General features: G+C 50.7%; 1 protein-coding gene, 2 long non-coding RNA genes and 1 pseudogene across 3 annotated transcripts; 2 read left to right on the plus strand and 2 right to left on the minus strand.

Moving 5' to 3' along the window:
• Positions 1-34,890: 34,890 nt before the first annotated feature.
• On the minus strand, positions 34,891-41,020 carry LOC118472032 (uncharacterized). The gene is made up of 7 exons (XR_004849496.1): positions 40,447-41,020; positions 40,024-40,339; positions 38,512-39,934; positions 38,050-38,371; positions 37,832-37,903; positions 35,271-37,345; positions 34,891-35,158 (listed from the first exon to the last, which is right to left on the minus strand). It is a non-coding gene; the product is annotated as an uncharacterized lncRNA (long non-coding RNA).
• On the minus strand, positions 36,548-36,732 carry LOC111589488 (uncharacterized; annotated as a pseudogene).
• Positions 41,021-44,182: 3,162 nt separating the features above from the next.
• On the plus strand, positions 44,183-56,402 carry LOC103626681 (V-type proton ATPase catalytic subunit A-like). The gene is made up of 19 exons (XM_008647075.3): positions 44,183-44,458; positions 45,078-45,204; positions 45,303-45,358; positions 45,447-45,503; positions 45,600-45,711; positions 45,806-45,843; positions 45,956-46,057; positions 46,154-46,210; positions 46,299-46,370; positions 46,516-46,617; positions 46,727-46,922; positions 47,195-47,301; positions 48,041-48,235; positions 48,349-48,435; positions 48,711-48,815; positions 48,981-49,078; positions 55,111-55,189; positions 55,820-55,908; positions 55,996-56,402. The coding sequence occupies exons 1-19, from the start codon at positions 44,387-44,389 to the stop codon at positions 56,108-56,110; spliced, it is 1,866 nt and encodes a 621-aa protein (XP_008645297.1). The 5' UTR covers positions 44,183-44,386; the 3' UTR covers positions 56,111-56,402.
• Positions 49,085-50,261, plus strand: LOC118472033 (uncharacterized). The gene is made up of 2 exons (XR_004849497.1): positions 49,085-49,190; positions 49,301-50,261. It is a non-coding gene; the product is annotated as an uncharacterized lncRNA (long non-coding RNA).
• Positions 56,403-71,081: the final 14,679 nt, after the last annotated feature.

Genomic DNA, 71,081 nt, shown 5'->3' on the forward strand with positions numbered 1-71,081 from the left:
GTTTGACTCCTCTGAGGTCTTAATGCCTTTCGTGACGCCTCGGCCGGCCTGGTTGTTCCCTCATGCGGCCTGGCCGTAGCCCGGGTGCATGGTCAGGTTCCGAGTTTTTTGGTTGGTTTGTTGACGCTGTCAACGATTTGGCCGTAGCCGGGTTTGCGAGAGCAGCCCCCGAGCCTCTACACGGAGCAAGAGGATGATCAAGGACTGTCTCGACTTTTATTATACGCACCTTCGTCGCCTTTCCACAAGGAGGAAGGGAGGAAAGCGCCATGTTGCCCTCGGAGGGCGCCGAACATGGTGTCTCCAGTGAGTTGCTAACGGGTGATCCGAGTGGACGCTCGTGCCCCATTCGATAAGGGTGGGCTAGTGGCCCAGAGGCGCGCTCCAAAAGTACCTACAGGTGATTTGCCGGACCCGGACCCGTTCGATAGGGTACGAGGGCTCGATGCCTCCCTCTGGTGGGATTCTGTTACAAAATCGCTCCTGCTGGTCTCGGAAATGTCCTAGGGTACCTCAGGAGCGTAGCCCGAGCCTCGGCCATGTAACGGACGTACCCAGAGTCATCCCTCACTCTGCGTGCTCTGGGGTGGCTGTCGAACCCTTCCGAGGGGCCAGCCTTTGATCAGTAGTGGGCGGGAGCCCGGGCGCTCTGGGGCGACTGTCGAACCCTTCCGAGGGGCCAGCCTTCGAACCCCTGATCAGTAATGGGCTTGGAGCCTGAGTGCTCTGGGGCGGCTGTCGAACCCTTCTAAGGGGCCAGCCTTCGAACCCCTGATCAGTAGGAGGGCTCGGAGCCTACTTCCTTCGCTGAGAAGGATCCCTTTCGAAATATCCCCTTTCCCGGTCCCTGTAGCAAGAGAGAGAAAGGGGAAGAGGAAAAGGATATGAATTTAAATGGTGTGGCGCACCTTTTTTGACGCGGTCATCATGGCGAAGGTGAAACGACGCCCGCTTCGCCTGTCAAAGGTGTTGCTTGCCCTGCCGAGGAGTTAATGCGACGGGACGGGCGGTTCGCGGGGCGGCCGTTGCGTGTGCTCGAGTCGTTCGAGGAACGGAACACGGGCGTTTCGCCTTTGAGTTTGAATTTCGCGGCGAGTTCGGGCGAAGTTTTGAATGGATCTCGCCCGGGCCTTTATATACCCAGAAGAGGGACCGGCGGCGATTCTTTACCCTGCCATTTGTGCTCGCCTTCTGCTTTGGTTTCCGCAACCTAAGAGAGTAGCCGAGGAAAAGAAAACTGCGCACCTCATCCCCTCCGCCTCCATCACCTTCGTTTGGCGATGGCTGACAAGGTGACCGTCGTTCCGCCGCGCGACCCGTGGCCTTCCTCCACCGTCGTCGTGGGGGACCTGGAGGCCCTTGTCGCCGATGGTTTGCTCCGTCCCCTCTCCAGTGGGCCACAGCCGGAGTGGATGGTCCCAAGCGAGGCCGACCCGACTCCGCCGTCGGGGTACGTGGTCAGCTTTATCCCCTTCCATCAGCGGCGGTTTGGAGTGCCAGTGAGCCGCTTCATGCGGGCACTTTTGCACTACTACGGGGTGGAGCTGCACAACTTCAACCCCAACTCCATTGCGCAAGCGGCCATCTTCGCGGTGGTTTGCGAGGGTTTTTTGGGGATTGACCCTCACTGGGATCTGTGACCCATCTCTTCTCTACGGAGCTCTTTGCCTTGACAACGGGGGAAAAGAAGGTCCGTATGGCGGTGCGGGCCGGTGGCTGCACCCTCCAGTTGAGGCAGGGGCGCGCGCAGCAGTACATCCACGCCACCCTTGTGTCTTCGAACAAGGGATGGCAGCGCCGGTGGTTTTACCTCCAGAACGACGACGGGAGGCTCGCATTGTTTTCTCAACGAGTGGTGACCGCCGCCGGCAGCAACTGACACTGAGGGGCCACGCGCGAAAAACAGGAGAAGCTACAGCCTCTTCTGGAGGCCCTGTTGAGGTTACGAGATGGGGGTCTTACCACCGCGAGGGTCGTCGCCGCTACCCATCGCCGGAGGGTGCTTCCTTTGGCGGAGCGGCGGTTGCCGCTTTTGGAGATGAAGCCAGGGGTCGATTTGGAGGGCTCGCAGATGTCCTCGGCTTCCCTCCCCGTCAACGACCTCCGCAGGCGGGTAGCGGGTACGGTAGGGAGGCTGGATGTCGGCGCCCTTACCCAGCCCGCGATGCGCCCCGACCACGGGTATGTTTCTCTGGTAAGTGCCCGATCCTTCTTCTGTTTTGCACTGAGTCGCCTTTGATTCTTACTGTTGGGGTTTTTGTTCGTCCTCAGGGGTTGAGGTTTTACAAATCCTCCCTGCCACCGGTCCCGGAGGACGCGGTGGACCGAGCCACGCGGAGGACCGATGTGGAGAAGAAAAAGGAGAAGAAGGACGCGGAAAAGGCCCAGGCCCGCGAACGGATGCGGGCTCGGGTAGCCTTGGAGAAGCGTCGTCGGAGGCAGGAGAGGGACGGGCTCCCGAGGGAGCCATCGCCGGAGACGCCTGACGATGATGACGATGATGATGATGATGACGAGGGCGACGACATGGCGGCCCGTCTTGGCCTCAGTCCGGATCTGAGGCTGGGCCAGGGGTCGCCGAGCCAGCCAAGTGGGCTGGCGCCATCAGCATCTGGGGCCGGAACATCAAGGTCCCGGTACGAGGAGCGGAGGCAGGCCGGGGGGGTACTTGACCCCTTGGCCGAGGTAACTGAGGTGACTCCGGGGAGTCAGGTCGATCCGCTCGCTCCCCAAGAGCAAGCGCCCGCGCCGGCTATACAGGAGGTTGATCCTCGGGCCGTCGTAACGATGCCTGGGCAGGCCATCCCTCTGGCGCCTCGGGCGCCCGAGGTGGGAACGGCGCCGAAGCCCGCAGCGGGGCAATCCTCGGCAGCGCCTGCGGGGACCGAGGCCCGAGGGGCCTCCTCGCAGGCACGATTGGCCTTGGTCCGGAGCGGGTAAGTATCTGAGGATACCTCTGTTTTGGCTCTTTCTCCATGTGCCCTGATCTTGCTTTATCTCTTCCTTTCAGCAAACGGAGGCAGGGCTCGGCTGGTCTGGCCCCCCGAAAGGCCCTTAAGATAGTGCCGGCTTCTGCAGCCAGTGCCGCGGCGCGCCATGCCGGTTGGCTGGCTTCCGCACAAGACGCCCTCGAGCGGGGGCCTAGGCGGCATGAGTTGCCATGGGGCAAGCCTCCTAGGCTGACCCCTCCATCGGGGCGGCCATCATGCCGGGGGAGGCTACTGACGTGGCCGCGGCCCCGAGCCCACCTGTCGTGTTGCCGGCGCCGGCATCAACTCCTGCCAAGGTCGTCGCTGATTTGCCCGTGGAGCCGCCCGTAGCCGCTGATGTTGGGATGGCTGAGGCGCCGCTGCTCGAGGTCGTCTCCGACCTCCCCAGTCTCGGCCATAAGGAGAGGGCGGTCACCGTTGCCGAGGTCGGTGATCGGAGGCCTGCCTCTTTAGCCGAGGGGAGGCCCAGTACATTGACAGCGATGGTACCCGATGCATCGACTATAGGAGGTCCCGACGCCTTGGAGGAGGGGCGCGCAGAACCGCGGCCCGTCTTGGGGAGCAGCGACCTTATCCTCGCGCGGTGCAACCCTAATGAGTGGTGTGGGCAGGCGCTCCGGTTCTGGAGCCGCGGCGCCTCGGAACCCCTCTTCGTCCTCAACGATGAGCGGGAGGAGCAGTCTCGGGATGAGCTCTGTGAGTATGCCGAGGCGGCGATGGGGTCGCTTCGGTCGACCATGGAGATCCTTTCCAGGGACGTTCCCAGGGTCCTCCAGGTAAGGATTTTAGGCATACCCCTTGTGTGACCAGGGTATTTTTGTAACACCCTGCTTTCCTTCCTCAGGGACTAGCGGATGTGAGCACCGCCAAGTCACTGTTCATCCGTCGCGAGAGCGGCGTCTAGGGTTCGCTGTGGTCCCAGAGGGCCGCGCTTGTCGAGGCTAATGAACGCCTCGCCCAACGGAGCACCGAGGTGGCGGACCTTTGGGTGCTCCGTGATGAGCTGAAGGCGGAGGCAACGGCGGCGCAGGCAGAGGCGGCGTCGGCACGGACGGAGGCGCAACAGTGGCAGCTGGAGCTTGGCCGGGTCATTGGCGAGCGGTACCAATCTCAAAGCCAGGCTGCCGAGGCTGTAGGCCGGGCTAAGGCCCTTGGGGTCAGCTGGCCGAGGTGTCTGCTCGGGCCGGAGCCCTTGCGGAGGACCTAGCCGTGGCCGTCGGGTCTGCTCAGTCCGCCCAAGCCGTAGCCTCGGAGCAGCGTGCCCGGGCCGAAGGTATGTTTCGACCACTTTGTGACTTTGATTCAGCTTCATTCTTCAACTCGTGTCTGAAGAATTTTGTTCGGCTGTCTGCAGAGTTCGGTATGGCTCTTAACGAGTCCGTCAAGGCGCTTGCCCAGGCGGCTGAGCAGAAGGAGGCCGACCGCGTGGCCATGTCCGAGGCTATCTCGGCCTTTTGCCAGGCCTTTGACCTCGATGACGTCCCCTCGGGTAGCTCCCCCCAGAGTCGCCTGCGGGCCTTGGGCGGCCATGTGCGCAGCAGACTCCGTGGGGCGCTGTACCACGGTGTTAGGCAGGCCTTCGCCGTGCTCGCTTCCCACTACGACGTGGATCTGGAGCGGGTCAGCGAGGGGTACTGCCTACCCGATGAAGATGAGGCTGCCTTAGCCGAGGTCCAGAGGCTTGACGCGGCCGTAGCGGGCCCAAGCGCGGTGCTGGTGTCCTCCTTCGAGGTGGAGATCCTTCCGCTCGCGTCGCCGTCTGGGGCCGAGCCAGATCTTGCCGAGGGTGGAGACGACGCCGAGGGTGCCGCTCCTCCCCCTAGCGATGTCTGATTCTGCCGGAGCAGTTTGTTTGGAGTATGCATGTGTTTTTCACGGCCGCCAAGGCCTAAACATCTTATTGTCGTGTTATAAACCTGCGTTTCCTTTCCTCTCGTTTCGAGTATCCGGACTTGTTCGTCGGTAGCAGAATCGCTTATCCGAGCGAGAGTTACTTTTCGCGGAAGGTGACGAGTGAGGTATCCGTATCGCGGAGGTGTAGGAGTCCCTCGGCTCGGTCGGCCTTGCCGCTTACGTGCGCTCTTACTCGCTTGCAGGATTCTGTTATCAATATAGTCGGAAACCACGAAAGTCGTTTTGGTAGAAAACTTTTCCGAGGAAAATTTTGACGCAGAGGGGGTTCCCCCCTTCTAGCCCCCGAGGGAGGGTCGGGCTTTGCCGAGGCAAGGCTGACCCTTCCTTGACGGTTAGACTTTGTTTATGTATGTAAAGAGAACGAGGCATATGAACGACTTGAAACATCTTAAGGGTAGAAGCGACATAGCTATTGGATGTTCCAAGCGTTGTTGTAGACCTCGCCTTGATCGTTGGCCAGCTTGTATGTCCCGGGCTTCAAAATCTTGGCGATGATGAACGGCCCCTCCCAGGTGTAGGAAACGGGTGACGCCTAAGAGGGGGGTGAATTAGGACTTCTAAAACTTTTACTAAACTAGGCCACAATTAAATCCCTAGAGCAAAACCTATGCAAATAATCAAAACTAGAATGTGCAAACTCGATTTTGTCTAAGTGTTGCTGTCTCTACCGCAAAGGCTAAGTTTCAATCTACAATAATAAGTATGACAATAAGATTGAAACTTAAATGCTTAATATAAATGCGGAATGTAAAGAGCTAAGTAGAGAAGCAAACTCTCGTGGAAGACGCCGGTATTTTTACCGAGGTATCCGGAACCACGCAAGGTCCCGACTAATCCTCGTTGGTGCCCCTACGCAAAGGGAAGCCCACGCGAGGGCCAAGCACCACGGTCGAGTAACTCCGTAGAGAGCTGCGGGCCTTCTCCACGCGCCAGTGGTGCTCCGCTTCCGGCTCCTCTCGGACGCTCCCCGCCGTCTCCACTATCGAGCTTCCGGCCGAAACGCCGCGGGCCTCGTTCCCTCCGGTACACGGTGGCGGTCGTGACACAAACGCGGTTGTCACGGTCTCGCAAGACTCTCGCCCCACTCGGTACAATTACAATGGCCCACGCAAGAGCCGAGGGGTTGTGTGGTTTGTCTAAACTCACTCAACAAACTAGGATTCACCTAGAGCAAGCGCTAATGCGGTCTAACTAACCTAAGCACTTCGCAAAGCACCTACGCTAATCACCGAGTGATTCTATTAAGCACTTGGGTGTTTGAGCACTTGGAAATGTCTACAATATGCCTTGGTATGTTGCTTGGGCTCCCACACCTGAGAATGGCCGGTTGGGGTGGTATTTATAGCCTCCACACCCCCAACTAGCCGTTGGACAGAAAGCAGCAGCTTTCTGTCGTCGGGTGCACCGGACAGTCCGGTGCACCACCGGACACTGCATAGTAGATGTCCGGTGCACGCCACGTCAGCCGACCGTTGGCGCCTGTAGCAGTCGACCGTTGGATCCGACCGTTGCCTTCTGCCCGTTGGCACACCGGACAGTCCGGTGCACACTGAACAGTCCGGTGCTACAGCCAGAGAGCGCCTGTCTACGGCCTCTCTGCGCAGACTGTCCGGTGCCTCACCGGACAGTCCGGTGCACACCGGACACCAATGTCCGGTGCGCCACCAGGCGCTGGCTGACAGCCCTCATCTTGGATTTCTTCGCTGATTTCTTCGGGCTTCTTTGTTCTTGAGTATTGGACTCCTATGCATCTTTTTATGTCTTCTTTTGAGGTGTTGCATCCTCATTGCCTTGGTCCAATTCTCTTTGCATCCTGTGAACTACAAACACAAACACTAGAAAACTTATTAGTTCACGGATTGTGTTGTTCATCAAAAACCAAAACTCAATTAGCCAAAAGGCCCGGGGTCCATTTTCCTTACAATCTCCCCCTTTTTGGTGATTGATGACAACACAACCAAAGCAAGCAAATAATACAAGTATTTGAATTAAAATGTGCAATCTACTTGCTAAGATGCATGATTGTCCCCACAATGTGATATTATGGACTTAAGCCTCCCCCTAACTCCATAATTCACTTACTTCCTATTTTTGGACCAAATAACCAAAACCACTTGAAAAGCCATTTGTAGATATAAAATTTTAAATTGGTGGTGTTTGGTGTTTGATAAAGTTTTCATTGCTTTGGTCCCTAAACTTCTCCCCCTTTGGCATCAACCACCGAAAAGGAAGACATTAAAAGCATGTAGGAAGTAAATAAAAGCTTGCCCTCAACAAGAATTGTATCAAATGATATCACTAGAAGGATATTAAAATAAACCATATGAATGATACCAGTTGAAAGGAACTCCCCCTAAATGAGTGTTCTCTTTAGAAAGAAGTTTCTCCCCCTTTTTTAGAGATGAAGAAATACTCCCCCTGACAGAGATCCTCTACTTAGGAAAAAGCATGTGAAAAATTAGAGGTGCAAGACATGGTTTGAAAAGACTAACTTCCCTTATGCATAGGTAACAGAATATGAGTTAACTACTTATGCATTTTTAGCAACATGGAAGCATATGATATGAAATATAGTCTAATCAAATATTGGAGAAGACATGTAAATGATACTGAATGTAGTCTCAAAAGATACCAATTGAAGATCAATGGCGAGCTTGAGAGACATGAGAGTTCTTGGAGATTTCGCAGTGGAAGATTGTTGTCTTTCTCCGGGGACTTCATTTTCCTTACAATGAGACTATCACATGAAATAGACTTGAAAAGGTGTTAGTCTCAAAGTGTTAGATTATAGAGTAACCTCCCCCTAAAGGTGTGCATATAAGTTTTGAATACTTGTAGAAGACATGCACTTTGATTTGATATCAAGAGGGGCAAATTATCCATAATCCAAACTTTGGCACATATAAGTTAAATGATACACTTTGTAGAAATCAAAATTTTCAATTGATGCATCATTTACTATGGAGTGATATAAAAGCTATGTGCCGTGCTTTAACTAAACATTTTAAGCCATGTAGGTTTGCTTAAGTATATGAATTTAAAAACTAGCAATCCTACCATATGATTTACCTAGTATGCATGATTTTGAACAAAAGTACATAACAAATGTAATACTAGGCAAGAAAGGTAAACTAGATAAAAGATAAATAGATACGCATATCTAAAAACGAGAAATACAATAAAACTAGTTACCTTAGTCATGGGTGGGAAATTTGGGTCCAAAAATTTTCACTAACCCACTTGGCAATAAACTTGATCCAATATGATGTATCCCATGATATACATCCCAATTTAGCCAAGTCTCCAAATTTCCCGAGGACCTTCGGTCCACTCACTTCCCTTTCGGGATCCAAACCTTCTTGATGCTTTTCATGGTTGAAATTATCTCCTTTGGCACCCAGATGCGTTTGGCCCCCTTTCCTTTGTTGGCTTGCTTGTTGGCCTTGATTGCTATCACCTTTTCGTTATTTTTCTTCTTGATCAAATATGGTGTAGCGTCCTTTTTGTTCACCTTTTTGATGTAAGTGTTTGAGATTTTGCTTGATGGCTTTTGCTTGAGCTTTTGTCTTTGTTTATCCCCGGTCATGGCCTTGCATTGGAAAGACTTGTGGCCTTTCTTGTGGCATAGCCTACAAATCATAGTTTCTCCCTCCATAGGCTTGTTCACTCCCGCAGTGATGTTATCCTGTGGAGGTTGGATTTGTTTGGCTTTGCCTTTCTTGTCATACAAAGCCTTGCCAAGGCGAGCCACTTCTTGCTTTAATTGTTCATTTTCCTTTGCAACCTCATCCGTACATGTCTCTACAACAATATTCTCAACAACGACTTGGTTGCAGGGGTTAGAATCATCAATTAAATCAAAGCAGGAAGTAGAAGCATCTTTCTTAATTATTTCAGGTATTTCAACTAAAGATGCTGCTGGGGTGCTACCAATGTTTTCTAGCTTAGTAGTTAGCTCATTGTTGTGTATGCTAAGAATTTCCATTTTCTCTAGCAAATTTTCAATAGCTTCTTGGGAGCTAGCTAACTTAGCCTTAAGTTTTTCATTCTTTTTAATAAGGCTATCATCGGTAGCAGTGGATGGAGCACTAGATTCTAATAGCTCAATTTTAGTTGATAGCTCACTATTTAAGTTTGCAAAAGTTTCAAATTTTTCTAGCAAACCTTTGTAATCATTTTGAGAGCTAACCAACTTATTTTTCAAAGTTTTAAGTTGAGCTTTTTGCTTAGTGCAAACATCCTGGAAAAATTCTACGGCTTCCGCAAGCTCATCTAGAGAGGGCTTTCCCTCACCTTCATCATCACTACTACTTTCATCACTAGAGGATGGAATGCTTTTGTTACCTCTTGCCATAAGGCATTTGTGTGATGACCGTGATGATCGTGACGAGGACCGGTGGCTGCGCGTCCTTGGAGGTTCATCTTCACTTGAAGAATCATCCCAAGTTCTAACACTTGTTAGCGCCTTGCCTTTGCTCCTCTCCTTTTTGGGCTTGGCCATATTTGGACAGTTGTCCCTGAAGTGGCCCTTCTCCCCACATGTGAAGCATCCTCTCTTCCTTTGCTTTTTCCTGTCAATGTTAAAGAGAAGATCCTCGACCTGCAGGGGCACACCCATTAGATTAATCTTGCAGATCATCCTCATTACCTTTCCGACGCGTCGGATTGTTTCTTCGTCCTCGGAGGATGATGTGCATGGTTGATTATCTTCATCATCATCACTTTCTTCTTCTTCCTCTTCTTCACTTGAGGGACTTGGAGTGGGAGCCTTCTTTTTGCCCTTCCTTTCATCACATGCAAAAGCATATGGCCTTGAGGAAGTTGGCTCCTCTCCCCGACTCATTTTTCGCGACATCTCAAAGGCTGCAATTTTCCCAATCACAATGGTCGGGGTCATGTTGCTCAAATCCTCCATGTTGTGAAGGATGGTGATGATGCTCCCATATCTTTGTTGTGGTAGCAGGGAGATAATCTTCCTCACAATGTCCGCATCACCTAGCTTATTAATGCCAATAGAATTGAGCTCATTGATAATTAGATTCAAACGAGAATACATATCTCTAACAAGCTCATCATCTTTCATAGCAAAAGAATTATACTCATTCAAGACTAGGCAATGTTTTTGCTCACGGACATTGGATGTGCCATCATGGAGCTCATGCAATTTTAGCCAAATCTCATTAGCAGTTCTCAAGGTAAATACTTGATTAAAAATATCCATGCTAAGAGATTCATACAAGCAATTTTTGGCTCTAGCATTTAAATGAATTTCTTTTTCCTCACTCGTGGTGGGTTTCTCGGGATTCTTGAGAGGTTTCATCCCGTCACGAGTGACTCTCCAAACACCTAGATCAACGGCCTCTAGGTAACAAGCCATTCTAGCACTATAATATGGGAAGTTAGTGCCGTCGAAGTGTGGTGGCCTATGGGTATCCATCCCTTCCTCTAAACAAGCGTCGGCTCATTTAGCGGTGAAGCTAAAGCGTTTCAAATGAGCCAAACCTGCTCTGATACCACTTGTAGGAAACGGGTGACGCCTAAGAGGGGGGGTGAATTAGGACTTCTAAAACTTTTACTAAACTAGGCCACAATTAAATCCCTAGAGCAAAACCTATGCAAATAATCAAAACTAGAATGTGCAAACTCGATTTTGTCTAAGTGTTGTTGTCTCTACCGCAAAGGCTAAGTTTCAATCTACACTAAATAAGTATGACAATAAGATTGAAACTTAAATGCTTAATATAAATGCGGAATGTAAAGAGCTAAGTAGAGAAGCAAACTCTCGTGGAAGACGCCGGTATTTTTACCGAGGTATCCGGAACCACGCAAGGTCCCGACTAATCCTCGTTGGTGCCCCTACGCAAAGGGAAGCCCACGCGAGGGCCAAGCACCACGGTCGAGTAACTCCGTAGAGAGCCGCGGGCCTTCTCCACGCGCCAGTGGTGCTCCGCTTCCGGCTCCTCTCGGACGCTCCCCGCCGTCTCCACTATCGAGCTTCCGGCCGAAACGCCGCGGGCCTCGTTCCCTCCGGTACACGGTGGCGGCCGTGACACAAACGCGGTTGTCACGGTCTCGCAAGACTCTCGCCCCACTCGGTACAATTACAATGGCCCACGCAAGAGCCGAGGGGTTGTGTGGTTTGTCTAAACTCACTCAACAAACTAGGATTCACCTAGAGCAAGCGCTAATGCGGTCTAACTAACCTAAGCACTTCGCAAAGCACCTACGCTAATCACCGAGTGATTCTATTAAGCACTTGGGTGTTTGAGCACTTGGAAATGTCTACAATATGCCTTGGTATGTTGCTTGGGCTCCCACACCTGAGAATGGCCGGTTGGGGTGGTATTTATAGCCTCCACACCCCCAACTAGCCGTTGGACAGAAAGCAGAAGCTTTCTGTCGTCGGGTGCACACACTGCACAGTAGATGTCCGGTGCACGCCACGTCAGCCGACCGTTGGCACCTATAGCAGTCGACCGTTGGATCCGACCGTTGCCTTCTGCCCGTTGGCACACCGGACAGTCCGGTGCACACCGGACAGTCCGGTGCTACAGCCAGAGAGCGCCTGTCTGCGGCCTCTCTGCGCAGACTGTCCGGTGCCTCACCGGACAGTCCGGTGCACACCGGACACCAATGTCCGGTGCGCCACCAGGCGCTGGCTGACAGCCCTCATCTTGGATTTCTTCGCTGATTTCTTCGGGCTTCTTTGTTCTTGAGTATTGGACTCCTATGCATCTTTTTATGTCTTCTTTTGAGGTGTTGCATCCTCATTGCCTTGGTCCAATTCTCTTTGCATCCTGTGAACTACAAACACAAACACTAGAAAACTTATTAGTTCACGGATTGTGTTGTTCATCAAACACCAAAACTCAATTAGCCAAAAGGCCCGGGGTCCATTTTCCTTACACCAGGGAGGAGTAAGCTTATGGCGTCCTCGGGCGTCCTGCCGCAGCCGAAGTACCAAGTCTCCCACCTGGAAGCCTCTGGGCCGAACCCCTCGGGCGTGGTAGCGTCGCAGAGACTGCTGATACCGCGCCGAGTGTAGTAAGGCCACGTCCCGAGCTTCTTCGAGCTGGTCCAGTGAGTCTTCTCGGCTGGTCTGGTTGCGTCGGTCGTCATACGCCTTTGTCCTCGAGGAACCGTATTCTAAGTCTGTGGGCAAGATAGCCTCGGCCCCATAGACTAGAAAGAACGGCGAGAAACCCGTGGCTCGGCTTGGCGTCGTCCTCAGACTCTAGACCACTGAGGGTAGCTCTTTCATCCATCGCTTGCCAAACTTGTTGAGGTCGTTGTAGATCCTCGGTTTAAGTCCCTGCAAAATCATACCGTTGGCACGCTCCACCTGCCCATTCGTCATGCGGTGAGCTACGGCGGCCCAGTCCACACGGATGTGGTGGTCCTCGCAGAAGTCCAGGAACTTCTTCCCAGTGAACTATGTGCCATTGTCAGTGATGATGGAGTTTGGGACCCCAAAGCGATGGATGATGTTCGTGAAGAACGCCACCGCCTGCTCGGACCTGATGCTGGTTAGGGGCCGGACCTCGATCCACTTGGAGAATTTTGTCAATGGCGACCAGCAGGTGCGAGAAGCCCCCGGGTGCCTTCTGCAAGGGACCAACGAGGTCCAGACCCCACACAGCAAACGGCCAGGTGATGGGTATTGTCTGCAGGGCCTGAGCGGGCAGGTGCGTCTGTCTCGCGTAGAATTGACACCCTTGGCAGGAGTGTACAATCCTAGTGGCGTCGGCCACCGCGGTCGGCCAGTAGAAGCCTTGTCGAAAGGCGTTCCCCACGAGGGCTCGAGGTGCTGTATGGTGACCGCAAGCCCCCGAGTGTATTTCTTGCAATAGCTCCTGTCCTTCGGCGACAGATATGCATCGTTGGAGAATGCCTGAGGGGCTGCGGTGGTAGAGCTCCTTTTCATCACCCAATAAGACGAACGACTTGGCGTGGCGCGCCAGTCGCCGAGCTTTGGCCTTGTCGAGGGGTAGCTCTCCTCGGAGGAGATATTCCAGGTATGGGGCCTACCAGTTCGGGCTAGGCGTGACCCTATTCCGCTCTTCCTCGACGCGTAGTGCCTCCTCGGGCTCGGGCGTGTCGTCGATCTTGACGGAGGGTTGATGTACATCTCTGGAGAAGACGTCCGGGGGAACCGTTGTCCGCCCCGAGGCTATTTTAGCCAGCTCATCCGCAGTCTCGTTGTACCGTCGAGCGATATGGTTGAGCTCAAGCCCGTAGAACTTGTCTTCCAGGCGCCAAACTTCGTCGCAGTAGGCCTCCATCTTCCGGTCGCGGCAGTGGGAGTTCTTCATGACTTGGTCAATGACAAGCTGCGAGTCGCCACGAGCGTCGAGGCGCCGAACCCCTAGCTCGATGGCGATGCTCAACCCATTAACCAGAGCCTCGTACTCGGCCACGTTGTTTGACGCTGGGAAATGGAGGCGTAGCACGTAGCGGAGATGTTTCCCGAGGGGTGAGATGAAGAGCAGGCCAGCACCTGCTCCTATTTTCATCAGCGACCCATCGAAGTACATGGTCCAAAGTTCCGGTTGGATCGGAGCTGTTGGCAATTGGGTGTCGACCCATTCCGCCAGGAAATTCGCCAAGACTTGGGATTTTATGGCCTTCCGAGGGACGAATGAGAGTGTTTCGCCCATGAGCTCCACTGCCCACTTTGCTATCCTACCTGAGGCCTCTCGGCACTGGATGATCTCCCCCAGGGGAAGGATGACACCACAGTCACCGGATGAGACTCGAAGTAGTGTCGCAACTTTCGCCGCGTCAGAATTACTGCGTACAGTAGCTTCTGAATTTGCGGGTAGCGGATCTTGGTCTCGGATAGCACTTCACTGATGAAGTAGACCAGCCTCTGGACGAGCAGTGCATGCCCTTCTTCTCGTCTCTCGACTACGATCGCGGTGCTGACCACCTGAGTGGTTGCGGCTACGTAGATCAAGAGGGCTTCTCCACAGCGGGGGGCACCAAGATGGGCGCGTTTGTAAGGAGCGCCTTTAAGTTTCTGAGGTCTTCCTCGGCCTCGGGGGTCCATGTGAAACGCTTGGCCTTCCTTAAGAGGCGGTACAAGGGTAGGCCTTTTTCGCCGAGGCGCGAGATGAAGCGGCTCAGAGCCGTAAGACATCCCATGACCCTCTGTACTCCTTTCAAATCCTTGATCGGTCCCATGTTGGTGATGGCCGCGATTTTCTCCGGGTTGGCCTCGATGCCTCGCTCGGAGACGATGAACCCCAGGAGCATGCCTCGGGGGACTCCGAAGACACACTTCTCGGGATTGAGCTTCACGCCCTTCGCTCTGCAGGCGTCCCTGAGGCTGCTTGTCCTTCCGGAAGATGGCTTCGACCGCCTCCTGACCAGAGGCGAACTTGGTGGCGATGTCCATCAACTCACTCGCCTTGGTGGGAGTCTTGTGGCCCAGTTTGCTCACCAGGTCGCGACAAGTGGTGCCGGCGAGGAACGCCCCGATGACATCCGAGTCGGTGATGTTGGGCAGCTCGGTGCGCTGCTTCGAAAACCGCCGGATGTACTCTCGCGGGGATTCCTCTGGCTGCTGGCGACAGCTTCGGAGATCCCAGGAGTTCCCAGGGCGCACATACGTGCCCTAGAAATTTCCAGCGAAGGCCTTGACCAGGTCGTCCCAGTTGAAGATCTACGTAGGAGGCAGATGCTCCAGGCAGGCCCAGGCGGCGTCGGAGAGGAACAGGGGGAGGTTGCGGATGATGAGGTTGTCATCGTCCATTCCTCCCAGCTGGCAGGCCAGCCAGTAGTCTGCAAGCCATAACTCCGGCCTTGTTTCCCCCGAGTACTTGGCGATGGTAGTCGGGGCCCGGAACCGGGTCGGGAATGGCGCCCGTCGTATGGCCTGGCTGAAGGCTTGCGGACCTGGTGGTTCGGGCGAGGGGCTCCAATCCTCCTCACTGTTGTAGCGTCCCCCACGCCTGGGGTGGTAGCCTCGGCGCACCTTCTTGTCGAGGCGGGCTTGACGGTCGTGGCGGTGGTGCTCGTTGCCGAGGCAACCCGGGGATACAGGCGTCGCGTCCCGCGTGCGCCCGGTGTGGACCGAGGCCTCCCGCATGAGTCGGGAAGTCGTTGCGCGATGCTCCGAGGGGGCACCCTTGCCTTTGGGAGGCAGAGCTTTCGGCCCGTCGGACCACGGCATCCTCCAGGAGATTCTTGAGTTCTCCCTGGATACGCCGCCCCTCGGTGGTGGATGGCTCCGGCATTGCTCGGAGTAGTATTGCCGCTGCAGCCAGATTCTAGCCGACCCCGCTGGAGGCCGGGGGCAGCCTTGCCCTGGCATTGTCAATGATACGGCGTTGGACGTCCTGGGCCTGATGACGCGCTTCTCCGGCGAGTGCTCGGCATGCCCACTCCTGCTCGATGTTTTGCCGGAGCTGCACAAGTTGCCCTGCTTCCTCGTCGAGCTTGGCCTGCATCTCGCGGATTTGCTCGAGCTGTGTGTCCTGACCCCTCGTAGGGACTAGGACCACAGCTAGCTCCCGCAGGATGTCAACGCGAGGCGCAGGCCCAAGGGGATCGTCATCCTCCGGCATACCGAGGTGGTTGCCTTCATCGTGACCCCCTAGATCGACGTGGAAACATTCGCAACTTGGGCCACATCCCTCATCGTCAAGGCTGTGGCCATCATCGGAGCAATCGGAGAGGCAGTAGTCACATGCGGTCATGAAGTCTCGCATGGCACTGGGATTACTGAGCTCGGAGAAATCCCAACCGGAGTCGGGACCATCCTCTTCCTCGGAACCCGGGGGCCCATAGGTTGAGACGGTCATCAGTCGTTCCCAGGTTGACCACATATGGTACCCCGGAAGGTTAGGATATGCCTTTATGAAAGCACTCACCGAAGCGAGGTCGCTTGGTGGATCGAAGCTGAATCTAAAAGGCACAGGGTGGAAAACGGACGGTACCTCTCGATCGATGGATGGTGATGAAGTCGCGTCGAGGACGGACTGCACCATTATCTTAGGTACGAGGCTAACGCCCAGCAAGCCTTCATGAGTGTGCTGGCGTCATCTGTCCGCTTAGGGTTGGCACGTTGCGGGGAAACGACATCCGTCGTTGTCTCAGGTGTGAGGACAACGCCCGACATGTCCTCCACTGGGGTGCCGGTGTCGCCGACTCGTTCGACAGCCGACGAGGTGCCGCATCCTGCCTGGCCACGGTTGCCCCGCCTCCTTCTCCTACGGCGAGGAGGGTGGCGGGACAAACCCGGATGCTGCTCTTCCGCCACGGGGGGAAGACGTCGTCGAGTCCGCCGCCGCCGGGCGAGCTGACGACCGTCGTGGTTGCTGTCGCGCTGTGGGGGGAGGAGTACCATGTCGTAGCTGCCGTCGAGGGACATGAACTCAAGACTCCTGAAGCGGAGCACCGTCCCGGGCTGAAGAGGTTGCTGAAGACTACTCATCTGGAACTCAACGGGAAGTTGTTCGTTAACACGCAGCAAGCCCCTACCTGGCGCGCCAACTGTCGGCGTTTCGACCCAGGGGGTCCCTGGACCAACGAGTAAATTTGTCGCTGTGTGTCCCAGCCCAGATGGGTTGCGCGAGATGGAACACAAGGGAGAAACGTGGCTCGTATTATCTCGCACCAGGGGGGTGTGCTCGTAGTAGGGGTTACAAGCGTTCGCGAGAGAGAGAGAGTGAGCCTGTTCGTTGGCTCGTCCCTCCACGCGACCCTCCCGCATGAAGGCCCTGGACCTCCCTTTTATAGATGCAAGGAGAGGGTCCAGGTGTACAATGGGGGGTGTAGCTATGCGCTAACGTGTCTAGCAGAGAGGTGCCTGAGCCCTGTGTACATGCCAACGTGGCTGTCGGAGAGGTGCTAGAGCCCTGTGTACGCGGTAATGTGGCCGTCGGAGAAGTGCCTGAGCCCTGTAGAAGCACAGCTGTCGGTGCTGTTGGGATCCTGTTGACATCTCCTTGCTTTCGTAGGGGGCTGAGAACCACCGTCGTCATGGACGCACGCGAGGAGCCATCATTACTTGTTACCGGGGCGAGCCAGATGGGACGCCGGTCTTGTTCCCCCGTAGCCTGAGCTAGCTAGGGGTAGGGTAATGATGTATCCCCCGTGGTGCGGTCGGTCCGAGCCCAAGGTCGGGCGAGGCGGAGACTTCTCCTGAGGCCGAGGCCGAGGTCGGGCGAGGACGCGATTCCTCCCGAGGCCGAGGTTGAGGCCGAGCCCTGGGGTCGGGCGAGGCGGAGACCACCTTCCGAGGCCGAGGTTGAGGCCTAGCCCTGAGGGCTGGCGAGGCGGAGACCTCCTTCCGAGGCTGAGGCCTAAGGTCGGGCGAGGCAGAGCTTCCTGTTGCGCCTGAGGCTAAACTTGGCTGTTGTCAGCCTCACCCTGGTGGGTGGCACAGCAGTCGGAGCGGGGCGAGCGGCGCTGTTTTCCTATCAGGTCGGTCAGCGAAAGGGCGAAGTGACTATGGTCACTTCGACCTTGCCGACTGAGGCACGTGTGTCAGGATAAGGTGTCAGGCGATCCTCGCATTGAATGCGCCTGCGATATGGTCGGTTGTTGAGGCGATTTGGCCAAGGTTGCTTCACAACAAAGCCTGCCTGAGCTGGGCTTTGGGCGAGTCGAGGGTGCGCCCGTCGCTTGAGGAGGCCCTCGGGTGAGGCGTGAATCCGTCCGGGACTACTGTTCCTGCCCGAGACCGGGCTCGGGTGAGGCGAGATCACGTCCCTTGGTAGACGAGGCCTTGACCTGAACCACGCCCATCAGTCTTTGCAGTTTGTGCTGATGGTGGTTACCAGCCGTGTTTAGGAGTGTTGGGGGTACCCCTAATTACGGTACCCGACAAATACACCTTAGGGCACCACATCAACTTTATAGCTCTATGAAAGGAGAACAACTTTGCTTAAGAGTGTAAGCATAGTTATTGAGAAGAAATTAGAGATAAGTAAGCCCAAAGTTGGACTTTCAGGCTGTTTGAAGTCTGAAATTGGATTACCAGTGGCTTTGAGTCATCTTTGGAGCTCTACAGATTATGATCTTCAAAGAATCTGCCCGGGATTACTATAACAAAGTTGTAGAGCTATTAAAGAGGAATAGCTTTGCTGCAGATATTAAGTCTTGGTACCATATGAAAATTGGAGTTACTTTGATCAAATGATGGGCTGTCAGACGCAGTTTTTCTAAATCCCATGGTACAGTGCCTGAACGGATCAGAGCAACCGCGCATCTCACCACCGACGACCGCCGCCGCGATTCGTGCCACCGCCATTGCGATTCACGCCGCCGATGACCCGATAAGGCTGCCATGTAATAGCTATGCGCCTGGAGATGACTCTGGTGACTCACCGTCGTATCCCCCTTGCTTTGCGGCCTGAGCAGATAAGCTCGCCGGTGACAGCCGTCGCACGGCTTGGCGCCACGTGCCCTGGAACCTCCATCGGATCGCCGTGAACCGCTGTAACCCTCTGTCCATCGCCGGAGTGACAGCCACGGTGACCGGACACTAAGCACTTGCGCCAGTAACCTTTCCCCTCCTCCGACCGTCGTGCGTCTCGCCCAAATTCATCAGTCGCCGCTTAACAATCCTATAAATTGATGATCGGGGCTGTTGCGCCATGTAATCACGAAGCCAACGCACCAGCTATTGCTTCAAATCACCCACCAGATACCATGAATTCCTTACTTCCCCCAAACCGATTCATCCCACCGCAAGAACACCCTTGCCGTGGCTAGCGCAATTCAGGTTTGTTCTTACCCTCTGCTCCCTCGTTTAAGCAGTCTCATGCGTCTGTGATGCTCACCGACCCACCCAATTGAATTAGACCGCCACCAATCTTCGGGAACGCGCTGTTCTTTGGATCACCCGCACTGTCACCGTGGCCAGAGCGTTTTAGTGCGCCATTGGTGAAATTGATTTAGGGGAAACTTCGGTGGAGATGTGAATTAGGTGCCAGTCGATAGAGAGCGCCAGTCTTTGCGTGAATTGGCTAGTGCACGAGCTCGTCGGAGCTCTGCACGACGTTGCTCGTCGTTAGGGACTCGGGTTGCGAAGGATTAGAAGTTCTGGGGTGTTTCTGTAAACTGTCAGTGACTCCCTGAAATAGTGCGCGGGTTTCTTCTGTGGTTATTCAAGGCGCCAGGGTCTTTGGTGCAAAGTTGCACGTGAGCGCGGACGCGGACGCGCGCGCTTCTTCTGTAGTTGGGCCGTCCTGGGCTGAATTAAGCCCAGCACTATTCATTGTCTTTTCTTTTTCTTTTTCTACCAGAGTTAAAACAATTCTGAAAAATAGTAGAAAAATGGTAAAAATGTCAAACCAATTTTGTTAGATTCCTAAATTTCCATAGAATTTAATAAAAATAGTTTTATGATTTTTAGGACAAATAGGGAATTTTGGGTCATTTAAAATAGCCTAAAGCATTGCTTCTGGATTTTTAGAAAATAGATAATAATTCCAAAAATGTCCAAACTTTCTATTTGAACTCTAAACATTATTTAGAAGCCTTGGGTAGAATTTGGTTTGATTTGGACCTTGTTTGATACTAGAATCCAAAACCCTAACCCCCCTACTCTTTGAACTTCACCGTTGACTCCGGAAACCCTAAGTTCTCGGAGTTCCGTGAAGGAAAGTTGTATTCAAGACTTTAGATAATAAACTATTATTATCTTTGCACTCTCATGAGCATTACATGGCATTCAGTCTTATATATATATATATATATATATATGGTTATATTTAGAAAACGAGGAAGAAGTTGAGATAGAAGAAGAGAAGACTGCACCCCCACCACCTGCGGAACATCACGCAGGGAATTGTTTTTACTTTGACATCTGCGGATCCAAGCCTGACTCACCTATAAACGAAGGCAAGCCTCGGTGCATTTGCCACCTCCTTGTGTTTTAAAAATCTTTTTCACTTGCTTGATGCATTAGGTGATAGGAGTTGATTGCTAAAACAATTCCTGCATTACCTTCCTTGGATTTGATTACCTTCCTTGAAGTCCATGTTTTACAAAAAGATTTTGATGCTTAGCTTTGCTCTAGAAAAACAAAAGGTTTTTGTTTTTACAAAAGATGATGTGGCAAAGTGGATGGGATGTTTTCGAAAATAAAACTTGATGATGGATCCATCAAGGCCTTGATGGGTTCAACATCGGAAAAGATGTACCTCTGTCAGGTACCAAACTTTGGGTTGAAATGATTAAGCTGAGACCGGGCGGGTGACTTGCACGAGAAGAGAGTCTCGGTGTAGTGTCTCCGTCTGAGTCGATTAAGGACCGTCTCGATGTAGGTTTGCTGACCGAGGACCCTTTAACTGGTCACATGCCTCGTCATGGGTAAGCTTTGCCTCGGGCAGACTAAGGCCAGAATAAGATAACACGCAATGGGCGTGGAGCGGTGGCGAGAGTAGCGTGTAACCTCCGTGACAAGAGGCTGGACGGTGGTGTATCTGTGCTCTCGGTTGACGTGAACCTGATCTAGTCTTAAGAACCCCGGTGGCGGGTTGACATATGCAAGGGTTAAGTGCTACATATGTCATGTGATCGGAGATCCTCAGCTGAGTATAATCGATTCGGATCGTCGTACCTTCGCGGTTATGAAGACTTGGTCACTGACTTATACGTAGAACTCCAGCAAAGATGAAGGGTTTGTTAAGAAATTGGCTAGTGCAGGTCAAGTGATTGAACTAGGGTAGAAAGAACTCTAGTTACAGGTAATTTTACTTAAACTTGACAAATAAAACTGGATTTTTAAGGATCCACCTTTAGTAAGCATTTTTGCAAACAGAGTCTTTGATCATTGAGAAACCTTACCTTAACTCCCTTATAACCAGCATACCCTTGAGAGTCTTTTCTTTAGTCGGGTAAGACTTGCTGAGTAATTCCATACTCAGAGTTTTATTCCCCGTTGTTTTTAGGTGAGGAAGCGACAAACTTTTGTTGCTTCTGTTCTAAGGTGGTACCGAAGGAAGAACACCAGGAATGAAGTTGCGGGAGGAAAGGATCCTCCATAAGAACTTTTGTTTAAAACCTTATCGAGAGGGGTTTTTGCCTCCCTTGGTGTGTAATAATATTACTCTGCACTCATAGGATATATTCTGGTCTATAAATATTCAACTCTATCTTACTTTTAAATAAAGGTAAGTTCATGTAATTGCTTCCGCATTCTCGTAACTTCGATGCTTGTAATGTCTGCGTGACGGGTGAAACGCTCTTCGGAAAGGTAAGAAAAGCAGATACCGAACTTATCAAGTGATTCAGGGGCACCTGCAGGGTTGTCTGAGGTCCGTTGGACAAGGACAACTGTAGGTGGGCCTAATAACTTGGGAGATTCCGTCACACATTTGGTGCTCCCGAGGTTGCACACTTGATTGACCATTATTTTGAGTCGGTTGTACATTGCTTGCGGCTCCTCTCCTTTGTTGAGGACAAATCGACCGAGCTCTCCCTCGATCATTTTGAGTTTGGTGATCTTGGTCACCTCGTCCCCTTCGTGCTCTGTTTTGTGGACGTCCCAAACCTCTTTGGCATTTTTCAACCCTTGCACCTTATTATACTCCTATCGACGTAAGGAAGCGAGGGGTATAGAAGTTGCTTGGGAATTAAAATGCCTAATTTGGGTGGCTTCATCCGAGTCGTAGTCCTCGTCGCCCACCTGTGGTGCCTGCGCTCCAAACTCAACAATATCCCAAATGCTTTCGTGGAGTGAGGTTAGATGGTGCCTCATTTTATCACTCCACATACAATAATCTTCACCATGAAAATATGGTGGTTTGCCTAGGGGTACCGAAAGTAGAGGAGCGCATTTAGGAATGCGAGGATAACGAAGAGGCATCTTACTATACTTCTTATGCTCGTGGCACTTCAAAGTTGTGGACTCGGCGCCGGATGGGGAAGGTGACGAAGAGTCAGTCTCGTAGTAGACCACCTTCTTCATTTTCTTTTTCTTCTTGTCACCCTTCCTATGTGACTTGATGGAGGAAGTGGATTCCTCCTTGTATTTGTCACCGGACTCCCGTGACGGAGTCCTTCTTGAGCCTTCGACCTTGTCGCCGGTGACTATCTCCCTCTTGGCGTGATCTCCAAACATCACTTCGAGTTGTTAGACTCTTAATGAAGCATTGGCTCTGATACCAATTGAAAGTCGCCTAGAGGGGGGTGAATAGGCGAAACATGTGATTTACAAACTTTAAGCACGCACTAAGGCCGGGGTTAGTGTTAGAATTAAATCGGTGAACGGGAGATAGTTTGCCTTGCCAAGAGTTGCTCAATCAATGCGGATAACCTTTGGAGCAAACTCAAATAAATATGGGCAAGGGAACTTTAGAGAGAGGAATGAGGGGAAACAAATCATGTGAAGATCAATGCAAGTGAACATGGTGATTTGTTTACCGTGGTTCGGTTCCAAACAACCTAGTCCCCGTTGAGGAGGCCACAAAGGTCAGGTCTATTCCAACCCTTTCCCTCTCTCAATCGGTCACACAGACCGGTCGAGCATTCTCCTTAATCACTTGGGTGACTAAGACCCCGCAAGGATCACCACACACTTAGGTGTCTCTTGCTAGCTTTACAAAGCACTTAGAAGAATTAGAATAATAAGGAGTAAGCAATCCAAGCAACAAGAGCAACAAAAGAACACAAATGATCCTCTCACAAGTCTCTAGGCAATAGAATTGATTTTGGAGCTTGGAGTGGATTGAATGCTTTGATTGTGTCTTTGTTGGAACTTGCTCTCCTATGCAAGTTGATCCAACGGGGAAGTGGAGAGAGTGCTAACAAGGTTTTGATTCGGGATGGCAATAGCTCTGTTAATCTAGCCTTTCAAGGGCACTGTACGGGGGTATTTATAGGTGCCCGAGTGCCCAATGTCTTGATGTAAGGACGTTTATGCCCTCCGTCACCTGGATTATCCCCAGAATATTCCCATAAGGGAGGGTTACAGACTGTCATTACAGAAAAGCTATTACAAATCGGGCCCGTAACACGCTTCTCCGTGCGGGGCCTGTTACAATGGGTCAAATCCCACGTGGGCCTCCAGGTTGGGTGAGGACGCGGGACGAGAAGACTTCGTCGTAGGCCTTCGTCTTGCGGTGAGGAGGGCGGAGGGTGGTTCATGTCGTCATCTTGCCTCTGATGGTGCAGCGAGGTGGCGAAGGCCTAGAGCGAAGGGTAGCGTCTTCGCCTTCGCCCCAACATTTGCCCTCCGAGGGACCGGTTCGACTAAGTCATCTGGTGCCGAAGACGTCGCTAGATGGTGGAGACGCTGCCCTTGCTCGAAGTGGTTCCGCGAGGGGTTTTGATGTGACCGTTGACAGACGTGGTACTGTTGGATTGCGGGCTTCCCGAAGCGTCACGTCCTGTGTATAAAAAGGGGGGCGGCGCGACTCAGGCTCTCTTACCTTTCTATGCACCCCCAAACCCTAGCGTTTTGAACTTGTTTGCCCGCTCGCCTGCCCTCCTTGCTCCTGTTCATCGGAGATCTGGCCCATGTCAAGCAGACTGCGCGCCGCCACCGACGGTGCGTAGCCATGCCGTCTTCTTCTTCATCCGCAGCGAATACGCCGCCGGGCAAATCGTCGTCTGAGGAAACCATGAGCGATCTGGCGGCGGTGGAGCTGCACCCGGGCCACACGGTGGAGTTCGGCGTTTCGTGGATCTCCTCGGTTAGCGTGCAAGACATGAAGCAGCTGGGGTATTTTGGGAACGGAGTTGGCCGAGTTCTAGGGGCGGAGGAGATTTCGGAGCTGGAGTGTGAGATTGTTGTGTTCGAGGCATTTTTTACTGCGGGCCTTCGGTTACCCGCGCATCGTTTTGTGACGGAGGTGTTGCAGAGGTTTGAGGTGCAGATTCATCAATTGACACCTAATGCCGTGGTAGCTCTGGCGAAGTATGTCTGGGCAGTGACTTCGTATGGCGGTCAGCCCTCCGTAGAGGTCTTCGCCAAAAATTATTGTTTGCACTGGCAGAAGAGGAAAGTTGGAAACAAGATTGCACAATTTGGGCATGCACCTTTATGCTGAGGACTGGCAAGACTTCGGCGGAGGTTGTGGAGCTGGTTCCTTGCGCCCGCAACAAGTGGGGCAATTGGTATGATTATTGGTTTTATGTGGCGGGAGGCGAAGTCGAAGACCTCATGGGACTCCCGGCGGCCGTGATGTGATCACACTGCTATGTGGCTTTCCCACTGTTTGACATGGCGGAGGATGATAGTGATGAAGGGGCCCTTCATTGCGCTGCCCGCATGAGTAGCAGGCACGATTTAGTTGAGGAATTCATCGGCTACGAAGTGTGGCCCTTGGTGCATGGTTGCGCATTGGGCGAAGTATGCCCTTGCTAGATGCCCTCCTTGGGCGAGCAGCTAGTGCGAAGTCCTGCCTTCGCGTTGGATCTGCGTGGTCGGGATCCCGCCGCATTCGTGCGTGAGGTGGAAGACGGGGTTGTGCGGATTGTGGGGCGTTATGTGCCGAGGACGGAGGCTCTGCAGAGTTGGGATATCCGTGGATCCAACGTTCGCCTGAATAGAGTCTTCGAACTGAACCGCTTGCCATACAGCGGCTATCCCGGGGATGACGCTGTCGACCGCCGCAGGAAAAGACCAGTGGCCGAGTCTGAGGAAGGCCCTTCGCAGGAGGCTGCCCCAGCTGCGAAGAAGAGGAAAATAGGTACTGCAGTGGGGGGACTGGGGGTCTCTGATAGTTTTGTTGTGGAGTTGATGTGGACGTGCGCAACCCTCGGGGGAGGGATGTCTTTGCTCGAACTCCGGGAGTCTTCGACGCGGATGTTGAAGGTTACCGGGGGTCGATGGCCAAAGAATGTTCTGATCCCCCGCACGGCTGGCGAAGACTTTTTTACATCTCGTATGGCTCGCGACTTGAAGATTTTTCCTTACGGGTGGAATATTGTTGTTGTTGTATCGGCAGTGATGGAGAAGGATCGTAAAGACACTGCTCAGAAGCGTCGGGCGATCGTTAGGATCGGGGATCCTTTCCGCGAGGCGAAGAAGGCGTGGGGAGCCGCCAAGTCTACCGCCCCAAGCAGTAGTAAGCCATTTCCGGCTGCGAAACCGGCCGCCCCCGGGCCCAGCAAGGCTTCGGCTGGTGTGAAGGCTGCTGCTTCTGGCGCGGGCAAGCCACCCTCAGGCGGGCCCGCGAAGGGGCGAAGGCTACCTTCACCGGCGCGTACGGACGAGGCGGCGGCGCGTGTTGCCGACTTCGACACGGACATCTGTATCGGGGATTATTTACTTGGTAAGTTTTTTTGGAAGTCTTTAACCGATCTCATGGTACAGGGTCGGATATGGGGCAACTAGCTGTTGTCCCGCCTCCGGTGGCGGCCACTTCGCCAACGGCAGTGGTTGGGGCGAAGGGTGCCACGCGGGACTTGTGGGCCACCTTCTACGCGAGCGGCGAGATTCTGTCGGCCGCTGCCGCTAAGGACGTGGCGGGCTCCATATCCGAGCAACTGAGGCAAGCGTCGCTACAGCTGTCGCAGCAGCTGAAGCATGTAAGTTGTGTTGGACTTTGATGGTTGCTGTTTTTATGAGGGTGTGGATCTCATGAGTTTATGTGGTAGGCGGCCGACTTCGCCGACCACGTCGCGTCGGGTGCCTTGACTGCGGAGTTTGCTACCGAGGTCGAGAATCTCTGGGCGCAGCATGCGGATGTTGTGCGGGAGAAGTCGGCTGCGGAAGGCAAAAGCCGTAGGCTGACGAAGAGGGTGACCGCTATAGAGGCTGAGAAGGCGGATCTCTGGCGCCAGCTGGTGGAGGAGAGGAGGGAGGTGAACAAGGCCATCGCTGATGCGCAGGCTACGCAAGCCGAGGCCAAAGTGGCGCGGGCTAAGGGCAGTCTCGCCTGCCAATGCGCCGAGGAGCTGGAGGCGAGGCAGAACGCCCTGCGCAACCGCGTGGACAAGGTCGAGGCCTCGACGCGCACGGAAGTCGAGCGGACGCATGCGCAGTTCGTGGACGCGTACCGAGAGCTGGGTGCACGGACCGCTGCCTTCGAAGCGCCCGACCAAGAAGCGGGCCTTCGCTTCCTTGAATGGTTGCAAGAGGAGCTGGGGGTTCTCCCGACCATTGTGACTGGTCTCATGTCCTTTGCCTCCCTCGTCACCTGCGAGGGGGCCGTGAATGCTTTGTCCCGCGAGGGGTGCAGGCATTACGAGGTCTTTGACCAGTCGGATGAAAACTTTGAACGTGAAATCTTCAAGGTCGAGGACCCTGTGCTGAAGCAGTCGGCGGGGGCGCTCTTCGACAGGATGTGGGGCCCGCACCGCCGAGATACGGTCCAGGAGCGGTCCGACCGGGCAATAGATCAAGTAAAGGCTATATTTTTTGTGTGGTTATATGTGTGGGTATGTGTGTTTTTGCTGAATAAGTGTGTTGTTGCTGCAGATGGCGCATGCCGAAGGCGTCGAGGACCTTGGTGGTCTACACGGCGCGCTACCCGAGGCCACAGAGGTGGATCCGACGCCGCCATCTGATGTCGGCGAGGGCCCCTCATCGACTGCAGCCGGCAAAGACCCCGCACCAGCCCCTGCGCCGACATGTGAGGACCCCTCGAAGGCGGTGGCCGAACCAGCTACCGAAGACCCCGTGGCGGTGGCCGAGCCTTCGCAAGTGTAGGAATAGGGGTTAGGGATTGCATGTCAACTTTTGTCTGTGTCATACTGAACCTCGGTTGCTGCGCAGGTTCCGACGTTTGGGCCTGCGCAAGCAACCACTACTGACAATACTGATTTTGCGGCGAAGACTTCAATTGTAGTTCCCGCCGATGATAATGTGCCTGGCTCTATGTCTGAATGTTTTGAGTCCGACGGTGAGTCTGGGAGTTTGTTTCCTTGGACGGAGGAGTCCTCGGATGAAGGCTTAGATTATTTTATTGTGTTGGATGTGGCTGCGGCGGAGACTTCGCCGCGTGTGGAGGGTGCTGAGGATCTTCCCGGTGTGAGTACTGGGTGTAGGCGGCGAAGGGTGATGGGAAAACAGAGTGTGGGTGAATTTTCGCGAAGCGGCAGGCGTCGTCGCATGGGGATGGAGCGTGGCCGACTTCGGGTAAACGGGGTTGGTAAACGAGAATTGTTGTCCTCGCCGATTGGGGCGGGCATAGGCGAGGGGGATCTTCGTGAGCTTTTTGAGGGTGAGGAATTGAGGATAATGTTGTTTAATTACAGGGAGATGGGTATCATTCTGAAGGTTGAGCCGATGTAACAGGCGATGCCCTCGCCGTGTGTGTGTAATAGGCGATGCCCTCGCCGTGTGTATGTAATTGTAATGGTGATGTGGCCTGTTGGCCGTATTCGTACACTTGTGTTGTTCCGGCTGCGTACGTGGGCGGCTTTGTGCGGAGTATCTTTGTAATGATACACTTCGATTAACGTTATTCCGGGTGCGCCCTTAACTGTTGCGCTGTCTTTTGAATAAAAGACTTCGATTAACGCTCTTGTCGTGCTGTTCCGGCTGCACCCTTAGGCGACTTTTGCTCAGAATGTCTTGTAAAGAAAAGACTTTGAATAACGCTCTTGTTGAGCTATTCCGGCTGCACCCTTAGGCGACTTTTGCGTGGAGTGTCTTTTGAAGAAAAGACTTGGAATAACACTCTTGTTGAGCTATTCCGGCTGCACCCTTAGGCGACTTTTGCGCGGAGTATCTTTTGAATAAAAGACTGATTAACGCACTTGTTGTGTTGTTCCGGCTGCACCCTTAGGCGACTTTTGCGCGGAGTGTCGCACGCGAGGGTAGTCTGCACTGCCTCTCGCGGTGATTTCGGAGTGGTCGAATGCCGAAGACCGTTGATGCGGTCTTTTTCGACATGTTGCATCTTAGTTTTTGCGGGGGATTTTTGCAAATATATTACATGGCTCCGCCTCATTAAAAATCTCACCCCCCAGGAGGAAAAGAGTGCGGGTCTGAATAATGTTGTTTGGTGAATTACAAGGGCGCGCAGGCCCTGAAGACTTAGACAAAAAATTTGCGTAGATTGTCAATATTCCAGGAATGGTCTAGGTCTTCGTCGGATGGCGTTGTTAGCCTGTATGCGCTGGGGGACGCCTTTGACTTGACGATGAATGGACCTTCCCACTTTGGCTCCAGCTTGCCCTGTGACTCTATCCGGGTGGTTCAGACGAGTACGAGGTCTCCTTCGTTAAATTCTCTTGGGACGACTGCGTGGTCGCGCCAGGCCTTCGTTTGAGCTTGGTATTTGTTGAGGGCCTACAGGGCAAAGACGCGGTCTCCGTCGATGAGGTCTTTGGACATAGGTTCGTCGACATCAGGGACGGCTGATGCACTTGTTCGAGGTGACCCATGCTTTATTTCTTGCGGGGTCATGGCCTCTAATCCATATAGTAGTCGAAAAGGAGTGAATCCAGTTGCCCGGCATTCGGTTGTGTTGAGTGCCCAGACTACTTCAGGTAGCTGGTCGGCCCATTTACCCTTCCTGTCGTCGAGAAGCCTCTTCTTGATAGCAGTGAAAATCTTGCCGTTGGCGCGCTCGACGACGCCGTTAGATTGCGGGTGATATACTGAGGCGAAGGCAAGCTTGGTGCCGATGGAGAAGCAGAAGTCCCTAAAATCCTAGCTGCCAAACTGTTTGCCATTGTCGACTGTGAGCTCGGATGGGACTCCGAATCGGCAAACAATGTTTTGCCAGAAGAATTTCTGGGCAGTCTTCGACATTATTGTGGATACTGCCCTTGCCTCGATCCACTTGGTAAAATACTCGACGGCGATGAAGGTGAACTTGAGGTTCCCTTGAGCCGTGGGTAGTGGCCCAACAATGTCCAGCCCCCAGTGTTGAAGTGGTCATGTGTGGGCGATCAGCTTTGTGAATTGCGAAGGGTTGCTCGATCAGGGAGAAAACTTTCGGCAGGCTTCGCACGACCTCATGACCTGATTCGCGGCACAGATTAAAGCGGGCTAGTAGAACCCTTGACGGATCACCTTAGCAGCGAGGGCCCTAGGCCCCGAGTGAGAGCCACAAGTTCCGCTGTGGACTTCGCGTAGGATCTGGATGCCTTCAGCTTCGGTGACGCATTTAAGCATGGGTTGACTGACCCCCTTCTTGTATAGTTGGCCCTCAATGATTGCGAAGTCCCGGCTTCGGTGCTTGAGGCGCTTGGCCTCGTTGACGTCGCTTGGATGGTAATATCCTTGCAGGAACAGGGTTATTGGGACCCGCCAATCTTCGGTCATGATGAGGTTGACTATGCGATGGCCCTCGGTGTCGTTGGTTATTTGTAGACCCTCTGGACTGCGGACGGCTGGCATGCGGATGACGTGGTAGAACACGTCAGACGGCAAGGCTTCGCCTCTGGCGGCTGCTTTGGCCAATGCGTCGGCTTCCTCGTTCTTGGCTCGGTCCACATGCTGCAATGTAAAGCCCATAAATTGTCTCTCAAGACTGCGAACAGCCGTGAGATACTGCATGAGTGCGGGGTCTTTTGCTGAATATTCTTTTTCGACCTAGTCGGCAACCACTTTGGAATCTGTTTTGATTATGCAGGTGGTGACACGAAGCGCTCTTAGCTTGCGAAGACCCAAGCTGATAGCTTCGTATTCTGCTACATTGTTGGTGCATCTGTCGGACTCCAAAGCAAAGCTGAGGCGTGCTGCATATCTGTGTTTGACCCCTGTGGGTGATGTGATGACTGCAGCTGCGCCTGCCCCCGCATGGCACCATGCGCCGTCACAGTGGATGGTCCATACTTTCTCTACAGGCTCGTCCTGCTGCGTTGCTAGCCCTGTCCAGTCAACAATGAAGTCTGCCAGGACTTGCGACTTGATTGTTGTCCTGGGTTCGAAGGTGATATGGTAACCGGAGAGCTTGGCTGCCCATTTGGCGATCCAGACAGACGCCTTCGGGTTGCGGAACAGCTCTCCCAGTCCCCTGTCCGAGGTGACCCGCACCTTGAATGCTTCGAAGTAGTGGCACAGCTTGCGTGAGGCCATGACAACTGCGTAGGAGATTTTTCCAACTCGGTCATGTTACACTTGGAGGCCGAGAGGACCTCGGACACGTAGTAGACTGGACACTGCCGAGTCGTGCCCTCCCTGTTTTGCTCTTGGACTAGGGCTGCGCTGACCGCATGTGGTGAGGCGGCGATGTAGAGCAGCAGCGACAGCGAAGGGTCTGGACTGGTGAGAATAGCCAAGTCTGACAGGTGCTGCTTGAGTGATGCAAAGGCTACCGCCTATTCTGGTCCCCACGCGAAGTCTTTCGCGCCACGCAGCGTCTTGAGGAAAGGTAGACTCCGCTCGGCGGACTTGGAGATGAATCTGTTCAGAGTGGCTAGTCTGCCTGTTATACGCTGGACATCCCTGGCTGACTGTGGGGGTGTCATGTTGATTATTGCATGAATCTTGGTCAGGTTGGCCTCGATCCCGCGGTGCGACACCAGGTAGCCCAGTATCTTCCCCTGGCGGACCCCGAAGACGCACTTCTCGGGGTTGAGGCGAAGTCGTGCGTCCCTCATGTTTGTGAATGTCTCTGTGAGGTCGGCCAGGTGATCCGCCTTATTTTTGTTGGCGACGACTATGTCATCCACATACATGAAGATGTTCCGGCCTACTTGGCTCTCGAGCACTGTTTTGGTGAGGCGAGAGAAGGTTGACCCAGCGTTCTTGAGTCCCTCCGGCATCCTGATGAAGCAATACGTGCCGAAGGGTGTAATGAAACTGGTACTGGCCTTGTCCTCCTCCTTCATATATATTTGGTGGTAGCCAGAGAAGCAGCCGAGGAGCGATATGACTTCGCATCTGGCCGCGCTATCGATGATCTTGTCGATCCGTGGTAGCGGGAAATTATCTTTGGGGCAGGCCTTGTTGGGACTGGTGAAGCCGATGCACATCCGCCACTTGCCGCTCTTCTTTTGCACCATGACTACGTTGGCGAGCCACGTAGGGTAGGCGACTGGCTCGATGAAATTGGCCTCCAGCAGGCGGTGTACTTCGGCTTTGGCGGCTTCTGTTATTTCATCGGACATTTTATGTAACCGCTGCTTTTTTGGGCGCACCGAAGGATTGATGCCCAGACTGTGCTCGATGACGGTGCGACTGACTCCGACCAGGTCAAGGGCGGACCAGGCGAAGACGTCCTTATCTCTGGAGAGACAGGAGATGAGTTTCTCCTCGTCTTGCGAAGTCAGGTCTTCGCTTATGATGACCGTTTGCTTGGGCGTTGCTGGGTCAAGGGGAACTGTCTTCGTTCCGTCATTGCTCTGCAGCTGTGCCTTTTCATGCTCGTTGGCGGCTAGGCGAGTAGCCTCGAGGACTTCGCGCTGCGTCGTAAGGCAGTGTACGCTCCGTTGACCGGGAACGAAGTCTCTCTCGATGTTACGCGCAGTCTGCTGGTTTCCGTACACCATTATTACGCCTTGCGGACCAGGAATTTTCATGCAGAGGTATAATCCGTGGATGGCTGCTTCAAATTTGTTGATAGAGCTCCGACCCATTATGGCGTTGTAGGGGTAGACCATGTCAACGATGTCAAAGGTGACCTGTTCGCTTCGCGCATTGGGCGCTACGCCGAAGGACAAGGGTAGCTCTATCTTACCCACAGGGAAGGTGCCCTTGCCACCGAAACCATATAGGGGATTGTCCGAAGGCTTGAGTAAACTGTGGTTGATGCCCATGCGGTCAAAGGCGTGGAGGAAGATGATATCCGCCTGGCTGCCGTTGTTAACTAAGACTTTGTGCAGGTCCTAGCCTGCCACACTGCAGTTGATTACCATGGCGTCAATGTGGGGTGCGCTGCGTAGGTCAACATCTCTAGCGTCGAAGGTCAGTGGCACATGGGACCACTTCGTTTGTACGACTGGGCCGGTGATGGCGACGTGGTTGATGCTTCGGTAGTGGTCCCTCTTTTGTCGCTTTGTGTCAAAGTCGACGCTGGACCCTCCAGTGATCATGTGGATGACTCCGCGATACGGCTGATCAGCGAAGTATTCCTGTTTTGGTGCTTGGGGTGATTTTGGTGGTGGATGTTTGGTTGATGCGGGTGCGGAGGCGGAAGTGGGGGTGGTACGACTTCTACCTCCTGGTGGTGTTGGTATATGTGGTTGGGTAGATGCTGGGCGGGGCCGTGGTTGTATGGTTGTGGGGGTGGTGTTGATATGTGTGCGCGACAACTCTTGGGTTGTCGGCGGGTTGTGCCCGAGACATCCTGTCCCTGGTGGCCTTCGTTTCCGGGCAATCCCTCGTTGGGTGCGCGCAGTCTTCGCCGTGAAACAGGCAGTAAAATCTGCACGGCTGCTGCGCCCGTCCTCGGGCCCGACCACGCGTGCCATTGCCGTGGCCCTGGGGGGATAATCTTGACAGCGAGGGGCTTCGTCGGTGGGGTGCTGGTTGGCAATATTATGCACCTGCTGCTGACTGCGGTTGTCCTGACCGGAGTCTGACTGCGAAGGTCTTGTCCATGTTCGGCTGGACTGCGGAGGGTCCTTGGGCTTTCGTTGAGACTCGACCTTGCGCTGGTGGATCTCTTCGGATCTAGCATACTTTTCAAACAACTGATAGAGTTCTTGGAGGTTTTTGGGTGGGTCCCTGATGCAGTGACTGTACAGGACGCCAGCCTGAAGGCCACTGATGGTGTAGTGTATGGCAATTTGGTCGTCGACCGAGGGCAGTTGTGACTTGAGAGTTAAGAACTTGCGGTAGTACTCCCGCAGGGTTTCTTTCTCCTGCTGCTTGCAGAGTGACAGTTCGGCCAAGGCATCGGTGTCTGGGCGGTACCCTTGGAAGTTGAGCAGAAATTTGTCCCGAAGACTTCTCCAGGAGTCGATGGACAATGGGGGCAACCTGGTGTACCAGGTCAAGGCCGGACCCTCGAGGGCGATGATGAAGGAGTTGGCCATTGTGGCGTCGTCCCCTCCGGATGATGCGACCGCGACTTGATAGCTCATGATGTACTGTGCTGGATCGGTGCTGTCGTTGTACTTGGGGTAGGTCCCTACCCTGAAGTTGGCGGGCCATGGTGACACTTGCAGTTGCGGCGCCAAAGGGCTCCGCTCATCAAGGTAGTTGATGCCTTGGAATGCTGCGGCGTGCGGGATGAAGGGTCCGCACTGAGGAATGAATAGGTCTCCGACTTGCGCGCGCTGTTGGAGGGGCGGGCCGTGCTGCAGATCATGTTGGCCTTCGCGCTGCATGAGCATAATCACTTGCTCGAGTTCCTGAGCCCTCTGCTCCTCGTCGCGTATCATCTGGCGCACCTTAGCCTGCACGGAGACGCGTTGGCGCTTGGCCTCGAGGATTTCTTTCTGCTTCTGGAGGTTGCAGTTCTTGATGCGCAGGGCCCACAGTTGTAGCTGTTCTTCTGCTGAAATGCCGATGACTTCACCGTCCTCTGTGGCGTCCTCGCCCTCTAGTGGAGCGAAGCCTGAGGGTGGTTTCTGTGGCTGTCCTCCGGAGCTGCAGGTGCGGAGGCTGCCTTCGGGAGTTGGTTGATCGTTGCGCTGTCTCTTGCTGACGGCGTCGTCTTCGCAGGCTTCTTGGTGGGTGGTGTCTGCAAGGGCCTTGCCCTTTTTCTCGGCTAGCAGCGCTGCCTTCGCTGCTTCGTCAACGAATGGGGCTGCCTTCGAGCTAGCTCTCTTGGGTGCCATCGCGGGTGGTTTGTCGTAGCACGAACGGTGGGCGCCAAATGTTGGAACTTGCTCTCCTGTGCAAGTTGATCTAACGGGGAAGTGGAGAGAGTGCTAACAAGGTTTTGATTCGGGATGGCAATAGCTCTGTTAATCTAGCCTTTCAAGGGCACTGTATGGGGGTATTTATAGGTGCCCGAGTGCCCAATGTCTTGATGTAAGGACGTTTATGCCCTCAGGCACCTGGATTATCCCCAGAATATTCCCATAAGGGAGGGTTACAGACTGTCATTACAGAAAAGCTATTACAAATCAGGCCCGTAACACGCTTCTCCGTGCGGGGCCTGTTACAATGGGCCGAATCCCACGTGGGCCTCTAGGTTGGGTGAGGACGCGGGACGAGAAGACTTTGTCGTAGGCCTTCGTCGTAGGCCTTCGTCTTGCGGTGAGGAGGGCGGAGGGTGGTTCATGTCGTCATCTTGCCTCTGATGGTGCAGCGAGGTGGCGAAGGCCTGGAGCGAAGGGTAGCGTCTTCGCCTTCGCCCAACAGTCTTTGGAGTGTTTGCCTTTGCTCTTGCAATGAATGTGAAGTTCAGAAAACTTGGATGGCTTGAATGGAGGTGGTTGGGGGTATTTATAGCCCCAACCACTATTCTAGCCGTTGCTGTCGATGGCGCACCGGATAGTCCGATGGTGCACCGGACAGGGCACTGTTCACTGTCCGGTGCGTGCCACGTCAGCACACCGTTGGGTTTGGAGTGGTTGACCATTGGATTCTTATGTCATCTAGCGGCACCGGACAGTCCGGTGGCACACCAGACATGTCCGGTGCGTTCTGATTTCGCTGCTCTGTTTTCTGACTATGCACTGTTCACTTTTGCAGTCGACCGTTGGCACATCAGACCGTTGCTCCGTTGGCTCATCGGACATGTTCGGTGCACACCAGACATTCCGGTGAATTATAGCGGAGCGACTCCAGGGAAAACCCGAGAGCGGCTAGTTGATGGGGTCCTCGGCCTGGGCACCGGACAGTGTCCGGTGCGCCACTGGCAGTACCAATACTAGTCTTTGATCCATACTTTGTTGATTCCCCAACTTAGCTTCTTTCTTGGTTTATGTTGAACTTTATGCACCTAAGATAAAATGATGATTAGGCAAACTAGTTAGTCCACGTGGTTTGTGATGGACGTCAAACACCAAAATCGGTTATAGGAAATGACTAGGTGAGTGCCCGTGCGTTGCAACGGAAACATATAATACCACAATAACTTATATACAAATGTGTGTTATATTGTTATAAGAAAAGATTTCATAATTCATTTGTGAACCTAGCCATACATAAATTTTGTTATTTTAATCTAGCTATCAAACAAACAACACATCAAAAGAATCAGTAATAGCTATCAAACTGGACATTCACTTGAGTTCACAAATATTTAAGATAACTACTTTTTAATACCTAAATACACAATTGAGAGTACGTAAATATCTTGCATCGGTCACTTGCTATTTGTTTCATGTCAATATCCCTATAGTAGTTCATTTCAACAATCCAAACCCACCTATAATTCTTCATAGTTGGGAAATTGTAGCTTGTCACGCAACAAGGGATTAGCTTCAATCAGCTTCTTCGGCTCAACAAGCATTATTGCTCTTGCACACCATACTTAGAAAGCTGCTGATTTTTCCTAATAACAAGGCAAGAGCAGAAATCACTCGTTGAGCAAGCTAGAAACAGCTAAAATCCATGACAACAGATCATGCATACAAAAAGACAAGGCTGTCTAGCCAACTCTTTACCTAAAGTTCTCCAATGTCAAAAGCTGTGTGATCTCCTTAAACAACTGATAGACATCCATATATCGTTTAAATTGAAAGATTATATCTTCAAACATTTCACCAAATAAACTGGTGACGGTGCATGTAAACAGGACAGAAATATCATTAATAAGAAAACATTACTTGGTGCTAATCACATGTGGATGTCTATGAAAAATTTGAAATATACATTTTCACACATAAAAGTTAAGTTTTTTGACAACAGAACAAACATCCTAGATAAGAATACCCTTCAATGACTTATTTATTAAGCACCGCGTGAAAATGTCAGATGTCATCAAGAAAAATATACACATGTTAATGCACACAAAACTTATCAATGTAACTAAAACCAAATAGCAATTTTGTAGAAAATGATGAGTTCTCTTTAGACACAAGGCCATATATGAGTATTAGGCACATGACAGTGGCAAACCTCTGCCTGCTTTCTGGCATGTAACAGCACTCCAAAAGCAACATGCATAACCTACGAATAGAATTACAAACTAAGTCAAATGAAAGGTCGCATTCATAAGAACAAGTAACATCTAGTAAGACATCCACATCCTTGAGTCACTGGAAGAAATAGATCAATTCTGAGTACTATTATCAAATGCAGTTCAAGCATTAGTTCAACATGAAGATGTACAAAGTACTTAAATACAAAAAAGCTAAATCAATCTAAAAATTAGCACAAAATAGTCCATTTTATACAATAAAATAGCAGCTTAAGGAAGAATACTTGTAACAATAAAAATTTTCGCAGCAATTAAATCTTTACATAGTAGAATGCAAAGCATAATTCAATCTATGCATGTTGTTTTAGTTTAAAGCAATAATTCATATGACGACTTGTCATACAGAGATGGCCTTCGACTGTAACATACACAGTGGCAACAGCTAAAAAATGCTATGTGAAACGGAGGGAGCAGGTGATCCCCTCACATCAATGTGTATCCTGTCATACTGAAATGGCCTGCAAAAATGCTATCGACCTCTAATTTGAGATAGCACATGGCAAGTAATATTCGTACATCTAAATTTTGAAGTATGGACAATTTATTGCAAAGATTCAGGGAAGCACCTTTGTACTGTAGGATTAGTATGTGAAAAAAATGGTGTTGTGCATAATGACTATTTTAAAGATTGTAAAGTGAAGCTTGTAAACCGAAGATTGTACATTAGAGATTGTAACCTGAATCTAAATTGAAGCTTGTAAGCTGAATTAAAGATTGTAAACTGAAGCTTGTAATGTGTTAGGGTAGCGGTCAGATCCTACCAGCAGCGCAACGGTTAGGTGATACATGTGGGTCCAGTAGCGCGCATCTATGGTGTTCCCTTCCACAAAAAAATAATATCAAAGTGGACACATTGTTCACGTTGGATATTAAACTAATAAAAAAAGGTAATACACTTGATTTTAGCCAAAAGACCGAAAAAGGTTATGTTGAAAAGAAATTTAACTCTCTTTTATAGCTAGTTGTACACCCACGTCAGCACGAGCCTCGTGCGGGAAGTCCAGCTTGACCTGCACCACATGCGTTAGGGGGAAAGGGTGTCATGTGCTAAAGAAATATGCAGGGCTGATGGCCTAATAAGTTCCATCAATTTTCTTTTCTAATACTAAATTATCACATTCTATGCATTAACAGATCCAAGAAAATAGTATCAAATGACCAATTCTGCAAGATAAGGATGATATAAATCAAATGTAAGAATCAATTTCAGCTACGACAAGTCAATGATACCATGGACCAAAGTCGCAATTGCATCATGTGCTTCTATTGAGACTATGGCAACATGGGTAAGTCTGTTACTTATAGGTGGTGGTTGAATCAGAATTTCAGAGCAGCTCTTGCCATTTCCAATGCTCCCTGATAGGTCTTGTTGCCCAAAGTGAAGCCACTGATATGAACAAACACAAAATGCTAGAAGTCAGTTTTTGCTAAAAGTCTTTCGTCTCTCATGCCCCTCCACTTTTCTAGCAGAGCCTTCCAGCTATTGAACCTATCAGGAGCAACTACGACTGCTTGGACTCGCCAACTCTTGCTCTCGTCCTGTAATTAAGCAGTGAAAATCAAATAAAGGTAGCAATGATAATGGGTTTTAAGAAGAAAAGATAAATAGGAAGGCTCAAAAATCTACACAAGCAATTTAAAATTCTATCAGTTCAGACATAAAAAGAAATTAATTACACGTAGCCTAAATGTTTCACGCGCCAGATCTTACATTGCTTATGAGATTCATTATGAAGCTAATAGATCAGAGGATACAAAATGTTGGGGAACTCAGAACAAGTAAAAGAAGTGTACATTTTAATTGTAGTAGTCAGCTACCAGTAAAAAAGTGTACACTTGAGCGGTCAGCAACCAGTGTGAAAGTATACAAAAGCCTAATTTCCTTTATTGGTCAAGAAACATTCATTTCAGGGTGACATCGTAGAATACTACAAACTACATCACGTTTTATCTTTCAATAGCAAGCGAAATAAGAAGCATCATGAATCTATGCTGGATTGCAATATGAGAAGAGAAGACTCTTACCTGATAAAACACATACTTGGTCAGAGGGTCAGTCGTTAGCACCTCTTCAAGCTCAAATAGATGAAGTTTCCACTGTTGTAAGATAAATCATCAGCTTACATGTTCAATATGGTAGTTGATCAAAGCACTTCTATAAGAAAGTTCAAAGATATAATGTCTAAATTAAATAGCTTGCTACAATCACTAAACATTGGTCAGCCCAAGTTTGCATATGGTACCTGAAGCACAGACCATGGATTTTCCTTTTTTTTAGGGGGCACGACAATTTTCAAATGTCCCATTTAGATCTGGTGTGGATATTGGTGAGATTCGGTCTGATATAACACAACAAGGTCAAGACTTTACCGGGCAGAATCTATGCAAAACCATGATTTCTCCACTTGGATCAATATTTCCTCTTGATAAAAAAACACTCCAGAATAATAGACCTTGCCGGTAACCATGATTTAACACTCCAGAAACTAAATAAAATAGCTTGTCATTAACAAAAGGCCTTATAGCTGCTCCACCAGCAATCATGTTCATCATCGGAGTCTCCACCTAGAATACACATAAGGTCAGATATTGAAGTGTCAACGTGAAAGAAACTGCACAATCTCTTAGCATGTGTGTCTATGCATAGGTCTATCTGAATGGGGAACAAGTAATTACTGATCATATGGCATGACATGAACCTTTACCATGAATTTTTGGAGTTTGATCCATATGATCTGCCGTGGCAAGAAAACCTGTGTGTCTATCAGTGTTTCATGAGAATGCTAGTCTTCACCTTTGATTGGGGTGAAATACTTATTCTCCGTTGTCTCCTTGTCGTTGCACTCTAGCTTCTCCAATCACCAGTCATACGATCCACAAATCACCAATCAAATCCCATTCTTCCAAATGCAAACCTTTCCTTAAGCACAATGAAATGCAATTTTAAATGCTAATAGCACAAGGAAAAATTATTAGATAACTTTAGGAAGGTAAGCAATCATAGTGAAAGACAAACATCTATTTTGCGATGATGGGAAAAAATGAGTAACACATCCGTGTACTGACCAAATAGGGAAACACTAGAAGAATCTTAAGGCAATAAAACCAAATTACGATGCAAAACACTTGAACTGGGTAACATTCCATCCAACCAAGAAACCACAACCACCATCAACAAAGATCCACTCAAACCTTTCAAAGCAAACCCTAATTCACAACATAGAAAAAATGAGCTTTTGATATTCCAAGCAGAACATTACAGAAAACGATTTAATTGAGATTCTACACCGAACCGTAAATTTAAGAGCTTCAACACACTAAACGATCGTAAATAGCCTCAGCACTATGCGATCAACATAACCAATATAACTACAAATACTTGAATTGGATCATATGAACAACTAAAGTTCCCGGTGGCCAGGCGCGCAGGAACTGAATCGAAAGGAATTCGAGTTGCAAGCACACTCAATACAAGCTGGATAAGTGGATAGTTGAAACCAGAGAAAACATTTTTTATGGAACACTCAATTTGTGTTGTTTGATAAAAAAAACTTCTGAGTTTGACAGATAACCCAATTGTTCACTTCTTTTTTTATTTTTTCTCATTTCTTTTGTGTTGGTAGTACATGATTTTCAAACTAATTTTAGTTTCTATGTCATTAACTCAACGGGAGCAATGGGGTTATCTGTACCAAATTAAACCTTTTTGGCAAATTCGAAACTCTTAGTATGGCAAATGCCTGACTCCAAGAGTCCCTGATAAGAATATCTCATTATATCGTTTCAAAAAAGAATATCTCATTATCGACCCATATGGTTAATTATTGTGGTTGTAATACACAAGTAGACAACCATGTTATGATAATACTGGTAGGCTTCAAATATGTGACTTTATTAGTATTACTCCAAGTAGAAGTGGCAAAAATGGTAGGGATACCAGGCACATATAGCGGAGAGGCCTTGGCTAAGCAGAGCAATAGAGGTGAGATACATAGTAAGGCTTTTTTATTCCATTGCTCGCCTGCGCACAATAGAGTTGAGATACATACAATGGAGAGGCCTTGGCAAACATGTGCTTTAAAACTGATTGTCCTCATTGATCGACTGGTGATATTACATAACCTCCACCTAAATATTCAAAAAGGCACATATCAGTGAAGTCTATGCAAATACAATAGTTTAGTTCCCACAGAGATTTGACTGAAAGTAAAGCATACATTTGCAGCCGTGATGTCGATGCTTGTTGGAGACATCGATGTCGTCGGAGCGTGCTGGAGGAGGTCCTTGCTCTTGTACCCCTGCTCTTCTTGCAGGGGCAGAAGGGGCCACAGAAGGTGTCATCCGGGTTGCGCACCCAGTGCTTGTCGGACTTGAGGAGGTCGAACGACTTATCCTTGTAGTTGCTCTCTGCATCTAAGTCATCCTCGTCAGGGTTGTCGGAGTCTTCCTCGGCATGAGCTCCTCATAGGGGTCTACGTAGCCGTCCATGTCGAGAACCATCCCTGGAGCCCGAGGATTCAACAGATACAATCCCTGCTCACAACAACAACTATTCTTTGTTGAATTTTTCGAATTAAAGAGGGGATGTTTCTCCCAAATGTTTGTCAACTCATGCATCGAGAGGAAATGGGAGGACTCACCTTTTCCCCCAAACGATCGAACTGGAGCACAGTCGCTGCAAATGGCAGCGAAACCTGATGCAATTGGGCGGAGAAACCTCTGGTCAATATCAGTCCGACGACGATTTTGCATTCTCTCGCACAAGGTTGAACACAATGACGCCGCCCTAGCTGGATCTATGGTGGCATGGCTAGCGGGGCGGGAGGGGCGGCAATCTCATTGGAGTGGGGGCCAGGCGCGGTAGTCCGGTCACAGCGTGCGGGGTGAGGGACGGGCGCTGGCAGCGCGGTGGCCGGGGGTTGCGCGTTGTCGTCGCGGTGGGGGTGGAGATATTGGGAGTGGTAGATCAGGGGTGAGGGACGGGCGCTGGCATACGTACAGAGACTCCATGGAAGGCGTCCACGCGATGCAGAGATTGGAAGCGGCAGATCCGGCGTGATCCGCGAGATCCGTGGCTGCCCGCTGGGTATGGGGGCGGAGCATGGGCGCCATCGTCGGGCGTCGGGGCGAGATCCACGCCTGGCCTGCTGGTCGTGGGGGTGGAGATGTCGGGTGCCATCCAGGCCGGTGGAGGGGATCACGACGTAGCGTCGATGGAAGGTTCTGGGAGGGGAAGGAAATCGGGCGCTGCAAGCGGGATTTCAGGCGCCGGAGGAATTCAGGCGCCGCGGGGCAGAACCGTGCACCACTTGTTTGTGTGGACGTCTACAATAGCATCTTATAGAATAGTAAAGATTAAGCCCATTTCCCTTTCAAAAGTCATATACATAATGTATTGTCTATTGATATATAATAATTGTACAGTCTTTAGCTAATTCATCATTCGAATTCGAATTGAAATTAGATCATTACATGTCATACAAGTTTTGCTGATCACCAAATATATATAATCCCACAACTAACTCAAATTCCTAGGACACTAATTTATGACCATCAGTGTAAACAGAAATGCCATGTCGCATAAAAGAACCAACATTGTGCATATAAAACAACATCCCTTATCTCACTAAATTAATGAACACATAAACTATTATGCTGCCATTTTGGAACATTTATGTTCCAGGAGGGTGTAGAGGCATCTCCTCACTTGGTTATTTTTTGTGTGCTTTTGGCCATAGATTTACTTCAGTGCGACGTCCTGAAACTCTTTTCCATAATAGAATAACTTTATTCACTTAGAAGTTCCGAAACCAAATTCTGCATGAAGTCGAGGTATCATAAGAATTTATTAAAACTTGAGGAATTGATCTTGTTTATTTTTCTGGGCACTTTAAATTGCAATGGGGATCCATGAATGAATACAAAGAGAAATAAAAGTAAACGGGGAACATACAAGAAATTAATACTAATCTTCCTTCTTTGAAAAACTAAATTCAACATAGATAGAAATTTCATCTGCATTGACCATAAGCTTAATAATTCTACTCCAAGAGTCCTCAGTAAACATTATGTTTGCGTTTTGCAAGTATTATCATCTGATGATTTATTACCACAACAATTCAGCGTCGTTGTTATTGTTATTACAACTCAGATGATTTATGGACCATAAGATAATGAACTATTATTAGTAGTAGTCAGTTGATGAGACCTACTGAAACACTTTTAGGCAATTTTAGACACGTTTAGCATCTGAGTTCATATCAGTATCACAACTATTAGAAATTAATTACAGGAAAAACATGCACAAAAATACAGAGGTAGAAAAAACTGTAACACATTATCGCCTAAATGTTCATATACACGTGGACATGAATTGACTAAAACACGTAGGTCGATTGCGAGACATGTCTGACACCATGAAAGATGATTGAGGCAACTTGCCTCTAGTTTGTCTTGTGAGAATGTTCATGACAACATCTTCTTCAGCATGGATGGGACCCTCATACTTTTGGATGGAACCAGAGAGTAAGTTTTTGTTTTTTTCATTATAGAGATGTACCAAAAACAACTTGGAGGAAAAACTTTTGAGTTTTGGTATACCGTTTCAAGAACTGTACAAATCCTTAATCAAACTGTAAAAAAACCCTCAAACAACATGATCTAGGAGCTGAAGTTACCTTGAGCTGTAGGTGCCTCCGTGGGGCAGGGAGGTCGTGTCCTACCATCACACAAATGATCTTTCTGAAAGGGGAACTATTTCGTCCATCCATGAAAAAGCTTGAATGCTGACTCAAAGCCTGATCCATTCTCAAAATTTTGGCCCTTGCCTCCTCGGGCCTACTGAATACCACATACTGTTAAGGAACTGATGATCCAATGATGTTGATCGCTGATAACACAAAAGGTTGTGTGAAACCTATCTTACAACTACTGGCAATGCGGAAGTAAATGGAAAGGTTGTAGACCAAGTACAGTTGACACAAATATATAAGCAACAAAGTTTGCAACCTCCCCAAGCAGTAGTTTCCAAACACAACACTAAGGAAGTTTAGTTGGATGGTACAGTAAGAAAATCCAGTTGGGATGATAAAGTTTAAATTCACAACAAGTTTTATGTGGAACATGCATAATTGTGGTTATCCCAAACCACCATAGCGGCCAGGAACGGTAAGTGTATCCTCCACCACCTGTAACACAAGATAGATGAGCCTGGTAAGTTGAAATTGCAGGACATTTGGCCATGAAAGAAAGAAATGTTTCTGGTAGCAAATTGAAAGAGACTACACGATCAGCAGAATTTATACTCGCCATATTTTCGTAAGGATAGATAGAAACAGGTAAAAACCCCATAAATAATTAACGACCATTCAACAAATCAGTAGAGGAAATATCGGAGGCAGGACTATAAAATTCACTCCTTCACAGAAGAAATTGATGAATCAGAGGATTCAAGAGGTCTTAGATTTTAGGAAGCGTGGGCATGGGCAGCAACACAAAGGATGTCAGTCATCGAGTGTAAAAAAGTACAAGAGCATTCTAAAGAAAATCAATAATCTATGGAGGGAGGGTCTGCACAAATGGAAAATGTGCAAATGAGATGGAGACAGAGAGGCCCGAGAGGTGAAGGTGTCGAGCGCGATGAGGGTGCGACCCGGGTGGGCACGCTCCTCCAGTGCGCGCGGCGGAGCTCGTTGCCTCATCGACGAGCGCGGAGAGGGCACGGTCGATGGACTTGAACGCACATTTCGACGCGTCATACCCCACGCGCCACCTAGAGTTCCAACCTGACTCACATCACAGCGCGAGCATCGTGGACGCGGGGTGGGGAGGGGGTTGGACGGTGTCTGTTGCGAACGGGGACGCGGATCCCGGGCATCGCGAACACAGCACCGAGGCTGAGAGGAATGGGGGCGGGGGCACACGGGGCCTCACCCTTGCGAATTTCTCCCTTAGTGGATCTATTTGGTTAGATTGTGGCTGCTACTATGAGCTATGAAAAAGGTTGATGTGAGTCGTGAACCGCTAAAAAGCTATAAATCCATGTGGTGGAAACTACTAAAAGTCAATATTTTTTCATATATATTTTCACGGTTCCACTCAAAAAGTCGCCAAAAGCACATGAAGAGTGTGTTTTTAATTTTCACTGCGAGAAAGTCATTTTTTAGAAAAAGTTGCTTTCTAAATTCGTACATTTCATTTAGTTTGTGAATTTTAGAGGTTAAAAGCCAAAATTAAAAGTCAAACCAAATACACTTTTATCCTTTTTATAGTAATATAGATATAGATTTAAATAAATAAATCAATTAAATTTAATAGAAAGTTAAATAAATTATAAATGGGAAGGGATACAAGTCACATCTCCTCACACCTCATCACAACACGAGACTCTGCTCCATATAAAATGGAGCCAAATAAAAATCGACGACGACATCTATTTAAGGCTGAATCTACCTCGCCTGCGTGGCCCTCCCCTCCTCCCCATCGCGTCCTCTCCGCTACACCTCGCCGATCGGATCGCGACGAGACGCCGCGCGATCCGACCTAGGCTGACGCCAACGACCACTCTCGCCGCCGGCGGTCATGGCGTACGGCGACCGCGTTACCACCTTCGAGGACTCAGAGAAGGAGAGCGAGTACGGCTATGTCCGCAAGGTCCGCGTCTCCCCCTCCTCTCCTCGTATCGCTCGCATTGCTTGCGCTAGATCCCGCTGCCCGATTTCGCGCGATCTCTTGTGGGCGCGGGCTGCACGGTACAGTGGCTGAGTCGTCGGAGTCTGGCGTGCTCGGATCGAGCTGAATTGCTGCCAGATTTGGTTACGTGCGGGTTCTCGGTTTGGGATTTAGGTGGTGTTGACGGTTACTGTTGTGGATCACTCGGGCGTGACTGGCCTTGTCCAGGTGGTGCTGGAATAGTGGGATGTAGTCAGAATTGGTGGGTGTGGCTTGGTCCAGTAGTTTTGGAGATTTGTGGAGTGGTATTTTCATTGTTTCTGTGCTATTGTTTGGTCCAATGGTCGAGTTGGTTTGCGTTGCCATGTAATTAGTCGAATTAGTGGATAATGCACATAACTTTACCTTTTTTATGTAGAAGCTAGATTCAATTGTTGAGCTTCTAATGCTTTGCATTTCTTGTACCTTCGATGCTATATCCTATATTTACCTACCTTGGGGAGATCACATCTTCTGCTGATTTTCTTCACTATCGTTATATATATAACAAGTCCATTTTGTTTATGACGAATTGATTAACCTTTATGCTGGGTTATTGCAGGTCTCTGGACCTGTGGTTGTTGCTGATGGAATGGGTGGTGCTGCCATGTATGAACTTGTCCGCGTCGGGCATGATAACCTCATCGGGGAAATTATCCGTCTTGAGGGCGATTCAGCTACAATCCAAGGTATACAACATGGCAGATCATCTAAAATACATTACTCGCCCTTGAGAAGTTCCTAGACATGGTGCTAACCTTGTAAGCGCTGTCATTTTGTGTTACAGTTTATGAGGAAACAGCTGGACTGATGGTTAATGACCCTGTTTTGAGAACGAGAAAGGTGTCTTATAGTTCATTTTTATTCTTACTATATCTTTTAATGCCATTGTTTTGCTATCCTTTAACACATAATGGCTATACCCATGCAGCCTCTATCAGTTGAATTGGGACCTGGAATTCTTGGAAATATTTTTGATGGTATCCAGGTGCGCTGAATGTGACAGGGTTCATTTTGCGGTCATCTACTTTTGTTCTTGTTTTTCTTTTAATTTGCCCTTACCTCTCCTCTATTGTGTTTGCAGCGCCCTCTAAAAACCATTGCCATTAAGTCAGGAGATGTGTATATTCCTCGTGGTGTTTCAGTTCCTGCCCTTGACAAAGATGCATTATGGGAATTTCAGCCAAAGAAACTAGGTAGTGACTTAATGTAGTACCACATTGTCCAAATGGTCTTGCATACTGTTTTTGTTATCTCTAAGTTGTATGTGATTTCTTGTTATATTTCCAGGTGTTGGAGATGTCATCACAGGTGGAGATCTATACGCTGTAAGTTCTTAACATTCATTCTGAAGACTAGCCGTCTATGATATGGACTATGGAGATGGATGCCGTTGACCTGTGTTTACATCCTAATGATTGCTGACTGTGTGTGTTGCAGACTGTCTTTGAGAACACATTGATGCAGCACCATGTTGCTCTTCCACCGGGTTCTATGGGGAAAATAAGTTACATTGCACCAGCTGGTCAGTACAACCTTCAGGTTAGTTGATGTTATGCCTTATAGAAAGTCTTATTGATGTAGTGTCTTCTACCTCTGAGCTTTAATCTCAATCCTTGCTATTGCTTTTTTATGCAGGACACAGTGCTAGAATTGGAATTTCAGGGCATAAAAAAGAATTTTACCATGCTTCAGGTGAAAAAAATGCTACTTCTCATGCAGAAGATCAAATTTCGTAAGGATTGAAGCATCCGCTTAATGTGTTTAATTCATTTCCTTGCAGACATGGCCTGTGCGTTCACCAAGGCCTGTTGCGTCGAAGCTTGCTGCGGATACACCTCTTCTGACAGGGCAGGTTTGTCTATAAGTTGCCTTAGCTTGGTTGTCTATAATTGTCAGTTTTTGCTAAAACTTGAAATCGCCAAGCATTTTCAGACGATGTTTCCCTTTATCTTACTCCATTAAATCTTGAAGTCTTGTATGCTTTCAAATGGTTTCAGCGTGTACTGGATGCACTATTCCCCTCAGTTCTGGGAGGCACTTGTGCTATTCCAGGGGCATTTGGTTGTGGTAAAACTGTCATTAGTCAGGCACTTTCCAAGGTGATTTCTCCTCACCCTTTACTACTGCTCCATATGTTGTAGCTGTACATATTTTTTCTTTTTTATTGTCCTGATGGTCTCATCTAGCTTCCCCTAATGTTATCTGCAGTACTCCAATTCTGAAGCTGTGGTTTATGTGGGCTGTGGTGAACGAGGAAATGAGATGGCTGAGGTTCTCATGGACTTCCCCCAGTTGACGATGACATTGCCTGATGGCCGTGAGGAGTCAGTCATGAAGAGAACAACCTTGGTGGCTAACACATCAAATATGCCTGTTGCTGCTCGTGAAGCCTCCATTTATACAGGTAAAACTCTGTTGCCTTGATATTTAACCTTTGGTCGTGTAGCCACAGATATCAAGTCTGAAACTCTTAGTGCTGTGGTAGGAAACATATCAATATCAGAAATATTTCACAGCAACTTAATCCATCTATTACCAAAATTGAAATATTTGGTTAGGACTAGGAGACAGTCTTGATGATATGGGTGCCTCTGTCCATCTGTCAGTTGTATCTCTGCTTGTCGCTGTTCGGTGTGGAGTTTCTGTTAACAATCATATTGTACCTTTTTCCCGCAGGAATTACAATTGCCGAGTATTTTCGTGATATGGGCTACAACGTTAGTATGATGGCTGACTCCACCTCACGATGGGCTGAGGCTTTGCGTGAGATCTCAGGGCGTTTGGTATGCTACTCATCTTCTGTCCTCAAATTGGTCTTTTAAAATAAGTAAATAAGAGATAACATAGTATAGAAAATGTTTTTTAAATAATCTCTGGTTCATCATGTGTCATGCCAACATGATCTTTAGTGATGTTTCTTACTCCGTCCATTCCAAATTGGAAGACGTTTTTGGCTTTTCTAAATACATAGCTTATGCATTTAGATATACAATGTCTAGATACATAGTAAAATCAATGTAGTAGATTTCTAGAAAACCCAAAACATCTTATAATTTAGAACAGAGGGAGTATTTGTCAATTACCTATATTTTTTTGTTGCTGCCTGAATCTGCTGTCACAATTTGGTATGATGTCCCATTTATGGTTCCATCATCTGGCCACATACCAAGATTGACCCATAAACTTATATGTAGGAGCATTACTACATATAATTTCAAAGTTAAATAGTATGTTATTAATTTGTGATTTATAAGCTTACATTTTGATACTGATAATTAAGAGAAATGAATGACTCGGATGGGGCAACGTTAAGTTGCAAACAGGCCCATAACACTAGTGAAGCAGTTTGAGCTATGAATGAATGACTCGGATGGGCCAACGTTAAGTTGCAAACAGGCCCATAACACTAGTGAAGCAGTTTGAGCTATGAGATAATATGAAATACTTCAAACTTCTGTTTTGTTGATCATTTTTCACATTTTATCTGTCTTCACAACTAATGGTGCATTTTCCTTGGTCCAGGCTGAAATGCCTGCTGATAGTGGTTACCCAGCTTACTTGGCTGCGCGTTTGGCATCCTTTTATGAACGTGCTGGTAAGGTGAAATGCCTGGGAAGTCCAGACAGGACTGGCAGTGTCACAATTGTTGGAGCCGTCTCTCCTCCAGGTGGTGATTTTTCAGACCCTGTTACCTCTGCAACCCTCAGTATTGTTCAGGTAAGACGGCTGCCAATTACTTCAATACTTCAGTCCCCCAATCATTGGTCCATCCTGATTTACAGTGTTTGTTGTTTCAATATATTGTTAAATCATGTGCTGCTTTTTTGCAGGTCTTCTGGGGTTTAGATAAAAAGCTCGCTCAAAGGAAGCATTTCCCATCTGTGAATTGGCTCATTTCCTATTCGAAATACTCCAAGGTTATTTCCTGAATTGTGTAAAACCTGTTTGCACATTTATTATCTCTAGAAGTTTCATGCAAAATATGGAGAATAATAAAGGAAATATAAAGGTTGTTGAAAATGTCTACATTATTGTGTGAAGTGGCAAGGATGCTCTATTGATTTATTTACCATAATGTTTAGTGTGTTTGTTTTCTTCTTTCCCTCTCAAATATTCACAGTTCTTCATTTGCTTGTGTTGTGTTCTTCTCCAGTGATGATGTTATGTGACCAAACCATTTTATGCCTTGCAGGCCCTTGAGTCCTTTTATGAGAAGTTTGATCCAGATTTCATTGATATTAGGACAAAAGCACGTGAGGTGTTGCAGAGGGAGGACGATCTAAATGAAATTGTGCAGGTAGGATTTGCTCATCATCTTTTCCATTTACTTGCACAAAATACCATGATGTTTGAACTTTTTTTCCTTATTATGTGGCATTGGCATGTTTTGTCATGCAGCATTCAAATGAAAATTTTTATCAATAGCACTCCATTGTCTTGATTGTGACTTCCGTGTGTTCAGCTTGTTGGTAAAGATGCGCTGGCAGAATCTGACAAGATTACACTGGAGACAGCAAAGCTACTGAGAGAAGATTATTTGGCACAAAATGCATTTACCCCGTGAGTCCCCTAGTTATTTCAACACATTTATATGACACCCGAATTTAAGGACAAATCCGAATGCATCTTACATGCGTGACAGGATCAAGTATCACACATATAATGATTCAGGGTACAGAAATCAATATCACATCTTTATTACATAATAGGATTTCTGTATAAAATAACTTAATAAAATACACTATATGGTGACAACGATCATCTACAACCATATTTGACTAGGAAACGACGGTCTAGACCTCTTCGAACTCATCTTCATCATTTTCCTTCGGTGGTATCTGTTCTTGACCTGGTTTGATTATAGCAAGGGTGAGCTCTCATACGATCATCGCTCAGCAAGTGTGGGTAAAAGTGTAGTGTAAGACTTACCAATGAGAATTGTTATGGCTGAGCATTGCTTTTAACTTTTGTTAGCCAAAATTTTATTAGAAATTACTAAGGGAGTGTTTGAATGCATTAGAACTAATAATTAGTTGGCTTAAAATTGTTAGTGGAATTAGCTAACTAACAAATATCTACCTAACTATTAACTAATTTACTAAAATTAGCTAATAGTTGAACTATTAGCTAGGGTATTTGGATGTCTGAACTAATTTTAGTCGCTAACTATTAGCTATAGTGCATTCAAACGCCCCTTAAGTATAAGTAAATACCATCCCGAATAAATGAGAGATCATAAGTAATAAAAATTCCCATAATGCAAATGCATGACAGGTTAAGTTTAGTTCCATCATTTAATCATGTGAGTGTCTGAGCCGCTCTTGACCGTGAGCACGACTAATACCAGTTTTACACTCTGCAGAGGTTGGACATCCGTCTAGCCAGGGTTTGCAAGGCCCTTAGACACTTCCGAGGTAAATGGCTAGGGATCCACTGCGAGACCTTTATAAAGTTCCGCTTGTTCGGAAAACCCCGCTATGGTTTCAGGCAAAAGGGAGCATAGTCCTTTTATCCACGGTCTGTAACCCTATCGCAGTAATTACAGACAACACTATGTTCTGCAGCGATTCACTCTCTGCTTGCCCTTTCGGGTAAGGTAATTTCTTACTAGTTTTCCTAATTAATTGGTCAAGGGCGTCCCATTCCACCCTTGTGGTAGCATAGTTTTCCCGGGTGGTTCTCTATGTTCCAATTAACAAAATGATCGTATCATGAACAAATGAATAATTCATTGACAATTAAACAGTCAACGATGGTAATAAGGCATGATCATGATTCATATATAATATAAATCTCAAAACCTGGTAGAGCAATAGCAAGACTACCCAATAATTCATTAGTATGCAAGGTGTAGGGCTGGTAACCTATTAGGTCCCATCAAGTTAACCTGTCAATGCAAGCAGGATGAGATCATGAGTAAATATTATTAGGTAAAAAATGTGATCAAGGACACAACTTGCCTTTTTAGTGCAACACCAGATATTTCCCCAAGTTTGGGCGTCAGGTTTCTCGTGACCTCGCTTCTACTCGTAGCAAAACATACATATAAGCAAATAATGAATAAAATAACATTACACCAAAGATGAAAACAAACCACACAATAATATTCTCTACGCGTTGATACGAATCCGTAGGTTCGAGAACCACTAAAATCGGAGTTACGGTTAAAATATATGGTTTTTTCTGAAGTTTTAGGTGATTAACTAATAAAAGTATATTCTATGTTAATTAATATAAATCATGTGAGAAAAATATTACTTTTTTTCTTGAAAGCGCAGGAGAACTGCGTGATATTATATTAAAGAAGAAAGACAGATACAGAAAAACAACTGGGGCCCCTACGGCGGCCAATAACAGGTATACAGAAACCCATCCATGACTAAAGAAAAAAATAACAAGAACTACCACAATGCTAGCTAACTAGCAGGGAGGCCCGGAATGGGGGCGGTGAGCAAAGACAACTTCTTTGCACCAGCCATCTCCCACAGGTGAACCTCCAACTCAACTCTTCTAATAGCATCAGCAATACTGGGGCTCTTATTGTCAAAAACACAGCCATTGCGCTGCTTCCATAAGGTCCAAACTCCTAGAATGACTAGAGAATTGAGGCCCTCCCTTGCAATTCCAGAGACCTTGGTACATAACGTTCTCCACCATTCAAGAAAAACACTATCCTCAGATTGGGGGGCAAGAAACTGAAGGTTCACTTGAAGAAGCAATTTAAACCAAAATTCTCGAGCAAAGACACATCCAATCAACATATGGTCCAAGGTTTCTTGATCCTGGTCACATAGTGGACATCTCTCTGGATGATCCATGCCTCTTCTCTGCAGCCTATCTGCTGTCCAAACCTTCTTGTGTGCGACCAACCACATAAAAAACTTGGTTTTTGGAGGAGCCCAAGTTTTCCATATTCTATGAAAAGGCTCAAACTCAGAAGATCCCAAAAAGAAACCCCTATATGCTTCCTTTGAGGAGAACTTTCCGTTTGCAGCTAGGCGGAAAAAATGCTTGTCTTCAACTTGAGGTCTTAGAACAATTGAGTCAATTAAATCCCACAAGATGAGAAATTCATTGATAATTCCAACAGAAAGAGCTCCTTGAATGTCAGAAATCCAGCTCTGATTAGAGATAGCATCCACCACTATTCTCTTGCTAACCCTTCTCTTAGGAATGATCCCAAATAATCGAGGGACTAAATCTGCAATTCTGTGACCCGATAACCACCTATTAGTCCAGAAAAAGGTTGTAGCCCCATTTCCAATCTCAGTTTGCATAGTCATTGAGAAGAAATCTTTCACTTTTTTAGGGACCTGGATAGCAAGAGAGGCCCACGGGCGAGTTGGCTCAGTTTTAGCCAGCCAAAGCCATCGCATTCTAAGAGACCATGCAAGTTCTTTTATGCTGGAAATGCCTAGACCACCCAATTCACGAGGCCTACAAACAATTCCCCAAGCCACGTGACAATGACCACCTTTTACATCTCTTCGGCCTCGCCACAGAAAACCTCGACGAATCTTATCAATGGCTTTAAGGGCCCAAGCTGGAAGGTCAACAACCATGGCCAAGTAGATCACCATCCGTGTGAGAACATGCTGGACGTGCACCTTTCGACCAGCTTTAGTCAATAACTCAGCCTTCCATCCAGAGAGTTGATTTGCAATCTTATCAATAATGGGTTGAACTTGGATTTTTTAAAGCTTTTTAATGGCAAGCGGTAAACCTAGATAACGGCAAGGGAATTCAGCTAACTCACAAGGCAACATATTCTTCAGCATAGCAAGGTCTTGATCTCCACATCTAATAGGGTACACGCTGCTTTTCTGAACATTCGTACGTAAACCCGAAGCATCTCCAAATAGCTGAAGGCAATCCAGAATAACATTGATATCCATGGCTGCCGGCCGAAGAAAGATCACCACATCATCCGCATAGAGAGAAACCCGGTGTTGCAATGCCCGAGGAGCAAGGGGCTGCAGCAATCCATCCTGTGCGGCCTTATTAATCAAAGAAGCCCAGAGTATCCATGACCAAGATGAACAAAAAAGGAGACAGAGGATCCCCCTGTCGGAGACCACGACGATGAAGAATAGGTTGTCCAGGTAAACCATTAAGTAACACCTGAGATGAGGAAGTCCATAGCAATCCACTAATAATATCTCTCCAGACTTGGCCAAAGCCCAAATGTTGTAAGACTTCCAGGAGGAAGGGCCATGAGACTGAATCAAAGGCCTTTGAGATATCAAGCTTTAGAAGCATCCTAGGTTGCTTTTGCTGATGGAGATAGCGGGTGGTTTGCTGCACCAACATATAGTTGTCTTGAATGAAACGGCCTTTAATAAAAGCACTTTGGTTAGGAGAAACCATATCATGAAGTCTTCCAGCCAAACGATTAGCAAGGACTTTGGTGAGCAATTTTGCAACACTATGAACTAAATTTATAGGTCTGAAATTTTTAACTTGATTAGCCCCCTCAAACTTTGGGATGAGGGTGATATAAGCAATGTTAAGGACCTGAAAATTGGCGAACCTTCTGCTCCCAACCGCCGAGAAAACAGCCATAACATCAGCCTTAATAATCTCCCAGCAGACTCTATAAAATTTGCCTGTGAACCCATCCGGCCCTGGAGCCTTATCCAAAGGAAGGTGTAAAATTGTGTCCCATACCTCCTTCTCCGTGAATGGTGCATCTAAGGCTGACAGATCATGGCAAGGAATTCCCAAACTTTCCAGAGAGATAGTTTGCTAATAAATAACTAATTCAACTTTTAATCTAAGTTATAACTTGATTAGAAGTCATATTTTAGTTAAATTATAGATGGATCAGAGTTAAAATGCTACATTAACTTAGATTAGGAGAGTTACTTTAATAAACATAGGCTAAACAAATTAGTTATTTATTTTTGAAAACATGTTGTATAATGAAATAATGTTGTTAATGTAGGCAATTTATTTACGAAGCTATCGCAACTTGAACGGACCAAATCAAAGTTAAAATGAGAAAGATATGAGCTAAATAAGTTTTAGGACTTGTTTTTAATTAAAATATAAATTCTAGGGACCTAACCGTGGTAACCAAGGACCTTTCTGTAATTTATTTTTAACTGATCTGGTCTGCGAGTTATTTCACTGGTTTTCGGGGGACTGTAGTAAAAGGCGCACAACTATTCTAACACAGCGAGATCTGGATCGCTCGATCTACATCTGACGCTCCAAGGTTTAACGGAGCGAGACGTTACCTTGCTTCTAATCGTGGCCGGACGTGATAAGATCGACGGTCCACGAAGGCACGCTCCTACTCTCTTTCCCCTCCGACGTACTTCACGGCGGCGTGAGCGCCACGGTGGAGACACTCCGACGACATGCGACCCGTCGCCCCTACGCGCCAAACTCCACGAAAATTGGTGCTACACGCAGAGGAGATAAGGACGAACTAGAAGGGTGGGTACTCATCGACATTCGGGGAGTTGGCAGTGCTAACAACGGCACATCGCAGAATCGAGCCGACGTTGGTCGACGGCGAGCAACTCCCGCACGCCCGACCCACAGCTCTGCATGGCGAGACCCGAGCTCCATCTGTGCACCCCGATGATGCACCCTGGCCCACCCCCGAGGCATCAGCATCGCGTATCGTTGTTCCTCCCATGGCGGCACTCGTTTCTCTCTGTTTCCTCTCTGTGCGTTCTCCGGTCGACGCTCTCGGCTCGGTTATGGAGAAGGGCACGTGAGACTCAGGTTATATATACCTCGGCGAGCGGAGTCTGCTCCACAGGGATTCAACCGATCCTCAACCAACACGCGGAATCGCCACGGCTGACGGTGGTGTTTGAGTGATTCTGTTGCACGAATTTGTGTGGCGTGGTCCGTGGAGGTGATGAGTCTGATAGCAGGGACCCATCCGCAGCGACACAAAGCGAGAGAGCAGAGGTGTGCGGCGCGGGTACACGGCTTGAGGGCGAGCCCCATCTGTTAGTGAAACCAGAGAAAAGGAAAAGGGGAGGGAGAGAAGTGGGCCGAGCGAGGGAGAGGGTAAGGGGCCGCATGGTGGGAAATCGGTAGTGGGACGCGGAAGGTTAGCAGGCCGGCGGGGAGAAGCACTGGCGTGGGTTCTAGCCTAAGTAAGGTTTTTTTTCTTTCCTTTTTTTCATTTTCTGTTTTCTTATCTATATTTCTATTCTATTTTCTATTTCAAATTTCAATTTAAATTTGGTTTGGAATTTCAAATTCAAGTTAAATGCACAATAGAAAAATTCCAGTATGATATGCAATTATAATTTATCAAGTTATTTATTTATTATCCTTTTTAGGAAAATGTTTTAAGTATGCAATTCACACTCAAATATAGTTATTTTAAGAAAATATTACTTTGGGGTGTAAAGTCAAATTAAAAGTTTATTTTAAAAAATATTACTTATTGTTGTAAAATGAAGTACTTCCTAATATACAATCTTCATCGGGAGACACTTTAATTTAATTATTTTTTGGAAAAAAAATACTAGACCAAAAATCAAGATTTTGGGTGTTACAATTTTCTACTCATATTTCTCCATTTTATTTTTTAAATAATTCTGACAAGTGTTGTTTAATATTAGATATGATAAGTTCTGCCCATTCTACAAATCCGTTTGGATGATGCGCAATATTATTCACTTCAACACATTGGCAAATCAGGTAAGCTCTCAACTAGCAGTACTTCTGTAATTTTTGAGTAAATGTTTTTCCTGCAGATTGTTTTGCAATGATCAAGGAAACTTATTAAACTTCTGATTGTTTCCTAACCGGTTATCATAATATATTATTGCTGTGAAAGGGCCTTCTGCTGAGTTGTTTAGATGGAATCAGGTCCTAAGTTTGGCCCGTGTGAGAACGGAATTTTAGGTTGTGGTTAATAAAATCTCCTCATCTATCTCACATTAAAGCACAGACCTAGGACCTGGCTCTGGCTCTGGCTCTGGTTGTGATTGTTCTTACATGGTCGTTTTTTATGGGTGGGAGAAGGGTTAGGGAGTTTTCTCACGTTGGTGGGACAAGGGTTCGAGAATTTTCTCAACCTGCGTGAGAATGTTTTCTTTTCAATGCAATATCCAGTGCTGTTTTATCCTCGCAGGTCGAATTTTTTATAAACTAATATTGCTCCACCTGCTATCCTTGTATTCTTTTGTCAAGATTTTTAATGACAAATTCCACCTGAGTGCTAGAAGGGGAATGTGTAGTCTTTGGAATGAGCTGCACTAATAAATAACTTGTGAAACAACATTTGTGGTTTATTAAGAATATTTTATATTCTTGTATTGTTTGTAGGCTGTGGAGCGGGCAGCTGGTACTGATGGCCAAAAGATAACATACGGTGTCATAAAACACCGTTTGGGCGATCTATTTTATCGCCTAGTGTAAGTATTTCTTTTTGACATATTTTCAACACTAATTTTGGCGGCATCGTCATGAAAGAATCCTTTTATTTATATACGAAATTACAGATCTCAAAAGTTCGAGGATCCTGCCGAAGGTGAAGAAGCTTTGGTCGGCAAATTTAAGAAACTGTATGATGACCTCACCACTGGTTTCCGCAATCTCGAAGACGAGGCACGGTGAACTAGTGTAGATTCTGTGTAAACAAGGACTGCCAAATGTTTTATAAGATACATAAATTGTAGATTGAGATCATCTGTAAGAATTATTCCCACCGTTGCACCATCTCTTCGCCACCACTGTTTTAGTCATCGGTGCCTGATGGGCACCCTGTTTATTTCATGTATCATTTATTGCTGTCATTGTAATAAGCGATGGGCATGATTGTAGTTGAATAAGTACAATGTCCATGTATTCAGACACCAGTATCGTGCTTATTTGTTTGTTAAAAAAACTATGTTGCCTTTTTGGGATTTGTTCGTGCTTATTGCATATGATGGTTTAAAAAAGACTAACGTATGAGTAAATAAACTTATTATGAGTGCTTGAGCATAATCCGGGTGGATTTTATTTTTCTAAGGGCTTGTTTGGAACCTAATTTTTCTAAGGGCCCGTTTGTTTCGTTGAAATTGAATTCCATTTTAATAATTATAATTTAGACAAAGCTAATTAAGTTTATATATTTATATATGTAATATATTTGAATAATATCCTAAATCATATGAGAGAGATAGTTATATACTACATTTATGTTATATCGAAGCAAGTAGAAGAGTGCTATAAGTTGTGCATCGGAAAAATAGTATGTAAATCTATAGAATCAATTTCTATCTCTCACCTCATGAATTTGAGATAGGCTAATATGATAACTTTGAAAAGTGGTGGAATGTCACATTCTAAAAAAATAGTCTATTCTATTAGTAAGATTTCAATTCATCAAAATGAAAGGAAACAAACGGGACCTAAGAGATTTTTATTTTTTATGGGAAAATGAACTATTTTTTTTGGAAAAATAGAAATCGATTGGAAAAAATAGGTTTTTAAACTAGCCCTAAGCTGGTGTTCGAGGTGTTTGGTATGCCCTGCTCCACTCTAGAGCAGCTTTACTTTAAGGGTGTGTTTGGTTGAGGAGCCATTAGAGTAGAGCGACTATATTATAGTTTCTAAGAATTGAGCCATTTCATTTTGTGTTTGACGAGTAGAACGAAATCTCCATTTTTGTTTGGTTGAAAAGTAGAACAGAGCGGAGTCGCTCTATTCATTGTTTGGTTGAAGAGCCATATGAGTGTGAAGTGGAAGAGAGTGCTCGCGTCCGCGAGAGCGTTCGTATCCTGTCGTTTTGGTGGAGCGAGAGCACCCCAAATATGTCGGGGACCATAATTAGGGGTACCCCCAAGACTCCTAAACTCGGCTGGTAAACACCATTAGCACAAAAGCTGTAAAGGCCTGATGGGCGCAATACAGGTCAAAGCTCTGTCCGCTCAAGGAACACGATCTCGCCTCGCCCGAGGGCCTCCTCAAGCAACGGGCGCACCTTCGACTCGCCCGAGGCCCAGCTCGGGCAGGCTTCGCGGAGAAGCAACCTTGGCCAGATCGTCTCGCCAGCCGACCGGATCGCAGGAGCATTCAATGCAAGGATCGCCTGACACCTTATCCTGACGCGCGCCCCTCAGTCGATAAGGCCGAAGTGACCGCAGTCACTTCGCCCCTCCACTGACTGACCTGATAGGAAAACAGCTGTCGCCTGCGCTGCTCCGACTGCTGTGCCACCCGCCAGGGTGAGGCTGACAGCCGCCAAGTCCAACCTCAGGCGCCATAGGAAGCTCCGCCTCGCTCGACCCTAGGGCTCGGACTCCACCTCGACCTCGAAAGACGGTCTCCGCCTCGCCCGACCCCAGGGCTCGGACTCAACCTCGACCTCGGACGACTGTCTCCGCCTCGCCCGACCCCAGGGCTCGGACTCAACCTCGACCTCGGAAGACGGTCTCCGCCTCGCCCGACCCCAGGGCCCGGACTCAGCCTCGACCTTGGAGGAGTCACCGCCTCGCCCGACCTCGGGCTCGGACCGACCACGCCGCAGGGGGGTACATCATTACCCTACCCCTAGCTAGCTCAGGCTACGGGGAACAAGACCGGCGTCCCATCTGGCTCGCCCCGGTAAACAAGTAATGATGGCACCCCACGTGCTCCATGACGACGGCGGTTCTCAGCCCCCTACGGAAGCAAGGAGACGTCAGCAAGGACCCGACAGCCCCGACAGCTGTGCTTCTACAGGGTTTAAGCGCTCCACCGATGGCCACGACATCACATGAACAGGGCTCCAACACCTCTCCGATAGCCACGTCGGCATGTACATAGGGCTCTGGCTCCTCTCTGCTAGACACGTTAGCACACTGCTACACCCCCCATTGTACACCTGGGCCCTCTCCTTACGACTATAAAAGGAAGGTCCAAGGCCCTCGTACGAGAAGGTGGCCGCGCGGGAGGACGGGCTGACGAACAAGGCTCTCTCTCTCTCCCCCCCGCGAACGCTTGTAACCCCCTACTGCAAGCGCATCCGCCTTGGGCGCAGGACAACACGAGCCGCGGTTCCCCTTTTTGTTCCCCCTTGTGTTCCGTCTCGCGCGCGACCCATCTGGGCTAGGACATGCAGCGACAATTTACTCGTCGGTCCAGGCACCCCCCCGGGTCGAAACGCCGACAGTTGGCGCGCCAGGTAGGGGCCTGCTACGTGTTGACGAACAGCTTCCCGTCAAGCTCCAGATGGGTAGTCTCCAGCAACCTCTCCAGCCCGAAACACTGCTCCGTTTCGGGAGTCTCGAGTTCATGTCCCTCGACGGCAGCTACGACATGGTACTCCTTCCTCTGCCGCGCGACAACGACAATGGCGGCCTTCAGCCCGCCCGCCGGCGGCGGAATCGACGACGTCTTCCCTGCGTGGCGGAAGAGCAGCATCCAGGTCTGTCCCGTCACCTTCCCCGCCGACGGAGGAGGAGGCGGGGCAACCATGGCCAAGAAGGAGGCGGCGCCTCGTCGGCTGTCGAGCGAGTCGACGACGTCGGCGCCCCAGCGGGGGACACGTCGGGCGTTGACCTCGCGTCTGAGACGAAGACGAGCGTCGTTTCCCCGCAACACGCCAACCCCAAGCAGACGGACGACGCTAGCACGCTCGCAAAGGACTTGCTGGGCGTTAGCCTCGTACCTGAGATAACGGTGCAGTCCGTCCCCGACGCGACTTCGTCACCATCCGTCGATCAAGAGGTACCGTCTGTTTTCTATCCTGTGCCTTTTAGATTCAGCTTCGACCCACCAAGCGACCCCGCTTCGGTGGACGCTTTCATAAAGGCATACCCAAACCCTCCGGGGTACCATATGTAGTCAACCTAGGACCAACTGACGGCCGTCTCGACCTACGGGCCCCCGGGTTCCGAGGAAGATGACGAGCCCAACTATGGTTGGGATTTCTCCGGGCTCGGTAACCCCAGTGCCATGCGAGACTTCATGGCCGCATGTGACTACTGCCTCTCCAATTGCTCCGATGATGGCCACAGCCTTGACGGCGAGGACTGTGGCCCAAGTCGCGAATGTTTCCACGTCGATCTAGGGGGTCTCGACGAAGGCAACCATCTTGGTATGCCGGAGGACGGCGATCCCCCTAGGCCTACGCCTCGCGTTGACATCCTTCGGGAGCTAGTTGTGGTCCCAGTCCCTGCGGGGGGGTCAGGACAAACAGCTCGAGCAAATCCGCGAGATGCAGGCCAGGCTCGACGAGGAAGCCGGACAACTTGTGCAGCTCCGGCAGAACATCGGGCAGGAGTGGGCAGGCCGAGCTCCGGCCAGAGAAGCGCGTCGTCTAGCCCAGGACGTCCAGCACCGCATCGCCGACGATGCCAGGGCAAGGCTGCCCCGACTTCCAGTGGGGTCGGCCAGAACCTGGCTGCAGCGGCAATACTACTTCGAGCAATGCCGGAACCATCCACCACCGAGGGGCGGCGTATCCAGGGAGAACTCAAGAATCTCCTGGAGGATGCCGCGGTCCGACGAGCCGAAAGCTCTGCCTCTCGAAGGCAGGGGTACCCCTCGGAGCATCGCGCCGCGACTTCCCGATTCATGCGGGAAGCCTCGGTCCACACCGGGCACACGCGGGACACAGCGCCTGCAGCCCCAGGTCGCCTCGGCAACGAGCACCACCGCCGCAACCGTCGAGCCCACCTCGACGAGAAGGTGCGCCGAGGCTACCACCCCAGGCGTGAGGGACGCTACGACAGCGGGGAGGATCGGAGCCCCTCGCCCGAACCGCCCGGTCCGCAGGCTTTCAGCCGAGCCATACGACGGGCGCCGTTCCCGACCTGGTTCCAAACCCCGACTACCATCACCAAGTACTCGGGGGAGACAAGGCCGGAACTGTGGCTCGCGGACTACCGGCTGGCCTGCCAGCTGGGTGGAACGGACGATGACAACCTCATCATCCGCAACCTCCCCCTGTTCCTCTCCGACGCCGCCTGAGCCTCGCTGGAGCATTTGCCTCCTGCGCAGATCTCCAACTAGGACGACCTGGTCAAAGCCTTTGCCGGCAACTTCCAGGGCACATACGTGCGCCCTGGGAACTCCTGGGATCTCCGAAGCTGCCGCCAGCAGCCGGGAGAATCCCTGTGGGACTACATCACCGACTCAGATGTCATCGGCGCGTTCCTCGCCGGCACCACTTGCCGCGACCTGGTGAGCAAGCTGGGTCGCAAGACTCCCACCAGGGCAAGCGAGCTGATGGACATCGCCACCAAGTTCGCCTCTGGTCAGGAGGTGGTCGAGGCCATCTTTCGGAAGGACAAGTAGCCTCAGGGGCGCCAGCCGGAAGACGTCCCCGATGCGTCCGCTCAGCGCGGCACCAAGAAGAAGGGCAAGAAGAAGTCGCAAGTGAAACGCGACGCCGCCGACGCAGACCTTGTCGCCGCCGCCGAGCACAGGAACCCTCGGAAGCCTCTCGGAGGCGCCAACCTGTTCGACAAGATGCTCAAGGAGTCGTGCCCCTATCATCAGGGTCCCGTCAAGCACACCCTTGAGGAGTGCGTCATGCTTCGGCGCTACTTCCACAAGGCCGGGCCCCCGGTGGAAGGTGGCAAAGGCCACGACAACAACAAGAAGGAGGGCCACAAAGCGGAGGAGTTCCCCGAGGTCCACGACTGCTTCATGATCTACGGTGGGCAAGTGGCGAACGCCTCGGCTCGGCACCGCAAGCAGGAGCACCGGGAGGTCTGCTCGGTGAAGGTGGCGGCGCCAGTCTACCTAGACTGGTCCGACAAGCCCATCACCTTCGACCAAGGCGACCATCCCGACCACGTGCTGAGCCCGAGGAAGTACCCGCTCGTTGTCGATCCTATCATCGGCCACGTCAGGCTTACCAAGGTCCTCATGGACGGAGGCAGCAGCCTCAACATCATCTACGCCGAGACCCTCGGGCTCTTGCAGATCGACCTGTCCGCGATCCGGGACGGCGCGGCGCCCTTTCATGGGATCATCCCCGGGAAGCGCGTCCAACCCCTTGGGCAACTCGATCTGCCCGTCTGTTTCGGGACTCCCTCCAACTTCCGAAAGGAAACCCTCACGTTCGAGGTGGTCGGGTTCCGAGGAACCTACCACAAAGTGCTGGGGAGACCATGCTACACCAAGTTCATGGCCGTCCCCAACTACACCTACCTCAAGCTCAAGATGTCGGGCCCCAACGGGGTCATCACCGTCGGATCCACGTACCGACACGCGTACGAATGCGACGTGGAGTGCGTGGAGTACGCTGAGGCCCTCGCCGAATCCGAGGCCCTCATCACCGACCTGGAGAGCCTCTCCAAGGAAGTGCCAGACACGAAGCACCACACCGGCAACTTCGAGCCAGTAGAGGCGGTTAAGTAGGTCCCTCTCGACCTCAGCAACGACGCCTCCAAGCAAGTCCGGATCGGCTCCGAGCTCAACCCCAAATAGGAAGCAGTGCTCGTCGACTTTCTCCGCGCGAACACCGAGGTTTTTGTGTGGAGTCCCTCGGACATGCCTGGCATACCGAGGGATGTCGCCGAGCACTCGCTGGATATCTGAGCTGGAGCCCGACCCGTGAAGCAGCCTCTGCACTGACTCGACGAAGAAAAGCGCAGAGCCATAGGCGAGGAGATCCACAAGCTGATGGCTGCAGGGTTCATCAAAGAGGTATTCCATCCCGAATGACTAGCCAACCCTGTGCTTGTGAAAAAGAAAGGTGGGAAATGGTGGATGTGTGTAGACTACACTGGTCTAAACAAAGCATGTCCGAAAGTTCCCTACCCTCTGCCTCGCATCGATCAAATCGTGGATTCCACTGCTGGGTGCGAAACCCTGTCGTTCCTCGATGCCTACTCAGGGTATCACCAAATCAGGATGAAAGAGTTCGACTAGCTCGCGACTTCTTTCATCACACCCTTTGGCATGTACTGCTATATTACTATGTCATTTGGTTTGAGGAATGCAGGCGCGACATACCAAAGGTGCATGAACCACGTGTTCGGAGAACACATTGGTCGAACGGTCGAGGCTTACGTCGATGACATCGTAGTCAAGACGAGGAAAGCCTCTGACCTCCTCTCTGACCTTGAAACGGCATTCAAATGTCTCAAGGCGAAAGGCGTAAAACTCAATCTCGAGAAGTGTGTCTTCGGAGTCCCCCGAGGCATGCTCCTGGGGTTCATCGTCTCCGAGCGGGGCATCGAGGCCAACCCGGAGAAAATCGCGGCCATCACCAACATGGGGCCCATCAAGGACTTGAAAGGAGTACAGAGGGTCATGGGATGCCTTGCGGCTCTGGGCCGCTTCATCTCGCGCCTCGGCGAAAGAGGCCTGCCCCTGTACCGCCTCTTAAGGAAGACCGAGCGCTTCACTTGGACCCCCGAGGCCGAGGAAGCCCTCGGGAACTTAAAGGCGCTCCTTACAAGCGCGCCCATCCTGGTGCCCCCCGCTGCTGGAGAAGCCCTCTTGATCTACGTAGCCGCAACCACTCAGGTGGTCAGCGCCGCGATCGTAGTCGAGAGACGAGAAGAAGGGCATGCATTGCTCGTCCAGAGGCCGGTCTACTTCATCAGTGAGGTACTGTCCGAGACCAAAATCCGCTACCCGCAAATTCAGAAGCTACTATACGCGGTGATTCTAACGCGGCGAAAGTTGCGACACTACTTCGAGTCTCATCCGGTGACTGTGGTGTCATCCTTCCCCTGGGGGAGATCATCCAGTGCCGAGAAGCCTTAGGTAGGATTGCAAAGTGGGCGGTGGAAATCATGGGCGAGACAATCTCGTTCACTCCTCGGAAGGCCATCAAGTCCCAAGTCATGGCGGACTTCGTGGCTGAATGGGTCGACACCCAGCTTCCAGCAGCTCCGATCCAACCGGAACTCTGGACCATGTTTTTCGACGGGTCGCTGATGAAAACAAGAGCGGGCGCGGGCCTGCTCTTCATCTCACCCCTCGGGAAGCACCTTCGCTACGTGTTGCGCCTCCATTTCCCGGCGTCCAACAACGTGGCCGAGTACGAGGCCCTGGTTAACGGGTTGCGCATCGCCATCGAGCTAGGGGTTCGGCGCCTCAACGCTCGCGGTGACTCACAGCTTGTCAACGACCAAGTCATGAAGAACTCACACTGTCGCGACCCGAAGATGGAAGCCTACTGCGACGAGGTTCGGCACCTAGAAGACAAGTTCTACGGGCTCGAGCTCAACCACATCGCCCGACGATACAACGAGACTGCGGACGAGCTGGCTAAGATAGCCTCGGGGCAGACAACGGTTCCCCTGGACGTCTTCTCCCGAGACCTACATCAACCCTCCGTCAAGACCAACGACACGCCCGAGTCCGGGAAGGCCTCGGCTCTGCCCGAGGCGCCCTCGGCTTAGCCCGACTCAGCCCGAGGCACCCTCGGCTCAGCCCGAGGCACCCTCGGCCGCCGAGGGTGAGGCACTGCGCATCGAGGAAGAGCGGAATGGGGTCACGCCTAATCGAAACTGGCAGACCCCATACCTGCAATATCTCCACCGAGGAGAGCTACCCCTCAACAGAGCCGAGGTTCGGCGACTGGCGCGGCGCGCCAAGTCGTCCGTCTTGCTAGGTGACAGAAAGGAGCTCTACCACCGCAGCCCCTCAGGCATCCTCCAGCGATGCATATCCATCGCCGAAGGTCAGGAGCTACTGCAACAAATACACTCGGGGCTTGCGGTCATCACGCAGCACCTCGAGCCCTCGTTGGGAACGCCTTCCGACAAGGTTTCTACTGGCCAACCGCGGTGGCCGATGCCACTAGAATTGTACGCACCTGCCAAGGGTGTCAATTCTACGCAAGGCAGACGCACCTGCCCGCTCAGGCCTTGCAAACAATACCCATCACCTGGTCGTTTGTTGTGTGGGGTCTGGACCTCGTTGGTCCCTTGCAGAAGGCACCCGGGGGCTTCACGCACCTGCTGGTCGCTATCGACAAATTCTCCAAGTGGATTGAGGTCTGACCCCTAAACAGCATCAGGTCCGAACAGGCGGTGGTGTTCTTCACCAACATCATCCATCGCTTTGGGGTCCCGAACTCCATCATCACCGACAATGACACCCAGTTCACTGGCAGAAAGTTCCTGAACTTCTGCGAGGACCACCACATCCGGGTGGACTGGGCCGCCGTAGCTCACCCCATGACGAATGGGCAGGTAGAGCGTGCCAACGGCATGATTCTACATGGACTCAAGCCGAAGATCTACAATGACCTCAACAAGTTCGGCAGGCGATGGATGAAGGAACTCCCTTCGATGGTCTGGAGTCTGAGGACAACGCCAAGCCGAGCCACGGGCTTCGCGCCGTTCTTTCTAGTCTATGGGGCCGAGGCTATCTTGCCCACAGACTTAGCATACGGTTCCCCGAGGACGAGGGCGTACAACGATCGAAGCAACCAGACCAGCCGAGAAGACTCACTGGACCAGCTGGAAGAGGCTCGGGACATGGCCTTACTACACTCGGCGCGGTATCAGCAGTCCCTGCGACGCTACCACGCCCGAGGGGTTCGGTCCCAAGACCTCCAGGTGGGTGACTTGGCGCTTCGGCTACAACAAGACGCCCGAGGGCGCCACAAGCTCACGCCTCCCTGGGAAGGGCCATTCATCATCGCCAAGATTTTGAAGCCCGGAACATACAAGCTAGTCAACAGTCAAGGCGAGGTCTACAGCAACGCTTGGAACATCCGACAGCTACGTCGCTTCTACCCTTAAGATGTTTTCAAGTCGTTCATATACCTCGTTTACATACACAAATAAAGTCTAACCATCAAGGAAGGGTCAGCCTTGCCTCGGCAAAGCCCGACCCTCCCTCGGGGGCTAGAAGGGGGGAACCCCATCTGCGTCAAAATTTTCCTCGAAAAAAGTCTTTCTGTCATAACGTCTTTCGTGCTTTTCGACTACTTTGATAGTGGGATCCTGAAAACGACGGAGTACACGTAAGCGGCAAGGTCGACCGAGCCGAGGGACTCCTACGCCTTCGGGATACGGATACCTCACTCATCACCTTCTGCGATAAGTAACTCACGCTCGGATAAGTGATTCCGCTGACCGAACAAGTCTTAACGCTCGAAAACTTTTCTGCCGAAACGATTTTTCGTGCCTTCTTGACTATACCGATAACAGAATCCAGCGAACGAGTAAGAGTACACGTAAGCGGCAAGGCCGACCGAGCCGAGGAACTCCTACACCTCCGGGATACGGATACCTCACTCATCACCTTCCGTGAAAAGTAACTCTCGCTCGGATGAGCGATTCTGCTACCGACAAACAAGTCCTGATACTCGAAACAAGGGGAAAAGAAACGCAGCTTTACAACATGACGATGATATGTTTGGGCCTCGGCGGCCGCAAAAAACATACGCACACTATAGATAAACTATTCCTGCAGGTTCAGACATCAGTAGGGGGAGCAGCAGCACCCTCGGCATCGACTCCACCTTTGGCGGAATCCGACCCGGCCTCGGACAGCAACACGGTCGGAGGATCTCCACCTCGAAGGAAGATGTCAACACTGCGCCTGAGCCATCGCCGCCAGGATCTCCTCCAGGAACCTGGCCCGAGTAGACGGCCGGACCGGCCGCTCCGTAGCCTCAGCCAGCTGTCCCCCGAGGACGCCAGCCCGGCTCATGGCCTCGGCAGCCCGACTCCAGGGTTGGTTCCGCCAGTGGACGACCCGGCCAGGCTCCGGCCGACGAAGCTTCTTTTCGAGCCAACTCCGCCTCTGTCCATGCTCACACCGCTGCCTCTGGCTCCGGCTCATCACAGAGCGGCTGAGGGTTCTCTTTAACTGAGCAAGAGAAGCCTTGAGTGGCAAGGCCGACCGAGCCGAGGGACTCCTACGCCTCCGGGATACGGATACCTCACTCGTCACCTTCCGCGCAGGGCAACTCACACTTGGTTAAGCGGTTCGGCTAGCCGACATGCGAGACCTGGTGCTCGAAATGAGGAAGAAACACGGCTTTATGCCCAAATACACAGATGTTCAGGCCCCGACAGCCGCAATGAACATACACCGGCACTCAAGGTGCCATTACAAACGGAACTCCGGTTCCACTCCCGCGGGTATGAACAGCCTCCACATCGGAGAGCCTACGGGACGACAAACTCCGGGTGACTCGCCGGCGACCTCTTCAGCAGCAGCGATGGTCCCAGGGCGGACGCTACCGCTGGAAGGCTCTCGTTTGCGTCCCCACTCGAGGGACGAGAACCAGACATTAAAGCCAAAGAGCCGGAGGTTGGTCCGCGGGTGGCGCTGAAGGTCTCGTCGGCGGAGAAGCTTTCTCCAGCTGCCACCACCTCAGCACCGACGGTGGCGTCCACCTGCCCACCAACACCGCACCAGCGAGCGCCGGCCGCCCCAAAGCGCACCGGCAGGTCCTCACTCCCGTCCTCGCCACGAAAACGAGATTGGGACCGTCCCAGAACACGAGTGCCGCCCTCGCGGCGTACGACGTGTTGTGAGACCCCCTGGTGCGGCTGGCCACTGTCGCCCGGACAGAGGATGGAATGCTGCACCCTGGCTGGGCAGCAGCAGTTCGCCTTCCCCGGCATGGCTGGAGGACGCCTCCTCCACAGAGCTGGAGGATGGTTTCCACCCCCAGATGCCGGAGGAAGAAGCGGGACGCCAGCCCACACGAAGGCAGGCCCCGGCTCAGCTCGCCCTCCGCCCCAGCAAGGATGATGAAGATCCTTGAAGCTGAGGGCGGGGCAGAGGCCGTAGCTCGGCTTGTTTCTCCCCACCATCGAATGGGTGGTCACCGTCTTGGGTGACCATTGGTGAGGGGATGCAGCCGGGCTGCCTGATAAAAATCCTTGAAGCCGAGCGATGGCTGAAAGGTGCCAACTTCCGCGAAGTTGCGCTCCTCCAACAACAGCAAGACGAAAGCAACGCGGGCACTCCCCATCCGGGGGCTCAGAAGGCGGAAGGGCGCGATGCATGAGGAGAGCGCGAAGGCGTGGCTGCCACCCAGGAGGTCGGTCCCTTTTTAAAGGTGACTCGCCCCACTCGCGTCCTCAGGCGTCGTGGGCTAAGTCTTCACCAACGCGCTCAAAGGCCCTCCCCCTACGACACGGGGGTTGGGTCCCACACGACATGCAAGCTGGCCTGGGACAGAAGAAGCCAAACCACCGCGCGCGGAGCGTGTAACCGCCCAGCGGTTACAAGCACTCCTCCACCTTCGCCTAACCCAGCGGGTGAAAGGGCATACCACCATGCAGGCAGCATGCAACTGCACCACGGGGATGCACCCTTTCGACTTCAACGCACCCAGCATGGAGGCCCAGGCCCACACGTCATGTAACCGGCGCGCCGGTTACTACGTGCGAAAAACTGCACTGCCACTTACGCCAATACTGCGCCTTCTCGACTGCGGAACCGGTGCCGCGACTCAAGGCGACCCTGCGCATAGCCCAACAGTGCCAACCAGGCGCATCGGTCACGGATCAGTCAGCCGCGGGAGAAGGCGTGACGATCGATATGGCCAAAAGTGGGCCGACAGTAATGGCGGCAGCAGGCGAGCGGAAGCGGCGATCAAATCGTCTGCAGGCTCACGTCCCCTCCTAGGGCAGCAGAAGAGCCCTCTCCCACAGCGTGAAGACGACACGTCCGTGTTCCGTTCCTCGAACGGCTCGCGCAACGGCTGCCCCGCGAAACACTCGTCCCGTCGCATTAACTTCGCGGCAGGGCAGGCGACACCTTTGGCAGGCGAAGCGGGCAACGCTTCACCTCCGCCATAATGACCACGTCAAAAAAGGTGCGCCACATCGTTCAATTTCGTATCCTTTTCCTCTTCCCCTTTCTCTCTCTTGCTACAGGGACCGAGAAAGGGGATACTCCGAAAGGGATCCTTCTCTACGAAGGAAGCGGGCCCCGAGCCCTCCTACTGATCAGGGGTTCGAAGGCTAGCCCCTCGGAAGGGTTCGACAGCCGCTTCAGAGCACTCGGGCTCCGCGCCCATTACTGGTCAGAGGTTCGAAGGCTGGCCCCTCGGAAGGGTTCAACAGCCGCCTCAGGCCGCTTGGGCTCCGCGCCCACTACTGATCAGGGGTTCGAAGGCTGGCCCCCCGAAGGGTTCGACAGCCGCCTCAGAACACGCAGAGCGAGGGATGACTCTGGGTACGTCTGATACATGGCTGAGGCTCGAGCTACGCTCCCGAGGTACCCTAGGACATTTCCAAGACCAGCAGGAGCGATTCTGTAACGGAATCCCATCAGAGGGAGGCATCGAGCCCTCGGACCCTATAAAACGGGATCGGGTCCGGCAAATCACCTGCAGGTACTTTTGGAGCGCGCCTCTGGGCCACTAGCTGACCCTTATCGAACGGGGCACGGGCGTCCACTTGGATCACCCGTTAGCAACTCACTGGAGACACCATGTTCGGCGCCCTCTGAGGGCAACATGGCGCTTCCCCCCCTCCTCCTTGCGGAAAGGCAACGAAGGGGCGTATGATAAAAGCCGAGTCAGTCCTTGACCGTCCTCTCGCTCAGTGTGGGGGCTCGGGGGCTGCTCTCGCAAACTCGGCTCCGCCCAAACCGTTGACAGCGTCAACATACCAGCCCGAGAACTCGGAACCTGACTATGCACCCGGGCTACGACCAGTTAGCATGAGGGAACAACCAGACCGGTGTAGGCGTCACGAAAGACACTAAGACCTCGGAGGAGTCAAACCACTCCTCCAAGGCCTTGGGGGCTACACCCGGCGGGTGCGCTCGCGCGCACCCACCGGAACGAAATGCAACCAAGAAAGGCCGGTCCCCTTGCAAAAAAGTGCGACAAAGCCTCCAAGCGAGTACCAACACTCCCTTTGAGGCTCGGGGGCTACTGTCAGGGACCATAATTAGGGGTACCCTCAAGACTCCTAAACTCAGCTGGTAAACACCATCAGCACAAAGCTGCAAAGGCCTGATGGGCGCAATACAGGTTAAAGCTCCGTCCGCTCAAGGAACACGATCTCGCCTCGCCCGAGGGCCTCCTCAAGCAACGGGTGCACCTTCGACTCGCCCGAGGCCCAGCTCGGGCAGGCTTCGCGGAGAAGCAACCTTGGCCAGATCGTCTCGCCAGCCGACCGGATCGCAGGAGCATTCAATGCAAGGATCGCCTAACACCTTATCCTGACACGCGCCCCTCAGTCGACAAGGCCGAAGTGACCACAGTCACTTCGCCCCTCCACTGACTGACCTAACAGGAAAACAGCGTCGCCTGTGCTGCTCCGACTGCTGTGCCACCCGCCAGGGTGAGGCTAACAGCCGCCAAGTCCAACCTCAGGCGCCATAGGAAGCTCCGCCTCGCCCGACCCCAGGGCTCGGACTCCACCTCGACCTCGGAAGACGGTCTCCGCCTCGCCCGACCCTAGGGCTTGGACTCAACCTCGACCTCGGACGACGGTCTCTGCCTCGCCCGACCCCAGGGCTCAGACTCAACCTCGACCTCGGACGACGGTCTCCGCTTCGCCCGACCCCAGGGCTCGGACTCAACCTCGACCTCGGAAGACGGTCTCCGCCTCGCCCGACCCCAGGGCCCGAACTCAGCCTCGACCTCGGAGGAGTCACCGCCTCGCCCGACCTCAGGCTCGGACCGACCACGCCGCAGCGGGGTACATCATTACCCTACCCCTAGCTAGCTCAGGCTACGGGGAACAAGACCAGCGTCCCATCTGGCTCGCCCCGATAAACAAGTAATGATGGCACCCCGCGTGCTCCATGACGACGGCGGTTCTCAGCCCCTACGGAAGCAAGGAGACGTCAGCAAGGACCCGACAGCCCCGACAGCTGTGCTTCTAGAGGGTTTAAGCGCTCCACCGATGGCCACGACATCACATGAACAGGGCTCCAACACCTCTCCGACAGCCACGTCGGCATGTACATAGGGCTCTGGCTCCTCTCTGCTAGACACATTAGCACACTGCTACACCCCCCATTGTACACCTGGGCCCTCTCCTTACGACAATAAAAGGAAGGTCCAGGGCCCTTGAAAGTCGCCTAGAGGGGGGTGAATAGGGCAAATCTGAAATTTACAAACTTAATCACAACTACAAGCCGGGTTAGCGTTAGAAATATAAACGAGTCCGAGAGAGAGGGCGCAGAACAAATCGTGAGCGAATAAAGAGCGAGACACGATGATTTGTTTTACCGAGATTCGGTTCTTGCAAACCTACTCCCCGTTGAGGTGGTCACAAAGACCGGGTCTCTTTCAACCCTTTCCCTCTCTCAAACGGTCCCTCGAACCGAGTGAGCTTCTCTTCTCAATCAATTGGAACACGAAGTTCCCGCAAGGACCACCACACGATTGGTGTCTCTTGCCTCAATTACAAGTGAGTTTGATCTCAAGAAAGAATGAGAAAGAAAGAAGCGATCCAAGCGCAAGAGCTCAAATGAACACGACAAATCACTCTCTCTAATCACTAAAGCTTTGTGTGGAGTTGAGAGAGGATTTGATCTCTTTGGTGTGCCTTGTATTGAATTCTAGCTCTTGTAAGGTGTAGAAGAGTGGAAAACTTGGATGACTTGAATGTGGGGGTGGTTGGGGTATTTATAGCACCAACCACCAAACTTGACCGTTGGTGGAGGCTGCTGTCGACGGGCGCACTGGACAGTCCAGTGCGCCACCGGACACTGT

This window comes from Zea mays, chromosome 5 (genome assembly GCF_902167145.1).
Source record: "Zea mays cultivar B73 chromosome 5, Zm-B73-REFERENCE-NAM-5.0, whole genome shotgun sequence".
In the NCBI taxonomy this organism is placed as follows: Eukaryota; Viridiplantae; Streptophyta; class Magnoliopsida; order Poales; family Poaceae; genus Zea; species Zea mays.

Bases quoted from the DNA above. Each gene is read 5' to 3' on its own strand.
- LOC103626681 (XM_008647075.3), top strand. From the start codon at position 44,387: ATGGCGTACGGCGACCGCGTTACCACCTTCGAGGACTCAGAGAAGGAG. The intron at 45,712-45,805 runs GTAGTGACTTAA...TTATATTTCCAG, and splicing joins ATTTCAGCCAAAGAAACTAG to GTGTTGGAGATGTCATCACA. The intron at 48,236-48,348 runs GTAAGACGGCTG...GCTTTTTTGCAG, and splicing joins CAACCCTCAGTATTGTTCAG to GTCTTCTGGGGTTTAGATAA.